We start from the raw sequence: 72,089 nt of genomic DNA, 5'->3' as shown, positions 1-72,089 counted from the left end.
CACAAATGGATTTTACATATCACTCGAGATGTTAAGTGTAAGGTTCCCCGCGACTTCGACTGCGTACAATAATAAATTATTGCTTCCCCTATTTAACTACTTTAGGGGTGACATTTTTAAAGTTGTCTAGCCTGCGTCAAGTACTGGACGATCCAATGCAAAAAAAAAAAATCTGTCTATCTGTCTCTGTCTTATCATCTGTCAATAAATGGATAGCATATGAGCGCAAAAAGCCTATTAATCAGTCAATCAATACAATGAATACGACATACCTTAAGTGGTGTTTAAAGTGTTTGTATCTTCTTTGATTAAAGAAGCAAAGGATGAACCTTTGCTTTTTGAACCTCAAAGAATTTAAATTTCGAAGGAAACAAAATCCTTAACATTCGCTGCAATATTGCGTAATTTCTGTTGGATTTAATTCAATGCAATTACTTAAGCAAATGGTAATTGAGTTTAACCCTTTTAGGGAATTCCTCGGCTGGTGTTTTATTTTATTAGTGAATTAAGTCACCGCTTCCTTACCGGTGGGCCTGGAGTTTTTATTGCACCAACAATGATTGAGTTGGAACGGTTGTGCACTACTTCAGATCCGAATCCGAGAGAATGCTGTTATTTAAGAAAATTGCATTTGGATGTCGTACTAAGAAGGTAACGGGCTGAACTTTTAGAGGTGTGACAGTTATCATAGTTTTTGACAGCCGATTGGCGCAGTGGCAACGACACTACTTTCTGAGTCCAAGGCCGTGGGTTCCATTCACACCACTAGAAAATGTTTGTGTGATGAACATGAATATTTTTCAGTGTCTGTTTATTTGTATTTTAAAGTATTTATCCATATTATTCATAAAAATATTCATTAGTTATCTTAGTACTCATAACACAAGCTACGTTTACCTTGGGGCTAGATGGCGATGTGTGTATTGTCGTAATATATTTAATATATTGATATAATATATTAATAATAAACCTTAAACATTAAACTATGACAGTTACTACAACAGTTGTTATTTGACAGGAGGATTAACCTCCTGTCATAACACAAAACATTTTGCATCGGTGTACCCTAAAACCGTAAAACGTTTACTAAACATTTCAAGTCCATTAAGAATACGAGAAATATATACGAGATGTATTAATTATGTACACAAATAAAGATACTCATATGTTACGTCAGTCTGTTATCGTGCATTTTGTATTGTGTTATACGCAATCAAAAAACTAAAACTCGTAAACCGGTACTTCAACATATTTTGAAGTATATTTTATCGCATCAGATGCAGTGCACAACCGCTCTAACACGTTATTAGTACTCCTGCGGTATTAAGACAGTAAAGGGAAATTGGAATCAGTCTTTTTAGTGTTAAAGTTTTTATTGCGGCCCGTCTTAAGATTCAGAACTATTTTATTTCTCTATCTTGTTTACAAAGAAACGAGTTTTATTGTGTTGACAAAACAAAAGTAATTTAATATCAAGTGAGATAACAATTATTCAGTTCTCTACGTACAACTGCTAGACATAATATTTTTTTTTGAGATATAATTTAATTCTTATTTTTAACCCCAGACGCAAAAACGACGTAGTTTTATGAATTTGATGTGTGCGTGTGTGTGTGTATTCGTGGGTTTGCGCATGTGTGTGTGTGTGTCTGTGGCATCGTATTTCCCTAAGGGATGAACAAATTTCAAATTTTTGTTTTTTTTTTTGTTTGTAAGGTGAATTAGTCGAGTGTTCTTAGCTATATTTGATGAATCAATCAATCTATTGGCCAAATCAATTTGGCCGCTGACACCAAATAACCAAATAAAAAAAACACGTGCTCAAAATTAAACACAGAAGAGACACAAGCTCGACAATGCTGCTAAGGGCAGAAATAAGCAAGGCTGTACTATATCTCCCTGGACAAGCTCTGTCACAAACTCTACTAGACCCATCAGGCCGCTTCAATTTGTGTTGGTGGGCTAAAAATAACAATGGTGGCATTTAATACATGAAGTCACATCACGGTAGAGTATAGAAAGAGGTTATCTGATAATATTAGGTAAAGATCGTTTTTATACGACCGACAAACTCTCCGTTAAAGCGTTTTCTAAATATTTGATCTACCTGTAGCGTGTGTTTGTATGAGTCCTTTTAGACGATATTAATATCAAAGCGTCTAAAGTAAGTTTTAGTTACCTATACAGATTTTTGTAAACGCTAATTTGACGTTTGTTTAGTTGAGAACATAAGGGCCACTTCATCATTGACGTGGTCAACCTGCCCGTGTGTCACTAAAGTGCATTTCTCATTTGTAGGGGGAAATTAAGGGGTAAGATAGTTTTTTATTTCCATTTTTAAACTACGATATTAACACACATTTGTTATTTGTTTAATTTAATTCCAAGTTGTGTACACATACTTAGGGTTGTAGCTTAGAACAAAACTTGGTATTACTTATATTTAGATCTACTTTTAGTTATTCCCTGTTTTGTGTACCCGCCAACTATATCTTATACTTATATATGATTCCTTGAACGCAGTAATCTCAGGAACTACAGGTCCGATTTAAAAAAATATTTCAGTGTTGTATAGCCCATGTATCGAGAAAGAATAAAGGCTATACATACATGATCAGGCTAAGATTAACAGGGAGCATAGCTTCAATGAAGAATGTTTAAAAATCGGGGTTTTTTTACTTTCGAGAGCTTTCGCTGTGTGCGCTGCTCAAACGGTTAAAGTCTCGATAAAATCATGTATGACATAGTTGTTCCCCATTAAAAGTTCTAAAAAAAGTCAGTGACAGCATATGTCTATCTTTTAGATTGAATTATACGCGAACGATACGCCAGTTTAGTATACCCTCCTAAATTGCCCCTGGCGAGGATCAAACCCGGGACTTCTCGCTTATAAGACCGCAGCACGCACCACTGAACCAGGTTGGTTAATGGAACAACATTAATGGAGGTAAAGATGAAAATGACCAACCAGTCATCTGTCAAAACAGTTACAGAATACGGTAGCAGCTGGCTTGAAAGAAACTTAATAAACTGCTCAACAAATACTATGCTATGCTATGCTATAATAAAAACTAGAAGTGCCACAGCGCTTTGTAGAGCTCATAATATTTTATAGTCTAACGGAGATAACCAACCATTTATATACAGGAGCAGACAAGAGTCGTAACTCCGTAACCGATGTTGGTTTAAATCTGGCGCAGCGACTCCCCTTTGATAATTTTCACCTGAGAGAAGCACCCCGCGGCGCGCCCTCTTCAAATTTATGTTGCCTGAGATACCATCTTCATTGTAAGAATTCGAATCAAGAGATAAACTGATGCCCCTAGAAGAGACATAATAAAATGTTGTTGCATTTCGCATTCTCTTAAATTACGTTGTGTGTAATTTATGACTTCATGTTTTTTGTTAAATTGTGGATTATGTTTTCGTTTATTATGAATGCTTTAATAAGTCTTTTCCGTTTAAATTGAGAAGCGTACGTTAACATTAGCGCTTTTAACATATATTCATAAAGCTGGTTTCACAATTTCTTATAAGCTTTAATTTGATGTTATGATAGCTTTTTTATCGGAAATCTGTAAAGACGTCAAGTTTATCGATCAGTTAAAGTTTAATGCGATTATTAAAGCTACTGTGAAACAGGTTCTTAAAATATTTATTTGTGCAGCGTGGTGGTATATCAAAAATTGGCACATCCTAACTTTCTTTTATATAGCAACCCTTATTTACTATTATGTTTATATAGGAAATTACGAGAACTAAAACACTAAGTAGCTAAATAATATTATTTCAATTTTTTTAAAGTTAATGAACATGTTAAAGATACACCCGTATACCGTATTAAAGACTACGCTCTTGGCTCGTCTAGTTTAATACTATTTCTTTTATTCCAAGATGGAGGGCACTACGTTAAAGTGTCGCTTACAATATTAGGATGTTAACCGCTGTAGACGATTTACATTATTCATTCAGGGCGTGGTGGGATCAGCGTATGCTTTGATTTAATGTACACCAAACGTTAATTGGGCCTTTTAATCTTTGAAATATCTGGATGTTTAAGTCGGCTAAGTGATATTAGCTTTTTGACTACTATAGTCAAAGTTAAATATTTCTTTCAAATAGGCACATTTGATGCGTTCATTACATGTAAAATATAACATAGAAGTAAGGTGATGGCGATAACTAATTTCATCAAGTTAAACCTAGAGCTAAGAGGGTTCCAAACGCGTCATGGTCTAAGAAAGAGCCCACAACAAACTTAGCAGGTTATTTTTTTTTGTTATCACCATCTCACATTGTCACTTAGAACAACATATATGTAACTCAGGAATAGGTTTTTTTTGGCACAAATAGATTGGAGATAGTATTTTTATGCGTTTGGAGAATTCATGTACTTTCTTCGTCTTTTCTATGAGTTTTTAGCACGTAAACACGTCGCTTGTTGTACATTGTACTTCTCCGTTTCTTTTACTTCAGGCATAAAAACTCATTCCGATCCTCTAATAGGCCGCCAATGACTTCTGTGTTCTTCGGGGAAGTGTTTGGGGATCTTAGATAGACTTAAATATACAAATTTTATCATTTTTAATTGGTGTATAAAGTATATATTCATTTATTTTATAATTTTAAAGTCAAGTCTCACTCGGTATTGTGAAAAAGTTTTATCAATTTCTCAGACATTGAAATATGTTAAGGTTAAAGAACTGATGGTGGAATAAAGAAATTTTGTACACCTTAAAGATTATAAACTAAGATTTTCGTGGTTGATCGACATTTCTTAAATATAGTCCCGTCGTGACCACGATCAATGCAACTTTGTCGAAATATCGACAAATTCCAAAATATTATCGTGGTATGTACGCGTTGAACTATATTTGTACACCGTATACAGCATTACCTTTTCAGACATTCGCTGCATTTATTTTGATTCCAATTCTTTTTGTTATAGGCAGACTATAAAATTCTGTTATCAGGTAAGCTATGGACATAAAAGAGAATGTTAAAAGGAACGTTAGTTTGCGGTAGGCGGCATAACTGAAGCTTTCCTTAGAACTCCTTCGCTATGAAAACTGTGTTAGTAGTTTCATAGGAAACTACAAAGGAACTAAGGCGCACGTAATTGCGGTAGACTTCACTTTACACTTGCCTACACAAACGAAGGTGTTGAAACCGCTAGCTTTGTTCTTGAGGACCTTGGACGCCGGAAAAATGAATAAATTCCGCCGTGAATAATTCATTTTATATCATTTACTGGTTCTCACCTACTAAAATAAAATTCCCACCTTTCCTTGTTTACAAAGGTATGTTTTTGATGATTTTCATTTATTGATTATATTAAATCACTGGCTGATCCAGCTTAGGTTAGGTAAAATTTGATAAACCTATATGAATTGTTATACAAAGTCAAGTGAAGGAATTCTTAAATTGGTTCAGCAGTTTCAGAGTTTTACAAACAATCCACTTTTTGTTTATGAGAGAGACTAATTTTTAAGACAACATATTAGTCTTTATAAACAAAAAGTGGACATAAACAGTCGACTTACAAGAAATGGTCATAAATTAGTGTCATCTGCATATCGTCTGCGAAAGGTACAGAAGTCATTTGCGGGATTGAGTATACGCTTTTATAATATGATTCCTAAGGTGATTTTGGACCTGCCAATGCATAAGTTTAAGGAATTTGTTAAAACACATTTATTACAGCGAGGTTACTATACAATTGATGAAATTCTTAATGATAAGGTTGCTTGGAAGCATCCGGTTTAGCTCCGCTTTTAGCTCTCACAAGATAGTCAAATGAATGTTAAAATGTAAAATGTAAATTGTTGATATTGGAAAAGAGCAACTGCTGAGTTTCTTGCCGGCTTCTTCTCGGTAGAATCTGCCTTCCGAACCGGTGGTAGAGTCAATACAAACAGATAGACTTGACGTTTCAAAAGTGCTTATATTAGGCCTACTTGAAATAAATGAATTTTGAATTTTGAATTTTGAATCAAATGTTTCTTTTTTGTAATAATTGTATATTTACTTAATATAAAACTATAGGTAACAGGCATTTCTGTTTAGTAAGAATAAGAAGATATGTTGAGAAAGGCACGCTATAATCGGTACCCTTTTTCGTCGATTTAGTATATTCTAAATATTGGTCAGTTTTCATTTAATCAAATGAAACACCCATAGCCAAATTTACAAACTATCAAACCTGCAAACTTTACCTCTTTATAATATTAAGTGTTGAAACGAAGCGACTATTGCGAAAATGTGTAATAATGGTACATAAATTTACCCCCGACTTTTGTATATTATTCAAAAGTCTGGGTTGAATTTATTACACGGTAACCAACATATTCCTACGTCCTTTAATTCTATCCCAGCAAGTGTGCTGATATTGTGTTCATGAATATTTCATTGCAATAGTACTTCGCTGTAACTTGGCTGTAACATTTAGTTTATGGATCCGGATTTTAGCGATTTTGCAAGTGATTTCTTCTCAACCATTATGTCTATTGCACATTGTGACAAGCGATACATGGTAATTTTGTACTCATAATTATAACTAACAACTAAGCAGTTGGCACACCTGATTATCAGTGGGAAACCACCATCTATAAACAGTTCGTTCATCATCATTTTTTTTTAATGCTGGGTGTTTGTATACTATAACTATTATTATACATAAAATTATTCATAAAAAATATTCATCAGTCATCTTAGTTACCATAAAACAAGCTATGCTTACTTTGGGGCAAGGTGGCGATGTGTGTATTGTCGTAGTATATTTAAGTGGGTAAAGAGGCGATACGTTTTAGGAGGAGTGAAGGACGAGATTTTTGACACAGGTAAAGGAGTCTCATAATAATAAAAGACACTTCAAAATAATACCACCATGCCTATTTTTGTAGCTGCAGCACTGTTTTCTGGTCTCAAGGACGTGGTTGCTTGTTTTATTACCTACGTCACACGTTAGTGGACACACCCTGCGTTGTTCCGTTCATAGGCGTTGCTTTTCTAATTACTGTCAGATGGGCGATCTGATTTGTCCGACAATTATAACTAAAATATAAGTGAAGTGAAAATTTCCATCCTCAAGTATTGAATGAGCTTCGTCATAACACATTTTCACAGCACACTGTTTATTTTGCCAAGCGACCCGTTATAAGCGTGTGGCCCGCAGACTTCGCTTTGATCCGTTGGTTTATAGCGTGAGGGATCTTTAACACTGCGGGGAAACTCAATCCCTTATGCTGTAGTTTATATTTGTTACTTTGATAGTGGTGTGGTGGAATAATTAGCTAGCACACTAGTTATAAATTTAAAATTGAACGGAACGTCTGATAAGTAACAAAATTTATTAGCCCTTTTGAAACGTCAAGTCACTCTGTTTGTAGTGACTCTACGAGAAGAGCCTGCCAGAAACTCAGCAGATTGCTCTTTTATAACATCATTTTACAGTTAACAATCTTTTAAATTTACTAACTTGTGAGAGACAAGAGTGGAGCCTGCTTCCAAGCAGCCTTGTCGATAAGAAATTCATCAAGCTTATGCATTGCCAGGTCCAAAATTTCCTTAGGAATTATATAATAAAAGCATATATTCAATCCTAGAAATGACTTCTGCACCTTTCGCAAACGCTATGCGGTTGTTTATATCCATTTTTCTCAATAATTATCTATCAAAACCAAAAAAGAGGTTTCAAGTCCGATTTTCATGAAATTGCCAATTCATTTAAGGGCAATTTTATATTATTTTATAACAAATTACCGAATCAAATCTTTGAGAGTCTCTCATGAAGTTAAAACTTTATATAAAACGTAAGCTTACAGAAAAATCCTATTATAATGTTAAGGATTGCTTGATCGATAAAAAAGCTTGGGTGTGAATTACTCTAACTTCATAGCTTCATAACATATTAATTTAATGTGAGATGGTGATATCAAAAAAAAAAAACCCTTTTAAGTTTGTTGTGGGCTCTTTGACCAGGGCGCGTTTGGAACCCTCGTAGCTTTAGGTTTAAGTTGGCGAACGAAGTTATCACCATCCCCTTACAATTATGTAAACACATATGTATGCCTGTGATAGGCATACATGAATAAATAAATTTTGAATTTGATTAGTAGTACCTAATAGAAATTAGCTGAAACAAATAAAACTCTTGAACTTTATTATTCAGTAAGGATTCTCGCAGAGCTGTGTTTGTTCTATCGGGCGTCAGAACATAAACTTGTTCCCCACATACTCCATTCGGATCCGTTGGTTTATTTCGTGAGGGATTTTCAACACTGTAGGAAAGTTCACCTCTGCGGTACGTTTGTTAATTTGACATTGGTGGTTGAAAAAACTAAGCCCCGAGTTTTCAATGTTTCGTTACAGCTTATAAAGCACACATTTTAGCGCTCAGTTTTTATATGTAACTTATTTAAGGATCTAATAAAAAATAAAGAGTAGAATCTTTGTCAAATCTGCTGCTCTAAAATCTGCCACTGCCATTTTATTAAAGCTTTTGTATGGATGTTCATAGCTCGGAAAAGCGATGGACGTTGGGGTTCCAAGGTGTTGCAATGTCTACCTCGAACCTGGTCGGTCGCCTATTGTACCTTTATTTTCCTTTAATTGTGTTTGTTATTGCGTTGTGTATGGTGTATAATAAAATTTATTTGATTTGATTACTTCTAAACGCTACATGCCACCTGTGTGGAGTTTACATTAGAACTTTTTCCAGCATTGGATATCCACTAATTGGAATGATGATGATGGAAATGTATATCGTCATTATTATCACAAACAGCTGATATGCTGGAATGGCTACCTCGAACGATTAAACACTAAAAACCAGTTATTTGGAGAATATAAGACCTATGATGACGAAGAAGATGGTAATACATAATTACTGTCACTTCTGGTCATTTTATCACTAACTTCTTGATGGTTTCTGGTAAGGCACAACAGTGCGTGATGCGCCTTAGCAGCAAGTAAACCGCATAAACAAGTCCTGCGATGTGCAAGCTGTCGATAACGCGTCACGCCGACGGCAAATTTCAAATTTGTTTGCCCCGATCGCCCATAAAGAATATCTGAATAATAAGAGCTACGGCGTTGTCTGATTGATTAGGTGCTCGTAAAATATTTATGGCATGCCATCGTTTTCCTATAATGTAATGTTCGCGTTTATGAGTTCGACAACAAATCATTATCCTCACCAAATCAACTTATTAGACGTCAACTAAATTACACAAGTCCTCTAATAATGGCCGTAGACCCTCACGTCAAATGCGGATTGGTAGACTTCACACGCCTTTTAAGAACGTTGTGGAGAACTCTCAGCCTTGGACACGCAGGTTTCTTCACGATGTTGTCCTTCACCGTTTAACCAAGTGATATTTTATTACGTTTAAGTTGAAAACGCACAAAGCTTCGAAATGTTAGAGGTTCGTCCACCTAACCACTAGGCTATCAACTTCACATTTGCTCTTTATCAAAAGTCTATAACAGTCCACTGTCGGACTAAAGGCTTCTTCTAACGGGAAGGTTTGCCCATAATCTCCACGTTGGACAGTTGGTTAGTAGTCTGTAGTAGGAGGACGCTGCTGACGTTCTCCGTTACGTATATTCTCTTAGTCTTATGACACCCTCGGTCAGAGGAAGGATGGTGACAACTATATTCTGATCTGCCGTCAACACACGGCATAATTTCTCTTAATATATATAATATTGGCTTAATATTGGCATAAGTTATTGTTTACTGAATTACGTAATAGTGGATTATGATTATGGTCATTACATGCGAGGCTGTGTTATGCGATAAAACCGCCGAGAGTATACCTAATGGTAAATGCACACGTATTTCATATGTCGCTTTTCAACAGACCTGCGACTTAACTTTTAAATAGGTACATTTTCAGAAAATGGCTGTGCATTATGCTTTGTTTCCATTGTATAGAAGTTTCGACCGCTAGGTATTTCTGTCTAGATTTTTGTGGCAACTGGCTATCATTTTGGTTTCGCGCCTCTTACTAATAGTTCTGTAGGACGAAAATCTGTTTCTGTTGTAGTAAGAAATTTTATGTGACGGAAAGAGAAAAAGTGAACGAATTTGTAAGGAATTGTTTTCTTGTTTTTTGTAATGCAAAGCGTGCAGGACCAAGGGCGCGAACCTAGACAAAGATAATCGACATCAAGAAAATTCAAAAGCTGTTTTATTGCAATGTGACACATAAAACATACTGTTCGGTAATATTTCAAATAGCACGCGTGTTCAATATATTGTTCTTCTCGTAGAATCTCGTGGAAACCGTTAATTTCCCTGTGATAAAAAGTAAACTATGCTACTCTCTGTCTATTCAACTAAATCTGTGCAATAACTAACTTCATTCTTCCTAAAAAGGTTGTCTGGAGGAGATCGCTTAAAGCAATAAGACTTTTTGTTTGTTATTTCTTGTTTTGTCTTTTAATTTGTGCATTAGGATTTTATCTATCTATCGATCCAAAAATCAATTTGATTATGAAGGGGTTGAATGGAAAAACAAAAAAAACATCCTTTTGTATTATGAAAACGACATTATATCTATCGCTAGTAACGGGCATGATGAAAATATATAAACTATATTAAGGATTCAAGTAATAATCTCTACGTACATTTTTCATTTAGTACTTCCCCCATTTTTTAAAATATCAATGTCAATAATAATTTGCCTATATCTTTATAACTTACGCATGAGCATAAGTTATAAAGATATAATATTAAAATTTTGTATATTATTAAATATACAAAATTTCAATATTATCGCCGTAAGTAAGTACCTCCTTATTCCATAAAACAAACTTTTTGTAATTTCGCAACCGCTCATCCGTGTACCCCATAGCAAATAGCTACCCGTTTATTACTCAAATATCTCAGCTTAGCACACGGAAGGTTTCATTACCCGCCTTTAATTTTATGCATGGATGCTTGCATCGTCGCCGTCGAACATCTTGCTTAAACTTTACTGCGCGGGAATATTAGGGCGTGGGGTGCAAACCGCGGGATTGTTTTTTTTTAAATAAATCGTTACAGCGGCTAAGATCATACAGGATACGGCCTTGACTGACAATTTATAAAAAGGTTACATTACGTTAATATCTCAGTAGGAACATCGGTATAAAAAGACACCCAAAATAAAGGTTTCTTTTTCAACACGGTCGGGTCTCCGACAATGGTTATCCGTTTAATCCTGTTTTCAAAATAATATCGTTTAACAATTGTGCTTTAAATAGATTTTTGGTTTATCTTTTCCCTTGATATATTTTTCTTGTCATTCGTCTTTAATTTTATGCATGAGAGCTTAAATTTTACTGATTCGTCGAAAGTTTTACTCGAGATTTACTCAGGAGATTTAGGGGAAACAGTGTTTTTTTTTGAATTGATGATTGAAAGAGATTGATTGATGAAAAAGAGTATATATTATAATAAATACGTATGAAACTTGCTAAAAACGGGGTGGTTCTCAAGTACAGCCTATGAACTTTCGTTGCTCAATTTGCGTGATTTTTTTTCCTTATAACTTAACCATAAAAAAAATTTACGATTATACTCTGCAATATTTGGTTCCAAGTTTTTTCACTGTGTTCGGAACTATGATTGGGTCTGGAAATTATCGCGTTACAGCTTAATTTGCTATAGTAAGCAAAAACAAAAAATTTAATTTTTAATAAGAACAATACACAATAATAAATAATTATATAACAAAAACTGAAACAGATAACTATTTCATTCTACTTGAAATGAAATAGATATTTATTATCTAAGGCAATCGAAATAGCAAAAATGTTCTGCTTCGTTAGAATATTATTCAGTAGAACGTTAGCAATCTTTTAGCTACGAGTATAATCAACCCATTTTCATGTAACAAACTGATTGTATTTATATCCATATTTTTAAAAATCAGTCAAATGGGAGAATATTATTAAGACTTGAACCTATTTCGTCGAAGTGCTAACAATATAAATTATTTTCTTTACCATTAGAAAGATCCACGTCATGAAACCAAGACGTATTATTTTGCGTTATTATTTACGTGAGCGCGAATAAAAACAAGATGGCTCCTGTCGCAGCCATTTGCCTGTTGACAACGAGATTTGTTTTTCTCCGTCATTTTATCATTCCGCGCCAAGTATTAAGATAACATTATTTTCGTTTTATGTTATGACAGATTCCCTGTAATTTCAAAGGAAGAAATTCATTCCTTCCTTTCCGTTACTTTATGTAATCTATGTGTAACATTTTTTCTATCCATTTTTTTCTTTCTGGCCTCTTCGTGTGACAGCCGATGTTTTTCCTCAAGCATACGGATTATGATAGCGGTATCCTACTGGTTAGGACTTCCTGTACGACCACTCACTATTCGTTTTTCGTCAGGTGGGAGGCTTTGGCCATGGCTAGTTACCACCCTAACGACAAGAGACGTGCCGCTAAGCAATTTAGTATTCCGGTGCGATGTCGCGTAGAAACCGATTAGGGGTATATCTACCATACGCCCAAACAGGTTAGCCCGCTAACACCTTAGTGCATCATCACTCTCCTCCAGGTGAGATTGCAGGGCTTACTTGCAGTGAAATAAAAATTTAAAAAAACATCAGTATATAATAAGTACATTGGTATAACTTCTATATATATAAAAGAGAAAGTGTGTGGGAATGTTCCGTATAGACTCCGAAACGGCTGGACCGATTTCAATGAAACTTTCAGGGAATCTTTGGATTGACCTGGCGAGTAATCCTGTAAAGTTTGGTGACGATCGGAGCACTCCTATTTTTGAACTGTCAAACTGTCAAATACAGCTTTTATTTACTATGATGATATTGTATTGTTGGGTGTACAGGGGTGTAGATAATGATCTTCACCCGCTCGAGAAGAAAATAGAAGAGAATGAATACGGAGAGAAATAAATGATTTAATATATTATATTATGAGACTAAAAATAAAAATTGAATGATGTAAGTTTATTGTTTAAATAAAATAAAGCAAAATCTAGCCCAGCGAAGCGCCCTGGGTACGCTAGTTCTTCATAAAATTATTCAGCAGTCATCTTGGTATGCATAACACAAGCTACTCTCACTTTGGGGCTCGATAGAGTTGTGTGTATTGTCGTAGTAGGTATATTTATTTATAAACAATTACCCCAAACATCTGTACACTCTATCTGTAGATCGCTCTGCTACTTCCAGATGATCATATACTCTTGGACTGAAGCTTTCTATCACTTGAGATCGGTTAAGAATTGTTTACTTTCTTAACTTGTTTTTTTTTGTAAGTTTTTATTTAATTGGCCCTCAATAACGATAAAATATGAATTAATGCCAATATATCTATGACTCGGATCTATGTTGAATCAATCAGTCAAATAAAAACTTAATTGGGTGATTAAAAAAACGAACGTTTGCTTACCAGTTCTTGAAAATTAAGATTTTAAGAATTCTAATAAAATGGCCATAACGTGACCTTTACACAAACACTGTATTAAAAAACTCGAAATCGCCTTTGGCTTTTAAAAACTGTAGAATCTATCGGTATGCAATAACTTAAGGGAGAGCAAATCCAAGTTTTTCTGACGAGGTATTTGTGTCGACTTGCCTTGAGGGGAAACTAATGGCCTAATAGGAGTCTGGTATTTTCAGGACAAATGCTTCGATATTAATCCTAAGTTAAAAAACTATAATACGTTATTACCATACTGAATCCCTCAAGTCAGTAATTCGAAGAGACAGCCTGCCGTATTAATTAATTCCATCTAATTACATTGTGATTTGCGAGACGCGCTTAGAATTATGTAACTAATCACATCCCGCGGCAAGTACTGCGTATAATGGCTTTAGTTTATACTACATTTTACTTGCGGCTCCATCCGCGCCTCGTTTTTACACTCATCAACTCCATAACGTCTTTGCGAAATCTCTCTCACTGATTCTACGTTGCTGCGTAAAGTTATTAGCGTGATGTAAAACTCACTAAGTATCTTGAGATATCTATGACTTTTATTCAAGGTAACACGTTAAGAACTAGCTAAATATTAATTCACAGTGAGGTGATAACAAAAAAAAATACCCGGCTATGTTTGTTGTGGGATCTTCTTAGATCAGGGTGCGTTTGAAACTCGTTTGCCGTGTAGTGACGGTAGATCAGAGTACAGTACTCGCCACCCCCGTATTAGTGTGTATATTGTATATAGTATTGTTTATATTACAGTATGTTAGCGATACTGACCAGGACTGCAGATTTGATCCGGGCTGGTACGAATAATACTTAATAGACAACCCAATACCTAACAATTATTGCAAATATGATCATGTATCTGAATTTAGACTAAAGCTTAAGTGGCTCCCTATTCGTCGTCGCCGGGATCTGCATGTTCTGTCGCTTCTGTGCTATGTGTTATTTAACCCTAAAACTCCCTCTTACCTAAAGTCTCTTACGTCAGATATACGTTCTTGTCGTACGCTGACTTTGAGCATGCCGTTTCATAAAACTAAGTTTTATAAGCATTCATTCATTGTTCAAGCTACTGAACTGTGGAATGCACTCCCAATAAGCATACGACAGTCAAGGTCACTAGACATATTCAAAAATGCTGTTAAAGCCCATTATCTTGAACAATAAGACGACAGTGATTAACTCTTACTCATATTTAAGTATGTTTTAGTATATATTAGTTTATTATTTTTTATATTTATTTATATATGTATTTTATGTGTGTAATCTTGATAGGTATTAGTGTGTAATTGTTCGTAAGTATGTATATAATAATAATACGCCCCACCAATCGGTTTCCCTTGGTTTTCCTAATCCTAAGGTTGCCTGGAAGAGATCGCTACTAAGCGATAAGGCCGCCCTTAGTATCCTACTTTTTAAGTTTATTTTTGTTGTGTCCATTGTTTTTTTTTTACTATTTGTGGTGTACAAATAAAGTGTATAAATAAAAAATAAATTCTTAACCTGAACCGGGAATCGAAACAAAAATCTCGCGATCCGTACTCGAACATCCTAACAACTAAACCCAACGAGGCAGTCACTAATTACTTTAATCGAAGTTTACTTATATACCCTCTCTTCTCATTCGTAATCAGCTAATGGACGAAGTTCATCAAAAAAAAAAGTCTATTATTAGTACCTACTCAGCAAAAGACGCGAGGGGCAAGGATGCGAGAACAAACATTAGCAAAATATGTAGATTGCCACCATATTGCCACGTACAAACGCGGGGGTAAATAGTTGACTCTTCATACGTAATCAGCTAATAGTAGTTATTCGGCCTGCGATAAGCCATTGTGCACGACGTGTCTAGTTTGCTTGATAACGAGTTGAATGCCATTAGAGGATTACTCGAGACATGCCACGCTAATTTGCGAATACTTCGGAGTGAATTATAAGTGAGACGGCATTCCGGACATACATCAAACGAATGAAAACGACGTGAAGGAGATCTTTGTCTAGAGCTTTCTGTGACAGAGCTCGTCCAGGGAAGTATCGCCATGATTATTTCTGCCGCAAAGCAGCATTGTTGAAATGCTGTGTTCCAGTCTGAAGGGCGTTGTTGCTGGTGTGGTTACAGGCATATGCAGCTTAACAAAATTGATGGATACAGGATGGCATGTTGCAGGACGTTCTCCTTGCATGCCCTGCGAAGTGTTGTTCTGATTCTGATCTGATTCTGATTTCCAGTTACCGTCAGGTGTGCTTGGCCAAAAACCCCTTTTTTATTGTAACGTGCTACTTAATTTTTTGCGATATGATGAATTTCTTAATGACAAGGTTGCTTGGAAGCATCCGGCTCCGCTTTCATCTCTCACAAGATAGAAAAATGAATTTTAAAATGTAAATTGGTAATGTTGGATAAGAGCAACTGCTGAGTTTCCCCAGCCAGCTTCTTCTCGGTAGAATCTGCCTTCCAAACCGGTGGTAGAGTCACTACAAACAGACAGACTTGACGTTTCATAAGTGCTTATATTAGGCCTAATTGAAATAAATGAATTTTGAATATTTTTATTTAGCATTGTTTTTCATAAAAAGATGTTGAGAGCCCTTCTCTTTCTGAAAGCATACCTACTCACTAAACTATACATTGTATAACAGTTCTATGATATCTTACAAGATTAAAGGCATTTGCGAAGGCTGAAACTTTACCCACTAGGTTTTTAGTGCTTTTCTTTTTTACATAGTACTCGTACCTCATTATTTTTAGACTTTTAAATGCGAGTTGCGAGCACACTGACTGATAATCTTCTCAATTCATCCGAAACAATTGTGTTAACGACGTGATTTGCATAACAACGTCCTACGAGCTGATAGCGTCAATAACTAATCATTCGTAATCCCGTATTGTGAAGTGGTCGGCTGCGATTGTGCGTTGACTTTGCGGCTTACGCCTTATCAGCATATTGCAGGTGCAACAACTGCTAAAGAAAATGGCTGGTTTTATATCAAAAAAGCATTTTCTTTTATTTATGTAATTAGTTATCCGGTGAGTAGATTTTATACTCGTATTAATTATAATAGTAACCTCTGATTTATTTGTAAAGAATCAATACGTTAAACAGATGCATAGGTGTATTTGAAATATAATATGAAATATTCTCATGGAATTATATATACAATAAATAAATATACTACGACAATACACACATAGTTAAAGCTGTGTCAATATTTCTGATTGTTTTGTACTTGCCATTGTTTGTTTTATATAAAAGTTGTAAATATCCACATTGAATATAATTGTTATCTCTTTTGTGAAAAAATAAAGGTCTTTAAACTTTAAACACATTATTTGGTCAAAATGCACATAACTCTGAAAGGGTAGAGGTGCATGCCAGGTATCGAACTCTGTTTTCCCGAAAGGTACGCTGAAGCTTTACTCTTCTTTATTCTTACTCATATAGTAAATGATAAATACCCTAAAAGCTGAAAATATTATCGAGCAATTAAAAAAAAGCTATTCCGGTTTTGAGAATACGATTATGTTCTCAGATACAACGTGTAACGGAATTACGAAATACTGTTAAGGGTGCTTAAGTATATTACATAAGGAATCACCCTGTAAGAAAATAAATCATGAAGCATATTAATTGGTTCATACTAACTAATTCAAAACATTCTCAGTGTTTACCTATTGAAGATAAAAGAACGACACGTGCACACGACGCATCCCTACTAATCCCTGCTAATATTATAAATGTGAATGTAAGTTTGTTTGTACGCTTCCACGCAAAAACTACTAAACCGATCATCACGAAACTTTGTACACATATTCCTGAAGGTATTAGAAGTAATATAGGATAGCTTTTTATCTCTAAATTAAGTTCAGTTCTCTCGGGAGAGGAGACGAAAATGTTAGACGGTTTTACACCAGGCTAAGCTATCCTAAATACATAAAGTGCCGACACATTTATGAGGCACATGTCTTTCGAAAAACAAAAACAAAAGCGGACGAAGTCGCGGACAACAGTTAGTACCTAATAAAGTGACAGGAATCACCAGATTTTACTTTTGCATGTAGCGTTAAAGCTGTATCTGATTTATTTCAGTAAATACTATGGCAATGGTTTACTCAAAAACTATTAGCATTTCAGTTTCACAGATAAGACTCAGAGACTTTAAATAAAGCATCTGAAGTATTATTACGGTTTTAATTTACACGTTATATAAAAACATTTGACCCAATCTGGCGAGATTAGGTCAAATTTGTATCCTTTTAGATTATAAAGCTATGCAAAATAGTAAGTGGATACAATAATTCGGTCCAACAATTACGTAATACAGTTATCTGCAATCAAAAAGACAGGCTAATAATTTAATTCCCTATGACGAGTCTAGTTTAGTGAGTCGGCCCGACGAGTTAATCCCGCAATCCTGGCTAACTGACGTCAGATAGCGCCGTAGTCCAGCAGATGCGTTTGTAATGTAGGGATGAACCAACATTCAAACCACAGAATATACATGTTGTTCTATCTGAAACAATGACACTTTCAAACTACTCACATTAAAGGCGTACGTTTTTAAATCAATTTGTTTTTCGTTTAACCGTAACATCTGTTATACAACGTGAAACCGAATTGCGAAATAATGTTTACTGATGCAAAAGTATATTTCATAAGGAATTTCACTGCAAAAATATTAAATCAAAAGAAGCAAATTTTTTTTTCATACAAACGAATTCAATACATTCTAAGTGTTTACTTATGACAACCCTATTGAAGATAAAAAACTGAAACGCACATAGTACCTACAGTGACAAGAGTCACATGATTTTAATTTTGCATTTGATGTTAGGTATGCATCTGGATTCTTTCAATAACAACTATGGCAGTGGTTTTTTTTAAAAAACTATTAGGTTTTCGGTTTCACAGATAAGTCTCAGAGACAGTACATAATGTTCCTCTAAAGCCTCATTTACACGTTGTATATCATTCTGATATCACGATGTTTGGCCGGAATTGACTCCGAAACTACTGAACTGTTTTCTAACTTTTTTTTAATGTGTGTTTTGTTCGTACGAAAGAGATAGGATAGTATATATCTCAATTTAAAATTGCAATATTATTTTGTTGAAAGAAATACAAGAAAACCACACACACACAAACTCGTGGCCGGGTGGGCTAGTTAACTATAGAAACGGCAAATAAATCGTGTTTGTTGTATGGTAGCCCCTTTAATATTAATTTTAGTCTGTTTTTAGTATTTTTTTGTTATAGTGGCAACAGAAATACATCATCTGTGAAAGTGCCAACTGTCTGACTATCACGGTTCGTAAGATAAAGTCTGGTGACACGGTCCATAAGAATAGGCTCCCATTTTACCCTTTGGGTACGGAACTCTAAAAATACCGATTCCTTTTCCATCTCGTGACTGACACGTTTTTTAGTGTTTACCTACCTTCATTTATAGGTAGATAAATGTGTGATCTAATCTGACGCATTTTTATAATGTACATGTACAGTGTACTACAATGTAAAACAGCTATCTTGTATACTTAATTCAAAATGGTTGCAATAAGCTGAGAACACTGTTGCCAAAATAGTTACAAAAATAAACCACCCAAGCTGTATTTTGAGAATAATATATACGAAAATTCATGTTTAAAACCCATGAATTAATCAAAATATTCGTAAATGTTATTTTAGTTCATTGTCGTGAAAACTAAGTACATTAAACAAATCCATGTTAGATATTAGTTATTTTACCAATAATTTAATCAATTTAACGACCGATGGACGATGGTGTACTCATCATTTTAGCTGCGCGCCGCAAAATCACATTCATAATTCACAAAGCAATTGAATTGTGGAAACAACAGGCAACCCCGATTTGGTGGTTGGAATTGATCAAAATGAAGCCTTTTTGATATGTATGTTAATCAAAAAGGCTTTGTATTAGTCTGAAATAGGATTTGTGAGTCGGCGTACATAAATACGTTTTGAATTCAGGAGTGTACCTATACATTTTTTACGTACTAAAAAGGTAGTTCATATTTTTTTAATTTTTTTTATTCATAATATTCGAGTCAAAATTAAAGCGGTTATGGCCTAGTGGTTATTGCTTCTTTCTCCCTTTCTGGCTGAGCAAGTTCGATCCCCGGCAAGCACCTCTTACTTTACTGAGTTATGCACGTTTTTAAATGAAGACATTTAAAATATCACTTGCTTTAGCGGTGAAGGAAAACCAGTATGCCTGAGCGTTCTCAAAAGTGTTTAGACCAATTCTAATTGGGAAGTTAGTTGCTATACCAACTTAATACTCTAAACCCACCTTAGTTAGACAAGAACTTAGGGAACTCGGAGAATATAAAGAACTTTTCCAATAAAGAGTGTGGTCTTGCCATTCGACCGCATCGGGTGCACCAAGGAATTGCGGATAAACCATACACGTAGCAATATTAACTACCGCGGCCGTGCTACAGACTTTATACTGCAACCACTATGCTACGAACTTTAATTCACTATTTAAAAAAAAAAACAAAGCCTTTTATATACAAACTAGCTATGGCCCTATGGCCCGGGATCTTCGTCCGCGTTTCTTGGGCTGATTTAACAAACCTTTTTTTTTGGTTTTCTTGCAATAAAATTAGTTTTATTCGAGGAAAACGAATGCTAGCCTTTGTTACTCTCCGTCCTTTTAAATAAATCAACGCCAAAAATACGACGGGTTGGTTTCTTTGTTCGGGCGTAAATGAAGGACAAACAAACACACAAAAAATAAACACACTTTCTCATACATAATATTAGTAAGTTTAAACCATACACGTAGCAATGTTAACTATCGAGGCCGTGCTACAGACTTTATACTGCCACTACTATTGCTATGAACTTTAATTTAATTTAAGTACTTTAATTTAAGTAAAGGAAGGAAAAACAAACACAAAAACCATAAACACACTTTCGCATTCTGTTCATATTGTCGTAGTATATTTATTTATTCCTGTATTTAAACCGGCAACCACGTCCTTTAGACCGGAACGCATTTTTTTATAGTAATAAATGACAGAACAATCAGGTGGTTCACCTGATGGTACCTGGATAACCATCGCCTTTAAACACAGCAACTCTTCGCTACGCATGCAAGGAACATCAACATAAGGCGCAGGTAGTAAGCCTCATGTAGTATGTACCTGTTACTACACCAGAAACCACGTCTTTCAGATCAGAATACAAGCATGCTGCTTGGTAGTAGAAATAAGAATGCCGGTAGCACTTTCCCGGACGAGCTCTGCACAAAAAGCTCGTCTACATCTTCTATAGGCATTCTACAAAAATAATATTCTAATAGCAATAATTGAGACGGCCGATTGGCGCGGTGGGCGGTCGGTTCGATTAACACAACTGGAAAATTTCTTAAAAATAGTTCAACGGGTACATACCACGATAATATTTTGGATTTTTCGATATTTCGACCCAGTTGCATGGATCGTGGTCACGACGGGACTGCGTAGGAACTATATTTAACTGTATTAAAGAAATGTTGTTGTTTGAACTATATTTAAGAAATGTTGATTAACCACGAAAATATTATTTTAAAATCTTTAACAACTGGAAAATGTTTGTGTGATGAACGCGAATGTTTTTCAGTGTCTGGGTATTTATCTGTATATTAAAAGTATTAATGTATATTATTCATAAATTATTTATCAGTTATTTTACCCATAACACTTTGGGGCTAAATGACGATGTGTGTACTGTCTTAATATATTTAATAAAATATATTTGTTTCAGGTCAAAGTAATGCTTCGGGTGGGGGCTTCCGGCGAGGGTCCCTTCACGAGTGGCACACAGACCTTCTCTCTCGACAAACGCAAGAAACAAGTGACGCTGTGCGAGACAGCACCAGCTGCCTCCGCTCCCGAAGACAGAAAAGTTGGTGTTGCAGCCCCGAAGATGTTCGCCTTCGATGCTATATTCTCACAGGACGATTCTCAGGTAATTTAATTGCGAAGCGGTGATAGCGTAGTAGGAGCTCGACTTCACTATCGGGGGCCTGAGTTCTATGGATTTACACTTTTAATTTGTTGATGAAACCGATTACTACTTGGCAGGAATCTACGAAAAGCGATTCTAGTTAGCGTTAATGAAATTCTTCACATAAACAATTATGTCGCATGAATATCAAAGGCATATTCGTGTATATCGAGCGCCATTTTCCGCCAACATAGAAACCTAAATTAACGTTAAAACGTGTAGTCATCTGATATTCCGGGGACACGGTGTTTGCGCCTCGGAAACTTACTCCCTATCCCTCGGCGAGGAACTAAGGAAATGTGTACTACATGAAACTTTCAAGTTTTAAGTTTTGGTCCAAGTTAAAGTGCTAATACGTCCTTGTATATTGAATCCTTAAAACCATGATTGGTCATTAGTACGTTAGGCAATGGATGAAGAGATCCTGCGTACTATTTCCGGAAAGGGTCATTATACCCAGATTTTCCAAAATACGTTCTAGATCCGTTGAAGAATTACAGTTACTGACGTAGCTTAGCGAGTCGCCTAGCTGAAATGTCAATGAGGTGGGCACATAGCTCGGAGAACCGAATGACGTTGGGGTCTCAAGGTGCTAGAACCTCCAACTAAATAGACAGACGATATAAGCAATTCGCAGAGGAGCCGCTAGAACCAAGCGGCCCAGGAACGTGGATAAATGAAATACAAATTATGTATCCTATGTCCAGCAGTGGACGTCAATCGGTTAAGGCTCCCAACCTTATTGCCAGCGGTGCACTTACAAGTTCAGTACTTTGTCATGTAGCCATCACCTTAACCTAGCTACTTAAAATAGATATATTAGGAAAATGCATTCATCAATTTCATAATATATCATGGATATTCGCAAAGTAACGCCTGCTTCTATTTAATACTAGTTAAAATAGATAGTTACTTGTTTTTTATATAGATACCTAAGTTGTAGCTATAGTTTGCCATAAAGAAATTAAATTAATACTAAGTGCACCCTGCGGCGTTCTCTGCGATATTCATCGCGGGTAACACCGCGGATCGAAACTAGTTGGATATAATAGCAGATGGAAGTTTGTATCATGTATGAGAATTTACGTATCATTCTGATACGATTATATACAACGGATTTCCGAAAAGTAGCGGCTGTATCCAATCCAATACCTCATAATATGTATGTAATACCTGAGAATCGTCTAAGCAATACGAAAGTCAATAGAATCTTGAATTTCCTTCTATAGTCATATAACATTTATAAATGACGAAATAAGAATAAACGGTGGTTCCAAAAGTATGCGAAAACTTCGTTGACGTTTCATATTTCACCTTTAATAACATTTTGAAAAGGTTGCAAAAAACCACAATCTCGTAACTTGGAACGCAGACGCTCGCAGTCCCATGTCGCGACCTTCTATGCTTCAAAATTCATGTGCAAAAATTTCTCGCCGAATTTCGCGTTTAAATTGTTGAAAGGTCGTGCACCGACTATGCAGTAAAATTCGCATTTTTCTCGAGCATCGGAAGTTTAGAATATCTGAGGAAGTTATGCCCGTACCTATGCGTTTGATCTTTTTGCGAGACATTTGAATTTTAACAGAAAAGAGGACGTAGGTACACAAATGGCAAATGACAGTTTAATATTTTTTTAATTTGAATCGCCACATCTGGCATACGAGTGTCTCTGTAACTAATATGCAGATTGCCCAAGGAAATTAATGGATGAATAATGAATATATAAATAAATATATTACGACAATACACACATAGCCAACTAGCCCCAAAGTAAGCGTAGCTTGTGTTATGGGTAACCGATGAATAATTTTATGAATAATCTGCATAAAAACTTTAAATATATAGATAAACACCCAGACACTAAAAATATTCGAGTATTCGAATCGAACCCACGGCCTTGGACGCCAATCGGTCGTCAAATGAATGCATATTCTTTTACTGCACACCACAAAAAGTAGATGAAAGAAAAGTATAACAAAACAGCGCATACAATTTAATAGGAATTTCTAATTTTAGTACCATTTACACTATATTTATATGCATCCCACATACGACGCCAAAACGCCAGTCGCAGTTATTGACAGACCTTAAACTAGGCTTTCAAAACTAAAATAAATTTTATCTTGCAATTTTAAGTCTATAGCACTAGTTTGAAAGCATTGTTTTAACTTTTTACTATCGTTCGAAAGACAGATACTACAGATAAAAAGGCGTCAACTGAACATTTGATACTATAAAAAACATTCAATTATACGATTAAGGGGTTTTAAACTACAAAACCCCGTGTCAGTTGCAATCTACCCAAATCGAAAGATTCCGAGGAACTCACAGATGTTTTAATGAGTCGCATAAAGCTCTTTCATAGTTATGGAAAATGAAAAAAAAAGAAACCAGTAAAAAAGTCTCGAAATGACCACCTCTGAATTTGATTAACTGCTGTAAAGTAGATCCACTACTTGACATAATCGAAATAGATAATAATAAAGCATGCTACTAGTTCAGGGAAAATAATTTCGTATAAAGCTTCAATATTCCAACTGAACATGAAGCGATAATTCATTATTTATAATCCTGTCAATATGCCACTAACACGTCCGCTTCAATATCAAATCCGTATTCAAATTATTTCATTGTTATACGCAAAGCCTAAACACAACGCACAGCTAAACTGAGGATGGGAATTACATCCGCAACGATGCTGTACACATTACATCACCCAAGTAAACCTCAAAACAGTTGGTACAAGGCTGGTTACTCATAAATACAGAGTACAGCCGAGACTACAAGCAAACATGGGAGCCGCAGAACAAACAATCCGTATTTGAATTAAATATATACCATAATTAGAGCTTTAATTACATATATGTTTGAAAAGCTTCGCTGAAATTTGTCTAATTCTATCAATACACATAAGGAATATAGGTTTACGTAGGGATTTATCAATAAACGTGTAATAAAGTCGAAAGAAGGCCTTTGCCCACAGAGACAATAACAGACTGAGAATGAAAGTAACGAAAGCTAAAAACATTTAATACAGTAGAACTTTCTGTGACAGATAATGATTTTTTTTTTTTTTTAATTATATACCACGACATGACCCACATTACCATCTACCCCCAAATGTGTTATGGGCAATAAGATGACTGATGAATATTTTTATGAATTGTATACATAAATACTTACAATATACAGATAAACACCCAGACACTGAAAAACATTCATGCTTATCACACAAACATTTTCCAGCAGTGGGAATCGAACCCACAGTCTTGGGCTCAGAAAGCAGGGTCGCTGTAATCTGCGGCAATTGGCCGTCAATTTGCTATACACCGCGAAAAGCAGGAGAATCTGTATGGTGTAATAAATGAATAATTATTGTAAAGTCAACATCTCCTAGGATGATCCGGTTTCGTAGCAAAACGTGCGTACATGGGGAGGGTACATTGACGAAGATCTGTTTGGTGTGGAGTATATAGATTGAAGAAATTATAAAAAATACAGATTCTGCTGCTTTGCGCGGAGCATAGCAAATTAAGCTTAATTCCGCAAAGCAACGCCTGCTTCTATCCAATATTTTGTGACAGAGCTAATCCGGGGCAGTTCTAGCTCCATGGTTATTTCTGCTCCAATACACTATTATTACAATTCTGTGTTCCAGTCTGAAGAGCGTGGATGCTAGGAGTAATTATAGGCTCACGAGGCTTAACACCTACGCCTACGTTGCTGGTCCTTGCATGCCAAGCAAAGTGTTGGTCTATTAAAAGGCGATTTTTCCACTTACCACCAGGAAGGCCACCTGCTTGATCCGTCAAGAAATAAAAAATAAAAAAATAAATATAATTTTCTACACAAAAGCAAATCTAATCCTGAGACTACGTATTTAGAAGACGAATGGAATAAACAAATCGTATATCTTGAGGCATGCAACACACCACAGTGTATATTTTACGCGTACGCATTAAACCAGTGCGACAACAGGGCGCATCGCCATTAATATCACGTAATCCCTTTAAATCTGCAGTCTGCATTAGCTACTTAGCGAAGCCACAGAATAGATAACAGCGGTATCAAAAGTTTCAGTATGTGTTCCAATTTTTTGTTGAACTCCCCCGATTTCTTTATAAACTCTTATGCACTTATTTGTTATCTACGTTTATATTAATATAAATTTTGTCTGGTTGGGGGCTTCGGCTGTGGCTAGTTACTACTCTACTGACTAACCCGTGCCGCCATGCGAATTCCGCTACGATATCGTGTAGAAACCGATTACATGAGTGGGTTTAGCATAAACTTCCATACACTAACACGTTAGCCCCCTATTATCTTAGACTGCATTATTACTAACCCTCAGTTCAGATAGCAGTAAGGCTAACTTGTAGTGGAAAACAAGGAAATATAAAAAAAAAACTGCGCATGCTCTGTCAAAAAGAATTAATTTCCTAAAATGAGCAAGAAGAAGAAAAACGCAACAGATCTATTAAAAAAAAATAATGACACTGAAAAACATCATACAAAAGCTTACCTATATTACGTTCCTACAATTATTTGGTCAAAAGACTAAATACTCAAGTCCGTGTAGCAGCTTATAGGAAATATTGAAACGCTATATGCTGATACAAACACGCAGCCTTTCTAAAATCATCCAACGTCTAGTGAGCCACAGTGTATATTTTACGCGTACCCATTAAATCAGTACGACAACGACGCGCAACGTCATTAATATCATGTAATCCCTTTATATCCACATTCGCTGCATTACCCACTTACCAAAGCTTAATTTGTTGCCGCGTAGTAAAGCCTCGGGAAGTGATCTAATTACTTTCAATTTTGCTTAATTTCTGAGGTTTTATTTAGTTCTTTACGTTTATAAACGTGGCAAAAGAATGCCTAGTTGTCTTTAAACTCATTACTTTCATTTTACCTTCTAGTGTACACCAATCTCAAAATCATAACTAAAAATGACACCCAGATTAATACAAAAAACCCAGTTATTAATATCATCTATAATATAACGCAATTCGCGTATTTTTGCTAGCGGTTTAGACTAACAGAGAAAGAAAAACGCAACAAAACAAATAAAAAAAAAACAAAAAAAAAACACATACAATAACTTAGGACCTATATTACGTTTTTTTGTAAAAAGCATTAAAAAGCATTCCTTTTTGACATCATTATAAAACAAAAAGGAAACCCAAAACATGAAAATAAAAAATGCACAAAAGCTAAACTGATTTCGTCCAGACACCCCTTCATAGAAGCATCGATCGGAAAACGTCATAGTGCAATATCTCAATTAGATTTAGTATCAAAAGTTTCTATGATAGATTCCTGTGTCTAACTTTAAGAGAGATTTTAAGAGAACTAAAGAATTATCTTAACTCAACATATCCCATGCTGAAGCCTATTCCTTAAGCATTAATTGTAAAATTCTACATACCCCATATGCAGGCTACACGTATTCATTGTACTGAGGTTCGCCTAGCCGGTAGATTCGTCTATGGCGAGAAATCTACGTTTAGCTCTAACTAGCTATAATCTCGCTCATGCGGGGAAGCATACCTAGCTCTACCTAGCTCTACCTAGCTATATCTCGCCAAAGCGGTGAAGGCTTAGAGGCTTAAGCGCGCGGCTGGCTTGCCAACCGTCTGTGATTGTAATGAAATTTTGCTCGAGTGAATTTTGAGCTTATAAATACTAAGAGCAGTAAAACTGACAACGAGTTGTCTATATTCCAACAGTTGGTGATATTTGACAGGATTTTTTATTCCACGTCAGGAAATATCACCTGGTGGTAAGTTATGATGGAATCTAAGATATTTTCTTTTCTTTTTTTGTATGTAGTTATTAGAATGTTGGTTTATAATAATTTTTCACCACCTATTTGTTCTCGCTCTTGTTGTCCTTATCCTAAGGTTGCCTGGCAGAGATCACTTTTAAGCTAACTGTGTTGTGGTGTACAAATAAAGAGTTTAAATAAATAAATAAAAATAAGATGGTAGCTATCTTACCCCTAATCAGTTTAAACGCGTACGTCGTTATCTCTTGGCTGGTAACTAGCCATGGCTTCCTACCAGATCAAGTTGGGAATCGGGAATTAAAGCAGAAACCACCCAATTATGAGACCTCAAGGTTCACAACTGGACAGGTCAAAAAATACATCAACATATTAAACATAGGAAACAAACAAAAAGAAAATACTTTTGCATCGATAATATTTGTATGGGAGTATGGATATAATGATAAAACAATCGCAACTAAATTCAGTAACAAAATTAACAAAGGGGTTTTGAGGGCAGTTAGGTGAGAGTACAATCCTAATTGTTACGATAATTTGATAAACTAACCCCGGTATTAATTCCAACCCATTTCAGCCAAGGGATGCTCATTAAAATTTTCACTCAAAACAATTTCAATATTATTCCTTCCTTACCTTTATAAACAGGTTCTGAAGTAGGGTAACCATTCGTCTGCAATATTGGTTTAATTAATTAAGTGAAGAATTTTGTAATTAAAATAGCGATCGCTAATTATATTAAAGCGATGATAGCGCCTTGGGTAGGAGCTCGAATTCACTTTCCGGGGACCGAGTTCGAATCCCAGCACGCACGTCTATCTTTTTTAAGTTATGTGCGTTGTATAAAATTAAAATATTGCTTCAACGGCGAAGTAAAACATTGTGAGGAAACCTGCATGCCTGAGAGATCTACATAATGATCTCAAAGTTGTGTGGAGTCCACCAATCCGAACTGGGCCAGCGAGGTGGACTGCGGCCTGGACCCTTTCTCATTCTGGGACTTCAGTACTGGGTTCATGTGATGAATTTTATTTTCACTCAGCTTAACCTGTTTTAGCCTTAACCTTATCACAAGCACTTATGAAGGGTTCATCATTGGGAAACCTGCATGCTTGTGGGTTCTCCACAATGTCCAACGGCGTGCAAAGTCTACCATTCCACACTTGTCCAGCGTTGTACCTACGGCCTAAGCCCTTCTCTTTCTGAGAGGAGACCGATGCTCTGTAGTGGGCTTGTAATGGGTTGATGATGATGACTATTTTATTAATATTAAACTCTTTATTTGTACACCACAACATTAACATATATAAAATATAATAAAAACAGAAGTAGAATACAAAAGGCGGCCTTATCGCTTAATAACGATCTCTGCCAGGCAACCTTTGAATTAGGAAAAAAAAGAAGAGGAGAATAGACTGCTGGTGGTACAAATTTTAAAATACATACATGGGAATAACTACGTACTAATACATAAACTAGTGTACACAAATAGAACAAAAGTACATAATAAAATTATTAAATAAATATAAAAATAAACTAATATTTATAATAACAACACTTACATATGTAAATACTTTAACATACAATAAATGAGTAAGTATATACATGCTATTAATAGTCATTGCCAATATATATACCCTTAGCTGCTTTTTTAAATATCGCCAGTGATTTGGATCGTCGTATGCTCATTGGAAGCGCATTCCATAATTCCACAGCTCGTACGCTAAACGAACGCTTGTAAAATTTTGTCTTAAAAGCTTATTTTAGCCTCTAAAAAGCACTTAAAGCATTATATATTATGTAATATTATGTTATTGGCGAAATAAACTGTGTGGACATTGCATAAACAGCTATAATTCAAACGGCACTAGCAGTTCAGACCGTGGCGTTTGGAACTGCCTACACAAGATTTATAATTTTTTTCCCCGCATAAGACCAAAGATGTCCAGCAGTGGACGTAAACCGAAGTGGTGATGAAGATGAAAAATAAGTAACATAATTTCTAGCAAAACATAGTCACCCTACCTTGTAATCTCTAAGCTTTACCGTAAGTCGTTTTAATTATCTGGCAACCCCCTGTTAAAAGAAAACACTTGAACACTCTAAGCCTGGCAAAAACGCAGTATACATATTTTGATGATGTGCTTGAATTATTCAAAATGTTTATGAACTAGCAGTTTCCCGCAGCTTTGTCTACTCTGAATTACATTGAATTATTGTTTACCATTTACATTTACCATTTACTTTTTGCTTAAGTAGTTTAGAACGCTTTTTTTTTACTGTCGTTCTAACTAACTTATACCGAAATTTTACTGAAAATTGGAATATTTAAACGTACTTACAACAATTTTATCAAGCTGTGCTTGGGTTAGCTTAGTAAGAGGCATTTATTTCGAAACCACAGAGGAATTGACTGTATACAATACTTTTTGATGGTGGTTGGCAGCTTCTTCGATCCGATTTTAAGTATCTCTTAGAAAAACTTTTTAAACACCAGTAATCCTCAATAATTTTATAAAAGCGAAGATGTGCTTTTATGTCCTTTCTTTACGCCCCAACTAAGTAACCAAGCAACTTGATTTTGGCATATAGTTAGTTGAAATGATAGAGTAACAAAGGATACTTTTTATTCTAGGAATATAAAAGTTTCCCGCAAAAAAAGTTTAAAAAACGCGGACAAAGAACATCGGCCACAGCTTATACAAAAATAAAACATTTTGTGCAGTTATAAATCAGCTTATGGAATTTAGTTCGAATTTTACGTTACGTTACGTTCGTTTTTTATTATGCGCCATCGCTGCACTGCTTCTCTCGGACTTGCTATAAAATGTTTCTAACTTCAAAGGTACGGTACTACAAATGGAAGAATAGTAATTTGAAGGAACTACACAGATGACGGAAATAAAACGTGGTGTAAGGTGTTTGTATCCTCTTTGACTCAGTGAATTTGTTGCAGACGGAGATCTGTTCGAGCGCCCTTACTGACGTCATCCACGCTGTCATCAACGGAACGGACGGTTGCCTCTTCTGCTTCGGACACGCAGGACTAGGTAACTATAATAAGTATGATATAGTGTATATTCAAAGAGGATTCGTTCATACCTTGAACATAACACTCTTGCAAAATCCACCTAATGTAATGAACATAAAGCTTAATTTTCTGTAATCCGCAACATGCAGACAAATTCTATGGTGTTATTTTTTATATAAGCATCATCACATATATTTCCTAGAATCTTCACACATTTCGCTTTTTTAGATACCTTTAAAATTGTAAAGCCAAGACCTCCCGGACCTGGATGATCCGGTATCGAAACGTGCGTCAAGAGTTTAAAAGGACCAGTGCGATTTTCCTTTCCTTTAAATATAAACTAGATCAGCCCGCAGTTTTACCCGCGTCTACTGAGTATTCACTTATATTATATACTTATATTATAATTTGTAAAGTTAATAATTAGAATAAGATTTGATATTGCCCGGCCTAATTTAATTTATTTTGTTGTAAATGCCAGTGGTCAATGTTTATGCTTTATGTCTCATACATTAAAGCCTTAATTAAACCCTTAATGTTTTAGTGCCGTGATGTGGACTTCACAAATAAAAAAATTGTAATAAATAAGCCACTAACTAGGATTTAAAAATTATTATAGACCCTAATATATAATTTAAAATAATTATACCATTCGTGCTAATTCGTTTCAAAATAATTTGAAGCTCGTTTTGGCGTATTATATACCCTAATATATAATTAAATAGAGGTAATATGATCCAGTCAACGTACACCGCAATAAACGGTGTGCACCGAGCCAGGTTTCCGCGGGAACCGACATCCGCTGCTGAGGCTTTCATTCAATTTGCATTTAAAACCTTAATCCCCGCCGCTGAGTAAGACTTACACAATGTGGGCTTAAGCCGCTAATAATATCTTGTTGTTTATTAAGAAGTCTGCTTTTGTACCTCAGTAAGTTACTTATTTAATTTGTATATTAAATAGGTATCTCCTTATACAAATAAATTAAACTGACAGTCCGTAAATATAGTAAACTACGACGTTTTTTTTACAAATCCCGTGAAAAAAGTTTGTTTTTCTGATATAAAAGTTGCCTATTTTACCCTTCCTCCTTTCAACTAAAGATGGTTGATTTCTTAGAAAGGAAGGACAAACAAACAAACGAACGCTGGCCTAGTATTGGATGGTGGACTCCTCACGCCTTTGAGAACACTAAAGATAACTCTCAGGCATGCAGGTTTCCTCATGATGATTTCCTTCACCATCGAAGCAAGTGGTAATTGCTTAAACCGAGTTAAATGCTTAATACGTTATGCAACGTTTATTATTAAGGCGTTTATATTTAGCTGCAAATCCTCAACTATGAGTTCCGTTCTGCGGTTATATGGTTATGCGGTTTAGTGGTCGTCTAATAAATAGCACGGCAATGAAGCACCCGCTGAATATTTTAACTGGAATCCGGCAAAATATTGTAAAGTTTCCGAAAGTATCGTTATGGTTGGTATGGTTGTATTAGTCGACCTTTTGAAATAAGAATTTCGAGTAAAATTCTTCTAATACTAATACTTCATTACGAGTATATCTGTTTCTTTATTAAACCCCGACGCAAAATAGATGGGGTGTTATAACTTTGACTGTGTTTGTGTTTGTGTGATCTGGAGATTGGCATAGAATACTTATTATCCCTTAAAATCACACACAGTGTAATTCAAAAACATGCATGCCGTTAGAGCTAAACCAATTTAGCTTTCATCCTAGAAACGCAAATAAAAAATTATTTGCCACGCGAAAAACGGAACGGTTCCTTCAGGCTTTTTAAAAATCCGAAAAAAACGATCGGGAAAAAATTCGGTACCATCTATTCAGATAAAATACTGTTAATGCAACTATGAATATGATCTTGCAGTATTGAAGTTTCATGTTCAGCGCGTTACTTCGAAAACGATCGCAACTGCCGGAATCGAGTTAAAATATTCAGCCGATGCCTCAACGATGCGGTGTTTATTAGACAACCGTGCATCCGCAGTGCAGGGACTTATAGTATGGGATTTGCATCCAAATACGATGGCGGGAACACTTTGTTTAAACTTGAATGTCGAACCTACGCTGGTCGCACATCAAAAGATTACCATAAACACTTTCTGTTGTAGCAAATGCGTGAAACACATAGTTTGCATTTCATATTTGAATTTGAATTTCGAATTAACTTACACAATGAGTTTACTACCATTGATACTTTTGAAATCCTTGTTAATATAAAAGTAACTAGGCAAATTATCAAATGAGCTTATTAATGTGGACATCAACACAATCATATCAACCAAATACCGGCCCAATAAGAAGAGGTTAAGGCCGTAGTCTACCACACTGGCCCAGTGCGGATTGGTGGACTCCACACATCGATGAGAACATTATGGAGAACTCTCGGGCACGTAGGTTTCCTCGCGATGTTTTCCTTCACTGTTGAAGCAAGTGATATTTTAATTACTAATTCGGTATTAGTATGAAATCGTTAACTTTTTGGTTTAGACTTATTGTAATCCTTATTTTTAAAACGTCATATAAACTTTCATTTTGAAATATTACTGCTTTTAGTTAAAATTCAAAAATTAAAAAAAAAACAAAATTCTAAATTCATTTATTTCAAGTGGTCCCAGTTTATAAGCACTTTTGAAACGTCCAGTTATAGTAATAAGGCACTCGGACCAACGGAAATCGTACAAATATCATCGTAATGCATAACGCTTTTTATTTACGTGACGATGTCTACTAGTTACTTTAACGAGTAGTAGTGGGACGTTAATGTGCCGCGGACGATGATGATGGCTTCCGCGTTCAGGAACAAGCTTTCAAAAATTCGTAGCATATAACTTGACACGGATGTCATATGCGTCCAGGATAAACAAAGCTACAGGCCGATTCGTCGCAAGCGCTCGTATCGCGCTGCTAGCCTCAAGTTTAAATATTCAGCCGAAAATCGAAGCCTCAACGCTGCAGTATTCCATAGATATCCGCGTTACCACAGAGCAAAAACACAGAAACAAAACTTATAGTGAGGGAATTGTTTCCAAATACAAATTAAATTTTCTATCCTTATATTATTGGCTTTTAAATTCCTCACTAATCTAATGTGTGTTACTCAATAATCTCAATAATCTTAATAATCTCTATTATTGACACTGGTCACTGGTAAGATTTTCAGTGTCAGGCTTTCATCGATTTCAATGTATTTATAAAATTTCTATCCTACATTAGAACCTAAGATACCATATCTTGGACTGTGGGAATAACTACGTGATTGATAAGCTAAAATTGGTTGAGAGGTATGCTCAGATTATCTCTACGTACTATCATTTTAAAGCAGACATTTTTAAAGAAAAACGCTAAAGCAACAAAATAAAATCTCTTTATTTCAGACTTAAATCCACACCACTAAAAAAATAATTCATAACTGACTGGCAGTTTCTGCGATTAACGCGTTCATAAAACAATTCAGCTTTTTTAACTATTAGTAGACAGATATCGAACGTTTATTTTTTCTATCCAGGGAAGTCGTACACAATGCTGGGGCGACCGGACGCATCGGCATCTCTGGGTGCCATCCCCTGCGCCATATCCTGGCTATTCCGAGGCATCGCGGAGCAGAAGCACAAATGCGGCACCAGATTCTCCGTCCGAGTGTCCGCCGTCGAGCTGTGCACCAACACCAACCAAATCAGAGATCTTCTGGCACCTTATCAAAATGGTAAGTGGTACGAGTAGACCACAGCGATATCATAATCACTGACCTACCATTTGTCGATCCCACAGTTGAAGTGGTGACCGCTGCGCTTTTATAGATCTCGGGTTCGATTCCCGACAATTCCCACAATCTCCGAATTCCCAAACAAATTACCATTAATTTAGGGATTTATAATAAATTAATTCTTTATAAATTTAGGCCTATTACAGGCACATATAAAGCGTTTATATATAGAAATTTCCATTAGAGAGAAATGATTGTGATAACTACATTCGTTACCTTAAATCTAAAGCTAGTAGATTTCCAAATGCGCCCTGGTCTAAGAAGAAGGTCAGATCCAATTCATACCCAAGCTTCTTTATCGTTTATGTAATTCTTAATATTACAATAGGTTTTCCCTATAAGCTTGCGTTTTATATAAACTATATTTTCTGTATCTTCTGGTCTGGTGCCTTTGACCGATAAAGAGCGATGGAAAGCGACTCGCTTGATGTCATGCTTACCTAGTGAGAGGTCTACCAACACTGCGAATTCCAGAGTGGCCCTCCCATTGTTACAACGTACTGCTATATCGGGTACTTCCTTCTATGGATGTTCGTAGAAGAGAGTACCCCACACGGATACCGTACGGTATAGTACGGATATCCGGATGTCTTCTGTGATTTTTTTATCACATAGACTTAACTAAGCTAATTCCGATGATCATATTAACGATGATTTATTCCAATAGATACCGAACAGTCACCCGGTGTGTACCTCCGAGACGACCCCCTGTTCGGAACGCATCTTCAGAACCAGTCGGAACTGCGGGTACATAGTGCGGAAAAGGCTGCCTTTTACCTCGACGCGGCGCTGGCCACACGGGGGTCGAGAGAGGAGGGGAAGGATAGTCATCTTCTATACACTTTACATGTGTACCAATACAGCGTGGGAGGCAAAGGAGCTGGTGAGTTCGATTTAAGAAAAATTATAATTTAACAAAACTGGATCATACGTCGTTAAATACATGCATACGTCGCCTCAACGAACTACTCTCCTGTAGTCTCGTAACTCTTTATGAACACATCAAAGACAAGAATCTTTTTTGTCGCACCGAACTCGTTCCTGAAGAATTACTTCACAAAACGTTGTCTGGAAGAAATCTTTTTACCGACAAGACCGCCTCTACACGCCTAAACTAGTTTTTTTAAGTTTCTCTGTTGTTTAATTATTATTTTTGTAATTTGTTTTTGTGAGAAAAAACAAACATCATCAGTCTATAAAACAATAGGTATAGGGTGAAGGGTGGCCTTATTTTAAGTAGAGATCCCTTCTAGAAAACCGCCGTCCTTAAAGCTCTCTCTCAGAAGCATTCGTTCAGCAAACTTTGTTTTTTCTTATCGCAAACCGAATGGCTAGTGTTGGATACATGGTGGTATTTACCAAACCTTTCTGGCCTTTTTTATGTTTAAACTTAATTGTCGATGCAATAAAGACTTAAACATAAAAACTTGCCTCATTTTGTACTATAATATTCCTTGGTAAATAACAAACATATTATTCATATAAAACAACATCGTAAAATTTCAATCTGGCTATTTGTAGTGCACCGCTGATTCTACAACTTCGATAAAATTGAATGTTTGATTATTCTCGTACGAACAAAAGTCTAGAGTTCTCTCTCAGTGGAGTCGAATTTAAAATAACAATTCGTTTCTTTATTTACAGTTGCCGGGGGCCGCAGTCGCTTGCACTTGATAGACTTAGGAAACTCGGAACGAGGGAAAACCAACGGTGGAATACCACTGTCCGGTTTAGGAAATATACTACTTGCAATATTTAACGGTCAAAGGCATTTACCATATAGAGATCACAACCTCACACACGTCCTTAAAGAATGCCTTGGATCTTTAACGTGTCACACAGCCATGATTGTCCACGTTTCCCCAAATCTCCAAAATTATTCAGACACTCTTACAACGTTACAACTAGCGTCCCGAATACATAGGTTGCGAAGAAGAAAAGTTAAATATAGTTCTAATAATAACACTGGTTCCGGTGGAAGTTCCGGTGAAGATGCTTCAAAGCCAAGTAGCAGCGAACCTGATCCTTCAAGTAGTGATCTATCAGCAGACACTGTTATTTATGTTGGACCTTTAGACGATGCAACAGATGGTGAACATCCACCTGTTTATATACCACATATAAACTCAGGTGACAACAGATGTGCTTTAAGTAAAGCGTTAAGAGGTTCATTAGCTGAACAAAAGGTCAAGTCATCTTTAACAAAAGTTGTCGAAGAAAAAAGTCCCATACATAAGTTACACTCGTCGCCCAAGTCATCTCCAATGAGAAGTCTAGCACAGCCTATACATACTCCAAAGTCTTCCCCAGTTCATTCTGCTACTGCAAAAGCAGCCCCAATAAAGAAACAAGTACTAAAGCACGGTGAAGAAGCAAAAAGCACTAGCGATGAACAATGGATTGATGGTCCTAGAATATCAAAATCAAAGTTAGTTGAAGTTCGACATATAATCAAAGAAACACAAGGAAATAAAAGAGAGACGTGGATAGATGGACCAATGCAAGAACCTAAAATCCCTGTTCAATTTGAGTCTGTACCCATTCAGCAATCTAATTCTATACCATTACAAGTTGGTGTTCTAAATTCATATGGAACTGAAAGTCTTGGATATGGATATATGGATAATCATAAGAAAAACATGATCAAAAAGTGGGTAGAAAATCAGACATTTCAAATTCACAAATCAAGACATAACTCCCCAAGCCATAAAGGCCAAATTGTATCTAAAGATGGTCCAAGATTACCTGATGAAACGGAAACAATACACCGAATGGAAATGAAAGAAGCATCCAAACGAATACATGTTGAAGAATCAACTATAAGGACCGGTTTAAAGGCAGGTTCAAAGGGTATGTCAATTGAAGAAGAAAATGTAGGACCTCCTGATCCAAACCCACTAAAAAAATCGGCTAGCACAACATCTTCGATTAAAAATGAACCAGATGAAGATGATGACAGTGAAGAATTAGCTGAAATACCACCTGCACTTCCCTTATTACAGCCAAGTAGTTTAAGTAGCAGAGAAGTGTCAATGGAAAGTTTAGATAGAAAATATAAGGAAAGAATGAGAATGGATGATGAATTAGTATCAACTCATAGCCGAGACATTGATCTTCACGGAATGAGTAAAGGACCGGCTGATGATGAAGATGAAATTTTAGAAATAATTGAACTTGAAGAACCCTTAGAATTAGTTCCTATGCAAGATTGCTGTCTTCAAGTTACTGAAGAAGATATTGCGTTTTGTATGGGATATTCAGATAATTTTTTTGGAGAAACAGAACACGAAGATCGTGAAGACCACCCTCTTAGAATATTAAGTCAGGAAAATCTCACTGCTGCATCGACCTTTACTGATACACTTTCTTTATATAGCGAAGTTGAAAGACAAATTAGGAATGAAGCATATCTTAGACAAACGATCGGATTTTATATGCATGGAGACCACGTAACAGATATACTACCTCATGAGAGTTTGCCATCTTCTCGTTCACGGTTAGAAGACCTCATGGGCTTGACAGAGTTGTACGGCTCACGAAGAATGTTAGATAGTAACAACTTAGCTGCCTCTAGAAACGCTCCTCAATTCCAATCATTATCTTTGTGTAATGTGAGAGATACTGATGATTTTCACGGAGATGGATCTGTTTATAGTGAACCTGCATATCGACCTAGTGATAAAATTTGTGATAGTTGCAAAAGGTCTATGTCTAGACCAGGTAGTGCAATAGGAGAATGTGATGCATATCACGACTTAGATGTAGCGCACAATGACTCATACGGCCCTTTTGAACGATACCGGGCTAATGACATAACGGACGCCCGAATAGCATCTTTGAGGCATCCAGACGGTGCTTCCGATCCAAATTTAAGGGAAGAAAATCGAATTCCTGGTAGTGGCGCTCCGTCTTGCACATTTCGAGAACTCAAATCAAATTTGCACCTGGAAGTAACGCCACCAGTAGTTACTACTGAACCGCGTTCAGAAAAATGTGAGAAAGGTGACAAGAATGTTGCAAGAGTTGTTGGTAGTTGTAAAACTGATGGATATGATAGTGGGCACGAGTCCACACCTAGAACTGGCAAACATAGCCCTGCAGCAACATCTAGAAGAGCAGAATCTGGGTATGATTCCGTTCCTAGAGATTCAGACGCGTCCTCCTTAGATTCTTACCCAACACGTAGAGCGGCTGTCGCGAGAGCACATGCTAAAAAACATACCACTGCTAAATATAAACAACACAATGACAGATCATTCTGCTCGTGGTTAAGAAACCCTTTTACCTGCAAATATGCGGACACTGATCCTGAAATCAGTGACTTTTAACAGTAAGCAATTTAAAAACTATATGTAAAGGTACAAAATTGTACTTATACTTAGTTTTTAAATTCTAAATAGCTCGTATCATTAAGCTACGTTACCGAATTTAATCTGGAGACTGCTTTTGTACTCTAGATATACTCGTATTTATACAACAAAAGCTTTGGCACTGATCCAATGAGGTTACCACTGTATTTTTCTAAACCTTACGAAGCTTCTAGCTCTGCTCCGAAATATATTTTTAAAGACGTACTTAGTGAGTTTATTGGATCGTATACTAAATGTACCTAGCACTTTTGTAAATATTGAAATACAGACGTGTTATGCAACGAAATATCAATCAACCCAGTTAGTGTTACTGTTTCTGCTCATTTTTATACTTTTATATAGTCTTCTACGTCTTATTTTATTTGTATGTTTATATAATAGCGACTATTAAAGCTTTTTATAACATTTTTTTATTAAAATACAAAGTCTTCCTCGATTTTCCTTCGCCTCTAAATAATATTTTATTAAGAAGGAACTGCAATACTATGTGTGTTTGCTACCAGTGAATTTTGTAAATGTTCTTGACGCATTTCTTCCAATCACTTAATAAAACATAATGATAATGAATTAAAGTAAATTTGGGTAACTTTGCTTTACAATGCGACTTTGTCAATAAAAGTTTAATAGAACATTCAAGAAAACATTAACGAAGACGGTAAAATATTAACTAGTAGAAAAACTTTCACTATAGCTGTAGGAAAATAAATTAACACAATTCATTTTCATTGAAAGTAAAGTTACCCAACTTAGGTGTATGTGAACAATGTATATAAAAGTTTGTGATTAATCTTTAATTTGTTAAACCACAATTTAAAATAGTATCCAATAAACGAGTGTTCTGACACTAAATTAAGTGCTTATTCGTATGTTTTTTATCTTAATTCATAAACTTTTGGCGGACAAAAACATCTTAGCCAAAGAGGACATAAACACTATGTTATTTAGAAATTGCAATACAATATAGTACCAAAAAAAATTTAATGGCCTTGATTCCCTTAAACGAGCCGCAGAAGAAAAAAATTAAAGCATTATTTACTTTTTAAGTTAACAAAAATGTATATTTGTCGATGATATATGATCAGTTTTTTGAATTAACAATTAGGGGCCCTGATGGGTCCTTATAAATATTTAATTCTGACGAAATATTGACAGTCCTTGCGATGGCGATGTGGCAAATTAATGTCACAATACGCGATAAATATTTAAGTGCCAAAGAGTATTCAAATGCCAGGGCCCAAAGTTTTGTGAAGAATGTAGATAAAAAATTATAAACCTTTTGCTTATTTTATTTCAAAAAACATTATTACCTAGATAAGTTTAATTATAATTTGTTTGTGTTATAAGAGTATTGTGAGTAGTGTAATTAAGTGAATGGATCGAATGTTGTTATATTATATTTATATATGAAAATTATCTAGAATTAAGACTGTTGTGTCATGGCCATGTTCTAAATAGCTTTAATATTTTAATTATTGTCAACTCCAAACTCGGCGAGTCCGTTTGTACATAAAACTCGATTGCAATCTCTATGGCTTTATGAAATGTTGGTGAACTTAGTTAACGCTTTATGTCAATGTTCTGTTATAAACCATTTAATATTATATTAAAATATTATATATCGTAAATTCTACTATGCGTTCGTATTAGTTTAAAATTAAATGTTCTATCTGAACCGATTCTGATTCGTTTTATTATACTTTCAACTCACCTTTTCAAGTATTGACTTACACTTCAGGCACTCATGACTTTGCCTTTTTTATATGCTGATAATTGACGGACCATGCGGATACCCCACCTGATGGTTAGTGGAAAACTATAAACAGAACCACACATGGCAGGGCTTAGAAGGAACACGTCCTGCAAAGAGCCACCCATTGAGCATTAACCTGAGGTGCAGATTGCATCATCATGCATCAAGCAGGTGTTAAGCCACATGTGCCTGCAATTACACATGTGCCCCCACTACAGACCGAAATACAGCATTACAATAATTTCAAACTCAGGAAATTCGAATTTCAAAAACCCTGGTATCATCAATATAAAAGATATTTTTCATAACTGATAAGCCTGATATTATATATATTAAAAAAGTGGAGCCCAAAATGGAAAGCTGCTTTTGTATGGAATGGCGGACTATAAAAATTATAACTTACTACCGAGAACATTAGCTTAACGGATTTTATGATAACAATTAATTTAAATTAATTTTTAACACATATTGGCCTTGGAATCGAATCCAGGACCTTGTGATTAGTAAACATACTTGACATGATACCAGTCAGGCAAGATGTACATATATATGTGTAAAAGAATTATGAAATAATATTGAAGGGATATTTCATAAAGGAATGAAGGGATATGCATAAGTATATTTCATAAACAATCACCCTGTAAAAAAATTTAATCCAAAGAAGAATATGTATTTTTCCATACAAACTAATTCAAAACATTCTAAGTGTTTACTTATGACAGCCCTATTGCAGTAAAAAGACCGACACGAGCATGTCAGCAGTCACATGATTTGAATTTTGTATGTGTTAACTATTGCAGTGTTTACTTTAAAGCTATTAGGTTTCGGTTTCACTGATAAGTCTCACACGTTGTATATCCATCAGCAAAGTTTTAGAAAGAACCCTTCTGGTATTCCAAATCATTATCAACCCGTCAATGGCCTACACGGGTCTCCTTGCCAACACAAGTTCGCAAAGTGCGGATTGGTGGACTTCGTACGCCTTTGAAAACATGTTTTCTGACTTGCATGTTTTCTTACTATGTTTCCTCCACCGTTTATATATTATTCTACTAGTAAAGTACTTTCATTTGATACCTATATTGAGTTGTAAAATAAAATGTGATCCGCTACTTTGTAGTGGCGGCCTGCGTGGACCAATTTTCAGAGGACTTAGCTACCTTTCGAACAAAATCAAAATCGGTTCATCCGTTCGGAAGTTACGATGCCGGACAAAAACACACACACGCACAGTTACAACAAACTTATGTAATAAGTAGTTTTTGCGTCGGGCGTTAAAAATTCTATCGCAGTCATTCGTCTTGCTGTACGAATTCACGTCGTGCGGATTCGCAGTTTTATTTTTTGCCCTTGGCCAACCTATTTTAAGCAATTAAAATATCACTTGTTTTGACGGTGAAGTAAAAACATCGTCAAGAAACACTCATGCCTGAGTTGTTCATAATATAATTAATCAAAGACATGTGAAGTCCACCAATCAATTTACAAAAAAAAATGTGAGTAAGTTATTTAAATAAGTAAATAATGTCAGTGAGTTAATAAAACACGTAAATAAATAATGCTCATAAGTAAATTGAAGCGAGAAAGGGTTTCAATATATTTAAGAAACAAATTAAAACCTTTGTAATTGACAAAACGGTGTCATGTCCTGGCTATGCAAGAAGTATTTATAAATTTACCCTCAGGTTTGAAACATAACTTCTAATTGATTTGTAGGTGCCGTAGTTTGAAGCTACCTACGTAAATAACTTCTAAATTTTCTTGTTGAGTAAAATTGAAGTTTATTTTGAGTAAACAATAAATCGAGTACGTAAATAATGTAAGTGAATAAGGCAAATAATGTTACTTAGCAAATAAAAGAAACTATTAACGTAAGTTAGTACAATAAGTGAGTAAGTAATTAATGTAAGCTAGCAATTAAAAGAAGTAAATTATTGTCGGAAGTAAATTGATTGGTTTCTTGACGATTTTTTTACTTCACCATTAAAGCAACTAATATTTTAATTGCATGATGAATGACTGCGATGGGATTTTTAATCCCCCACTACAGGATACTATAATTTTACCGTGTCTGTGCGTGAGTGTGTATGTCTGTGGCATCGTAACTTCCGAACATTATTCGGAAGTGTTCTTAGCTAAGTTTGGTGAAAATTGGTCCAAGATAGCCGCCGCTACCAAATAGCGGATTACATTTTGTTGACAACTCAATATAGGTATCAAATGAAAGGGTTTTCTAGTAAAATAATATGTTTGAACGTTGGGGGAAACATCGTGAGGAAACATGCAAGTCAGAGAGTTCTCCATAATGTTATGGAAGGCATGTGAAGTCCACCAATTCGCACTTAATAGGCAAGGAGACCCTTGTATTGTGAACCTTGGATGGGTTTATTATGGTTTCGTTTAACTGGTTCCGGCCTAATTTATAAATACTTCTAAATAGGTGGCTATGCAAGAAGTATTTATAAATTAACCCTCAAGTTTTAAATATAATTTCTGATCGATTTGTTCGTTAAAAGAACGGCGTTTGAAGTTTTATATTACCTACGTAAATAAATTGTAAATTTTCCCATTAAGTGAAATTGTAATTTATTTTGAGATAAAATACATAGATTACGTATGTATTTTAAATATTATTAATATAAGTAAATAGTTTGAGTAGATAAAGTTAGTTAGTACATAACGTAAGTTAGTAAAAAATTTACGTAAATGTACATATATAGTATATTTACTCTTTTGAAAATTTATTTTTTGGTCAAAACTAGCCAAGTTAGCTAGTGAGTAAATAGTGTTAGTTCATAATATAAGTACAAAATGTACATAAGCGCGTAAGTTAATAAAGCGGGCAAGTAAATAAAAGAAGTAAATAAAACGAAGAAATTAAAATAAAAATGCGTAAGAAATTAAAAATGTAAATAAAGCTAGTAAGTGAAGTTATTCACGTGTCGTCAGTGAAAAGTGATATTTTTTGCACTTTTCTCTGTGACTAAAATATAAGATATAATTTCTCAATACAATGAATTACCATGTAAGTACACAGAAACCCGTGTAAATCTTCCTTTCACAGCGATAACAAATAATGATCAGACATTTAATAACGCCGAGTCTGTCACGGCACATAATACCACAATAAGAACAAAACGCGAAGAATAACGCAGGATAAAGGCGGTACACGCGTCGGGCGGGGAGTCGAACCCGGGACGTGACCCGAACGCCAAACACACGACATATCGGAACTACGTCTAGAACAAAAAATAAGCGATTTTCAACCTTAACCCGATCACTATAAAGCGGTAGCGGCAGTTCATGTATATGTGAAAATATTTAGGACGTGACGCGCAAAGAAAACTGTTCGGAAATAATAAAATGTATACATGTTGCGGGGAAATCGGAATGTCAGTGGTTTCGCGAGTTTCCTAGGGTTATTTTATAAATCACCAAAGAAAACGCACAGTATTAAGTACCTTTAAAAAAAATATTATTTAAAACCGCTTATGTACCCCGACCTGACTTCATTTTCCCTTAGCGTTCTGTCTGTTTATTTATTTATGCTCGGCTACTGTGATGTTAAGCAGTCTTTTACCTTTCTCAAGAATCGAAATATTTTTGAAATCCGTCCGTGTGTCTGTCAGCGGCCTCTATCTGGTAAAATCAAAGGGCAAAAGGTAAATTTTTTTGTTGTTTTTGCATCAATCTTAGTAATGTAGTGTACTCCTATGCAGAGTTTTATGTTTACTACGATTTCATAGTAAAAAGTAGGTGTTCTTACCACTAACTAAGGTGGGCCTTACTACTAACGCTTACAGCAGTGTTAATATAAAATAACAGTTTTATACCTCTATTTATTTATTTTATTTGATAACTATGACCCATCTACACTATTACATAACAGAATAATTAAAAACTAAACTTAATCAAAAAAACTTACATGAAATATTAATATGCAATATACAAAAAGTTACAAATTAGAATTTCTGCGTCCAGGCAGCCCTACGTGGTGTTTAATAAACAGCTTGTAAATCGTAGAGTCGTATTTCCCTAAATAAGGATGATAATTATTTTAATATAAGAGTTTCAGTAATTTGAAGCGATGGTGAGAAACTGACATCAACTTTAATTCCTTACAACATTACCTTAACCCTAACACAAAGTAGGAAATTCTCTTAAATACTGATATCCGTATATCCCTACGACATTAACACAAACGAGTAGTTATGTATTGCTAATAAAGTTGTGCAGTTAGGATACCGAGCCGCACTAATCACGAGGGTTAGGGATGCACGCAATCATAATTTATTTCCCGTTGATACTTCTTCGCACTAGTATATTGATTGACTATTTTCGTCTCGTGTCCAATTTCTATGTATCCGTGACAACCGAGACTAACGCCCGTTTTCACTACACCTAAGAAACGCTTAAATCGGATGCCTCATGATTTGGGTGATGCGTAGAGAAAAAAACGTTTCACTACGATGTAAGGCGCCATCCAAAGTTACGACACCGATTCAGCGGTGCGTAATCTTAACGGACCTCGTACACTGACACTTGACAGATGATAAAAAAAAAATTCGAATTTTTTGAATAACGTTAAAAAAGATAATACAAACACAAAAAAACCACATATTGTCAATGACGTGCATAAAGGAGGGTATGCTCAGGGTATACAGATGATATATATAAATAAAGAAATCACCTGTACGAGTTATAAAAACTTAGGGTAGGCTTTTTATAAGTCTCACAAGGCTCATCCTTAAATTTTTTATAACTCGAACTATATAAATAACTCAAATCCTTTAATTTTTTTCAGGGGGGGACTCAGTTCATACTCCGGTACGCACCTTTAACTTCTTGGAGTTATTTCCGTTTTTAATTTAATATATTAAATTTCACTTGCGGTGAACCATTGCATCGTAAGGAAACCTGCATACCTAAGAGTTCTCCTGTAAATACTCAAGGCCGTGTGAAGTCCACCGACCCGCACATGGCCAGCTGGGTGGGCTAAAACGATTCTGTATATAAATAAATACCAATATTTGTGGACATTTATAAAGGAGTAATATGTATTGGTTCTGACACAATGTATGCAAAAAAATCATAAATCTATATATATCTATCTATCTTTCTTTCCAATGGAAGCTGTGGCTGTATAATCCAATGCAATACATCCAATTCAAAGACGCAAAGTTTTAGATATCATTGTCAACCCTCGTATATTCTAGTCACGTACGATACGTAACATGCCTGATGTTTTAAAGAATGGGACAATGCAAACCCAATTTATATTATGAGTATGAACAAATAACTTTAAACGATTGTTGTAAGGGTGTATCATCATCATATTAACCCATTATGGGCCCACCATAGGGCATGGGTCTCCTCCCACAGTGAGAACGATTTAGGTCGTAGTCCACCACGCTGGCCCAGTGCGGATTGGTGGACTCTACACGCTTTTGCGAACATTATGGAGAACTCTCTCAGGCATGCAGGTTTCCTCACGTGGTTCGCCTATTGAATTAATATTTGAATTGCTTAAAACACACATATCTTAGAAAAGTTAGGGCTTTCGTGCTGGGATTCAAACTCGGCCCTCCAAAAGTGAAGCCGAAGTACTAAACGTTAAGCTATCACCGCTACTCAACGATATATTACGTCGTTGTAAGGAAGTGTGCAACGAGATAATGTATCTATCAAGATACAGAACTCCGGGAGTGATAGCCTTGTGGTTGAGGGTCTCGGTCTCCATTCCGGGCGGAACGAGTTCGATGCCCGGCATGCAAAAATTGAATGGATCTATAAACTACATTTCACAAATTATAAGTTCTTAATATTTATCTTCTAGAGACATACTTAAACATTTTATGAGAATGGGAGCAAAATATACACTTGTAAATACTTATTTTACTCTGTCATTTTACAATTACTTTTGTTTATTTTTCATAATTTTTAAATACATAAAACTCGAGACTGCTTGACTTATTTGGATAATTTAGATCTTGAAATAATTGTGGTGGTAGTAGTATAGGGAAGGCTTAAACGGTGAGAAATCAACTAACATCTGTACGTGTATTTGTCACCTAAATCCTCCTGAACAGCTGGACCGATTTTGATATAATTTTGTGTGTATATTGCAATAGGTTTCTAGTTGGTTCGATAGCACAATTAGACACGGTAGTTGACGCTGCTTTACCAAGCATGTATGCTGGGGGCGCTAGTACAATATAATTTTCTATTAACGTTATTATTAGATAAACCATCCTTCCAATGTCAACCACAAAAATCAAACCTTATCATTAAATTATTTTTCGGTTTATTTTAGTTTAAAACGCTACGTTTTTCTGAAATATCAGCTCCGTCGGAAAAAGTAATTTGGGAAAGAAATAAAGATTTTAAACTGAGTAAACCAGTTCAAATCTCGGGCCCATGAATAAATAAAATAAAACTCGAGCCTGAAAGTTGCCAACGCCCTTGGGGTAATTCGAAAATCTTATGGGGTACAAACTTTTCCCTACAAAAAAACTTTTTAAGGGGAATGCCTATTATCTTTCATTTCGCCTGTAATTTAACATTCTCCTTACGCCTCGGGAAAATCATGCTATCAAACACTACGTTTACCCTCTTCACTGGGGTGACAACTTTACCGTGCGTTACTTAGAAAGCAGCTAAGTACAAAAAGCTTGATTTCAAACGTAAGTAACTCAAACACTAATGTGAAATTGCATATATTTTATTATTATTATTAAAAACACAATAGATAAAATAAAAAAAACTAGTTTACGGCAAAAATTCTGGGTGAAAACAATTTTAAAATTTTTGCCGTATTATTTATATTGGTATGTATCCAGTGAGTGTATATCTAATAATACTTTGTAACGCTGTTTGCGTAAAAAATCTACGATTGAAAAATGAAAAAGGTGGGAAATCTTATACAAGGAAACTGATCATAAAATAAAATATTTATTATATAGCTTATATTCATTGAAATAATTATTTCAGCGATTGATTTGTTCTAATTTTAATAAAAAAATATTGATCCGTAATTTGAATAAAGACCGTTTTGTTACAAAATACTTTTCTTTAGAATTTCACATAAAATCCATATCATATAGAATTCCAGCGAAATGGTCGTTTAAACAAAAAAAACTCTTCATTTTTATTATTACAGACTTCTTTTTCCGCCTACATTCTATGCAATAATAATTAGAAATATTTGACGCAATACAAAAAAACTGCTGACATATTATTTTTGACGCAGAGTTTTAGTATAAGCTTGTCAGGTTATAAAACGATGACAAAAACTCAAAAATTACCATAAGCGACTTACCGCCATTTCAGTTTACGGACAGCTGAACTTTTTTCTTGAAAATCTCCCAATAATTTGCCAAAGTGGCAGATGCTTAAGCCCATAACGATTATCGCGCTAAAAAGATTTGGCCTTATGTTTGAGAATTGAGATTGAAGGGGAAAACCAATATCATTAGGAAAACAGCTTTGGCATTAGCGTTCCTATTTATTTTGCCAGTACCATATCTCGGTAACCCTGCGAGAACTTGTTTTTTTACTTTAACGGAAAATGACGATAAAGCTGGTGAGTTATTATTACATTTATAAGAAAGAACTCCGTCGACGAAGTTATTTAAAAAGTATGCTGTGGCCTCGAATATAGGCTTCAACATCATGAATGCCTACCTCGGCAATGCGGACATAGTTATATAATAATAAATAATAAATATACTACAACAATACACACATCGCCATCCAGCCCCAAAGTAAGCGTAGCTTGTGTTATGGGTACTAAGGTGACTGATAAATATTTTCACGAATAACATACATTAATACTTAGAATATTCATATAAACACCCAGACCCTGAAAAACATTCTTGCTCATCACACAAACATTTTCCAGTAGTGGGAATCGAACCCACGGATTTGGACTCAGAAAGCAGGGTCGCTGCCCACTGCGCCAGTCGGCCGTCAAAGACTCAAAAGGACTAAGGAGCTAGTGCAGTGTAGTGTGCAATTTTAAGATTAAAAGAACAAAGTGACTCCCATATTATGAACACCTAAGATAAGTAATTTAACCTAATTCTTAGATATAAACTAATGTAGAAGTTTAGGCTAAAGATATTATAACAATTAGTCTTAAGGCTAGACTGTAATTACAATAAACTCACACATGTGCGTGGAACTTTACGGAAGGAAAATAAATTATGAGATTTCCGGTCCGGTACAATGCTGCGTAGAAAGTGATTAGAAGTCAAAGATTTACTACAACTGGCCCTAGCAGGTTAGCCCGCTATTATCTTAGACTGACCTTCAGATGAGATTGGCGTGGAGGGCTAAAGTATAGTGGAGTTAAAACCCTGTTGTACCTTATTATCTGTAATACTGAAGTGTACTCTTAAGCACTATTTTTATCCTATACGAAGTCGTGGACCTAAACTCATACTCCTATACATACCGCATAGGAATACTTACCAGTTCTCTACTCGACATCCCAAACCTTTTACAGTTGCAGCCTTAGCACCACTCTCAATAAGAGTAGGCCTAAATATATCCTTCACGACCCTGACGAGATTTGACAGATTGGCAGATTGACAGATTACTATTGACAATAGTCCCTGTCAGGACACACACGCCGGCGCAGACGAGGTCCCTGATTTGACGTGGGCTGACACAAAGGCCTCGGAGGCATGCGAACTAATCACCATCCCAAACCCCGTCACACCATCGTCGGTCTCACATGAGGCGCCTCCAGGCTGACGATTCCTTCACTAAAAGTTTAAACTCTCCCTGGCAGAGCCTCATACTGAGGTTTGCCAACAAACCCGCATCACGCTGTTAACATAATTTGGGTTTATCAGCTACACACAATCCGGCCAAAAAAACCTACCAGTTGATGTCCGCGAGTAGGTTTAAATCGGATTATCTTTTCTATTTCCGATATAAACCAAAGCCTATATGAAATACCGGCTCTGAATAAAGGTTTGCGGTCCGATATATTTTTTCATCCCGGATTTTAAATTCGAAAGGGATAAACTAGTTTCGATGCAGAAAATATGCAACGCGCATTGCAATGAAATGAATAGAGGTGGAGGTGGTATTATTCAAGAATTCGTCTGAAAAATAAAATCACGAAATCTCTTAAAAGACTCAAATAATTCAACAGGTTTTCCAGATAAATCTCTGGAGAACTTCGCGTGAGATAGCAAACACAACATCTCTGTTCATTCACTCCCATAGTCCGATTGGGCGGCAGCTCTGATATGACCGATGATATAGCATCTTGTCAGTATAAAGATATATATATCTTATATTATCTTGTATATATAGATATATAAGATTTATCGACTCTATAATATCTGATACCTCCTTCCCTGTTCTCTGACCATTCCAAATACCAGATCATTTCTGCCGCGCACTTGAAAATTGTGGAACAAACTCCCATCCGATGTGTTTCCTCAAAATTACAATCTCGGGTTATTCAAGGGGCGGATAAACAAATTCCTTAAAAGCCGGCAACGCATCGGTGGCTCCTGGTGCTGCAGATGTTTATGGGCGGTGGTGATCACTTAACATCAGGTGACCCACTTGCTCGTTTGCCCGCTATTAATAAATAAATAAAAAATAGTAGTAATTATTTAGTATATTGTACCTTTATTTGAAATATACCACAATAAAATCATCTTACTCACATCCTGGGGTAGCTGGAAGAGATATCTTATAGACATGAGCTTATTTTTGTACACTTCATGTATCATATGTTCACAATCACAATTTATGGTACATAAATAATAAATAAATAAAGAGATCAGGTATAAGACCGAAAGCTTAACGTCTACTAGTACTCCATCAACCTGAGAACAAGGTTTTAAGTCTAATAACCTTGAAAACACATCGGCAATAACGCTCTCTTAAACCGGCACCTCTTACTTAACTACTTGGCGGCAGAAATAAACGCGGTGATATATTTCTTTTTGAAGCACTAAGTTAACGGACTATACCTACAGTCTATGCCACTATGATCATTCAAAATATCCTCGGCAACTTTATATCTACGCATAAAATCAGAAAATATTGACTTTAAAGCAGCGAATAAAGTAATCCACGCAGATTTGTTTGTATGTCGCTTATCGCGTAGCTAACTAAGCTAAAAGGATTATTATAATATGTCATGGACCGCTGCAATGGAGGTTACACCTGCTTCCCATCTAGCATTTAGTTTAAACACAGTGTAGGCGAATAAGCGATTTTAAAAGAACCTTTATTAGGTTTCTAACGGTACTGAAGATTTCCATCTATTAGGTACTTACTTCGTCGGCGCGGATTCTGCTTTTCACCGAGTCAAACCTCCGTGGTCTCAAATCGAATTTGTCTCCTCAGAGTTGAGCCGAATCAATCTGCATTATCCCAGTGAAGACAACACGCTGTCCAAAGTTATAAGAAAAGCGTTTTGGCATTGAAAATTCGAGCATTATTTTGACCACCTTTTTTGAGATAAATCGAACTTGCTGAATAAAGCAGCGGCCGGCAAAAGTAAAATAAAAAACCATATCCGTCCTATAATTTAAAAATGGAATCATAGAGTATTCCTGTATTCCAAAACATGACAACCAAGGAGGTCACTTATCAAAAGGTTCATGTAAATTTCGAACTGGCTTCCAAATAGAAAGTTGTTTATTGAAAAAAATAATAATAACACTGGAAAAATTATTATTGTTCGTTGTTAGTCATTGATTTTAAAAATAAATTTTAGGTATTTTTAAATAAAGAGTTTTGACTCAATTTAGTTTCCGCGCATTATTTGAGATAGGTATTATAAACAAGCCTTAGCCTCAGCTAGGCATTAAAAGACTTTTTTATGTGTGTCAATGCCTCTTTTGCTGACAACTGTAAAACCAAAGAAAATTTAGGAGTAGCTTTGACTAGTTACCGCCCTAACTACAAAGATGTTGCGTTGCGTTACGATGCCGCGTAGAAAACGGTTGGGGGTGTTATAAATGCCATGCACCCCTATCAGGTTACCCCGCTGCCATTATCACTTTGTGATAGACACAGTAGATATTGCACACAAGAGCTGAGGGTTAAAACAAAAAAAAATTAATCATTAAGTAAAAAGTATTTCAAATCTAATCACAAAAGTATTAGTAAATCTTAACCAATAGTGGTACTAATAATAAGTCCGTCTCCAAGATGCTATCTGTTTCTGTACTGAATTACGTTATGCTTGATTCAAGGGTTGAGGTAAAGAAAGAAAGAAAGAAAAATTTTTTTTTTTAGATTGCGCCACACATTACACTATTCACGACACCACATATGTTATGTGTGGCGCAACCTAGAGAAAAAAGGTGCCAGCTCAGCATTGTGCATACAGCGCTGATTTTTAGTTGGCACCTTGTACCAGGAAATACGTAGCCGTCGACTGACCACATTTTAATTTTTTAATTTAATAATAAACTAAGCAAAAGTTATATAAGTAATATAAATCAATCGAAAAAAAAATTAAAATTAAAAAAAAACGTAAACGTAAAAAGGTGAACGTAAGTAAAGCTCCTTCTAATTGTGGAAGACCCGTGCCCTGAAGTGGGCCGGGTCTATGTGATGAAGTAACTTATACCAAAAACAAATGTTTTTAAGAATGACACATTTTCACATTTATAATATTTTATTAGTGAGGTTGTACTCAACCTCACTAATATTATTACGGATTGTTTTTCATCTTTTTACTTGCACCACATTCCAAAACGTGTTGAAAGCTGCCTGTAGCCGGCGCGATTTCTCAGGATTTCAGAGACGCCGACGAAGGCTCAAACTTAAAGCACGCACTTTGCAATGTTTACACTCGACTCCCCGAGATACCGAGAATCTGGTGTTTGGTAACTGCGCTGAAAAATAGACGCAGTTACCAACTGCCTATTCTATGGAATAAAAATAGAATGAATACCATGTTATTACTTTTGCGGCTGACGATCGACGGCCGACTGGTGCAGTGGGCAGCGATGCTGCTTTCTGAGTTCAAGGCCTTGGGTTCGATTCCCAAAACTGGAAAATGTTTGTGCGATGAACATGAATGTTTTTCAGTGTCTTGGTGTCTATATGTATATTATAAGTTCTATGTATTATTTAATTTGTTATCATAAAATTATTTATCAGTATCTTAGTATGTATCCCTATCACAAGCTACGCTTACTTGGGGGACAAGATGGCGGTGTGTGTATTGTCGTAGTATATTTATTACTTATTTATTTATTTACTAGCTGTTGCCCGCGACTTCGTCTGCGTTTGATTTTGTTTTTTGATGTGGCATTAAATTTAGTTGTAGTTTTACCAAATTTCAAGTATTCAGTATTGCTAAGCCATAAATGAGGGGTTTGCTGCTGTCCACTGAGGAGTTCTGTCCTCTATCTCCAACCACAGTTTGGGCAAAATTTAACACATCTTATAACCTTTATAGTACAAAAATAATTATTTAAATCGGTTATAATAGGTCGGAGTTATGGTGTAAAATCGTCAAACACTCCTCCCCTCTCCGAAAGGAGCTGAGCTTATTGTCGGGATAAAAAGTATCCTATATTACTTCTAATACTTCCAAGAATATGTGTACAAATTTTCTTGAGGATCGGTTAAGTAGTTTTTGCGTGAAAGCGTAACAAACAAACTTACATTGACATTTATAATATTAGTTGGGATAGGGATTATTGTACAATCAAAATGACGTATACATATAATATCATCATTATCATAGCAACCCATTACCGGCCCACTGCAGTGCACGGGTCTCCTCCCACAATGAGAAGGGGTTAAGGCCGTAGTCACCACGCTGGCTCAGTACGGACTGGTGGACTTCACACACCTTCGAGAACATTATGGAGAACTCTCAGGCATGCAGGTTTCCTCACGATGTTTTCCTTCACCGTTGAAGTAAGTGATATTTTAATTGCTTAAAACACACATACTCGTAATTTATAAGTTAAAGGTGCGTGCTGGGATTCGTACACGGTCCCTCGAAAGTGAAGTTTTACATATACTTATATATAATAATATATTTACATATAATATGTAGACTTTCCAATATCCGTCCCGATGTTCGTTTCGAATCTCCGCTTTGGAATGTCAAATATAGTAATTTATTTAGTATGTAAACATTTTTGTAAATGTTGTTACAAACAGTATAAAACAGTACATAGTAAGAGAAACAATTCTTTTTTTTTAAATGAGAAACTTGCACTTTTAATTTGGATCGACGTTTCAAAAATGGAGAGCGGAATTAGAAACGGAAATTTAGTATCTAGTTACGAGTACTTACTCGTAACTAGATACTAAACTAACTAACTTATTTACTCGTTTTACTCATTAAGGTATTTTATTTCTCCCAGGTAAGCAATAAAAAAGGAATTGTAATGCAAACATGAAATCAGTTTTGATTATAAGTCGCCGTAAACAAGTGTAAACGATTTATCTACATAAGACTCTCGTGGCGAATTACTGAACTTTGCCACTACCATTTGCATTTGCATTCATGCTACGAAATTTGTGAAAATAAATAGATTGAAGGAGCATTTGTTGTCGAATTTTATTTTAGTTGTACACTTAAAATACTTATTATTATTATCATTAAATTATTTATTGCACACACAAAAACAAAATAAAAAGAGAAACAAATTAAAAAATAAAATAATCAATAAAAAAACTACTTCTGGTGTGCAAAGGCGGCCTTATCGCTAAAGCGATCTCTCCCGGACAACCTTTGGCGAAAATAGTTAACTATTGGCATAGGTGCGTGTATTAATAACAACGCGCACAAGCATGAGTGATAACATAATTTTCTTCAATAATATAGCTCCAAATAGTCAAAATGTATGTAACTGTTTAATTACTTCTGATGTTAAATAACATAAAACAAAAAAAAATTTGGTAATAATAAAATATAAAAAAATGTTTTGACGACCAAGCAAAAGCAATGTTATTTTATTATCGCGCCGCGCGTATGTGTGTAGGTGTGTCTGTGGCATCATAATTTCCAAACGGATCAACGGATTATGATTTTGTTTTTTTTTGATTAAAAGTTGAATCAGTCAGGTGTGTTAATAGCTATATTTATGAAACAGGTCCGCGATGGCCGCCGCTACAAAATGGCAAATTACATTTTTTATCACAACTCCCTCAGTCACATGAAAGGACTAGGCTATTAAATTAAATTTTTAATTTATGCATTTTTTCTCATGTAAAACATATAAAGTTTTACAAGTGTCTACTCAAACATGAGTTTGGTTTAGAAAAAATTGCATTATAGGTAAATTTGTTCAAAAATTCTAATGCACTATAGAAACTGCCATGGATGATTGATTGATAAAATGAATGTATCGAGTGAAAACCAAGTGACTTCTCAATCAATAGTACGGAGCACGAACATTTATTTAGTATTAGCGAGACTTTTTATTACCTATCTCGCAATTTATAAGGATTCCGCATACTCCACTGTTGTAATCGCATGATACGAGAAATAGCATTATTTCTGGGATTGCTCGCAAATCCGATCCGCGGTAATACCTGTATAATCCTAATTTAGGTATCTTATAATGATGTACTTACACGTAACTCTTAGCAGAGATTAAAGCAATAATAAGGAATACAGGTTTTGTTTGAGCTTATAGTCTTGCAACTAATTCATTTTTCTACAATTTTTATTAAGCATTATTGTTATTGCTATATATGGTAGCCTATATCCACAGAATTTGGAACATACAGAAACCGTGTACACAACTAATAGTGAAGCATCAACAACCACTCCACTTTAGTAGTGTTTATCAAACAGGAGGTTAGTCACTCATTATGAAAATGAAGCTTAGTTTGCTATACTCCGCGTACAGCAGGAGAATCTGTAAGGTGTAATTTATATTTTCTTCTATCCGTATACTCCACTCCAAACAGATCCTCGGCAATGTACCCTCTACGTACGTTATAAAACTAAATTACCAATTACACCATACAGATTCTCCTGCTGTTTGCGGAGTATATCAAATTAAGCTTAATTTTCATAATATATTATGGATTTCCGCCAAGTAACGCCTGCTTCGATCCAATATGGTCAGTCAGTCCATTCCATTTAGCAGTTGACAGTAAGAATTTTACCTCTAATGTTCTAAAACTTTACGATAAAATGTGGAAATTGGGGAAGGTTTGTGAGCAAGCATCACTTCACTCCGCGGGTGTGAAATGAGATGTGCGCGGGCTATTTTACTGTTTTTTAATGCACTGGGCATTGTGTCCAAAAACAGTAAAATTTAATAATGGATGAATGAGAGTTCTGTATGTTACTAATTCTGAGTTCCCTTTTTAGAGGATAAATAAACTAACTGACGGGAACCTTTAACATGCATTGCAGAACTCGTAGTTATTAAAAATTAAAGAGGATTCTGAAGGTGATGTGGGTGAAGAATTTTCGGGTTGTTATTTATATTAGCCATAATTACTCGTTGCTGGAGACTCCTTTGGCGCGGAAATTCCCTGCCTCAGAACTACCAAAATGCAAAAAAAATAATGCCCAGTGTAAAAAAAATCTATCACTCGAAAACCGTGCTTTAAGAGATAAATAAATATCTCATCACATCAACCCTTTAACGGGCCACTTGAGGGCACGGGTCTCCTTCCACAAGAGACTGAGGATGAGGATTTAGGCGGAAGAACACAGGCCCAGTGCGGATTGGTAGTTTTCCCACCAGTGGCGTGCACTGGGATTCTTACCAGGGTATGCATACAATAGGAAAATTGCATTAAATGGCAAAAATTGTCCATTTTCAATTTTAGGGTAAGCAGTGCTTTTGTGCATGTATGAAGTGCACGCCACTGCTTCACACGCCTTAGAGAACATTATGGAGAGTTCGAGGCATGCAGATTTTCTAACGATGTTATCATTCACCGTTGAAGCAAATGATATTTTAATTATTTAAATCGAGGTGTGGGCTGGGATTCGAACTCAGCCCCCAGAAATTGAACCCGAAGTCCTAACCACTTGGCTACCACAGCTTCACTGATAATAGTAGCATATATGTGTTAATCCTGACTGTAATCTCTGTGCTAAATTTCATCTACATCCATCCAGCCTATCCATTAAAACTTGAGAATTCATGGATATCAGTATGTAATTGTTTAATGTTATAACTTATCATGGTTAAATAACCCATGGTATTATCACTGCATTGTTGCCAATAACTTTGCGGCCATTTTTCATATATAGATTTAAGTACACAAAAAAAACTGGCTCAGTTTGTTATGGGCTTGTGTGCTTTTCTTATACCAGGGCGCGTTTGGAACCCTCCTAGCTTTAGTTTTAAGTTAACGAATGCTGTTATCACCATCACTAACATTAGTGTAACATGTTAACTGTAATAAGGTCTACACTAATAAGACATTTTTGAATTTTGAATTTTAAGTACACTTTATTGCACAAACATTCGTTACAATAAACACAAATATGTTCTTAGTAAATTATCTCAAACATTGGTATGCAAAGACGGTCTTATTTCTAAAGCGATCTCTTCCAGACAGCCCTTAGGGAAATTAATTCTAGGTTGTAAAGGGTAGCGGCGACATATATAAAATCTACTTAGGTACTATAAACACATTATAATATTATAAATATTTATGAAAAGTTTTCATGAAGATACTAGGTAAATCCCTATCCCTACCCCTACCCTACTAATATTATAAATGTCAATGTACGTTTGTTTGTTACGCTTTCACGCAAAAACTTCTTAACCGATCCTCATGAAACATTGTTATATAGGATATATTAAGTAATATAGGATACTTTTTATCCCGACATCAAGCTCGGTTCCTTTGGAAGAGGGGATGAAAGGGTTTGACGATTTTACACCATAACTCCGACAAATTATAACAGATTTAAATAATTATTTTTGTACTATAGAGGTTATAATATGTGTTTAATTTTGCCCAAACTGTGGTTGGAGATAGAGGACAGCACTTCTCAGAGGACAGCAGCAAACTCCTCATGGCTTAACGATACTGATAACTTTAATTTTTTTTAGAACTACTACTAAATTTAATGCCACATCAAAAAACAAAATCAAACGAAGACGAAGTCTCGGGCAACAGCTAGTGTAGGTATAAAATAACTAATATTCTAAAATAAATGGTTGTTATTGTAATCAATTTATTTAATTTGGCTTTTTGATGTCCCATTGCATTGATGATGTTAACATTTTCTCTTCAGGAGGGATTAAGAGTTTACACCCTCCAGGAAAAGCTAATTCAACCGAAAAGAAAGAGCATACAAACCAAAATTGGTACATTCTAACATCCATATTTTACAAAAACTAAGATGGTTACGAAAAACGGAAGCTGGAAGCGGTGACAGCCCAGTGGGTAGGAGCTCGACTTTACTTCCGGGGGACTTTAGTTCGAATCCCAGCACGCTCCTATTACTTTTCTTAGTTATGGGCGTTTTTAAGTAATTATAAACCCTTCTAATTTTATAAATATCAATGTAAGTTTGTTTGTAACGCTTTCACGCAAAAACTACTTAACCGATCCTCATGAAACTTTGTACACATATTTTTGGAAGTGTTAGAAGTGATATAGGTTACTTTGTATCCCGACATTAAGCTCGGTTCTTTTGGGAGAGGGGATGATATAGCTCAGACAAATTTTAACCGATTATTTTTTTTTTTTGTGCTATAGAGTTTATAATATTATGTGTTTAATTTTGCCCAAACTTTGTGTAGAACTCCTCAGCGGACAGCAGCAAACCTCTCATTTAAGGCTTAGCGATACTGAATACCCTAAAATTTTTAGAACTACAACTAAATTGAATGCCACATCAAAAAACAAAATCAAACGCAGACGAAGTCGCGGGCAATAGCTAGTAACATATACAGTTTTAGTATTATTTATTTTACCGTATATTTTACCATAGAGAAATATGTATTAGTTTATTTATATATGTACTGTTTTTGTAATTATATTAATATGTATGTATAATCTTAGAGCTTTGCGCATTGCTATAAGGATACATATGTGAGTCAATTCCTCGTAATGGTTGCCTGGAAGAAATCACTATAAGTGATAAGGCCGCCTTTGTTGCACCAATTTTAAATGACTGTTATTTTTTATTTATTTCTTGTGTGCAATAAAATATTTTTGATTGATTGATTGATTGATTGATTTCTTTAACGTTGAAAAAAAAACATGGTATGGAAACATGCATGCCTGAGAGTTCCACATAATGTTCTCAAAGGTTTGTGGAGCCCACCAATCTGCTGGGCAGGACTACGGCCTTAACCCCTTCTCATTGTGGGAGGCCAGTCTGTAGTGGGTCGTTAATGGGTAGATGTGATGAAGTTGGTTACGTGCATACTGTTACGTAAAATAAAATATATATATATATTGTTTATGAACAAACTAATAACGTATTCATCATCATCATCATCAACCGATGGTCGTCCATTGCTGGGCATAGGTCTTTTGTTGGGAGTTTCAAATTCCACGGTTTTGTGCCGCTTGGATCCAGCGGCTACCTGCGTCGCGCTTAATGTCGTCTTTCCACCTCGTAAGAGGTCGACCAACGCTGCGCTTATCAGTGCGAGGCTGCCAGTCCAGCACCTTAGAGCCCTAACGTCCATCCTTTCTCCGAACTATGTGCCCTGCCCATTGCCACTTCAGCTTCGCGACTCGTTGAGCTACGTCGGTAACTTTGTTGTTCTTCTACGAATCTCCACATTTCTACTTGATCACGTAGAGATACTCCAAGACACTGAGCCTTCTTATGAGGCCCATAGTTAGCCCAATTTTCTGAACCATGTTGCCAGTGATAACGTATTAAGTATTACTTATTTATTTTACAAACTTTATTACTCTATTTTACGCGTGGCAATCAAGATTTTTATAGGGAATTTATAATAAAATCTACATAAGGTTTCATACAGCGGGTATTCTGTTCGGAGCTCATCATTCGCTTTTTATTAGACACCCCCTTATTGTCTTCAATAAAAATTCTAGGGGATTGGCTATAAAATTTAACGTAGGCCGCTGTAAAATTCTACCCTTAATAAATTTTGTTGTAAATCAGAGATTTGATATACCGATAAGGGTTATATAATGCAAGTATATAAAACATAAAAGTTTCGTGCACATTTTTATAATAAAACCAGCAAGCCAAACAGTTTCTGCCCTTTTTACGACGTGTATATTTTTAAGACCGTTTTATTATTTTAATTTGACAAAAGGCATATATTTTTTTTATATTCCACTACAAGTTAGGGCTAACGTGAGTATGGTATTAATACCCCTAATCGGTTTCTATGCGACATCGCACCGGAATTCAAAATCGCTTAGCGACACGTCTTTGTCGATAGGGGGGTAACTAGCCACGGCCAAAGCTCCCACCAGGCCAAAAACCGGGTTAGGAATTTTGGAAAGGTCCTATACATCATTTTATCTGAAACTAGCAGTTGCCCGAGACTTTGTAGTTTATTTTTGTTTTAAGCAAATTTTTAAGTTACTCTTGTAAAAAAATCCGATGTAGGTTTTAAAAAGAAGTTTTTCAATTAAGTTTTGTTAAGGTGTAGTTCTTAAACTTTTTGATCTCGCGCTTCTTCTACATTAATCGTCCGATTGGAAGAAACAAAAAAGTATTTTACTCCTATATATAGTCTTGATGATAAAACTCAAAAAGTTGTACCATCAAGATCACAGTATTAATTCTTATTTGAATAAGAAATAATACATATTTTTATTAGTACATATTTTTTATGTATCATCAATAGTTTTCTCAACACACGACAAATAATGAATTTAACAGGAAAATTTTTGATATTATTCATTTCCCAATTGCCTCTGCCGGAAATCGAATCCGGCAACGGGATATAAAACTGCAGCGCTCTAAGCTGCGTCCGGGTAGTCGTCAAATTTTAACTCCCGAGTTGAACCTGGGCACTCTCCGCAGTACCAGAGAGCCTTGTACAGTATTGCAGCCAAACATATTGAAACGATGTATTGGGCTTATTCGGGCGGTGATATTTTATGCGGAACCAATCGATGTGTCCCGGTTTGGGGACACGTTTAATGACCCGCAATATCCCCTACGCTTTCCAGCACTAAATTTAGGTTTAGCCAATTTGGACACCAAATTATTGCCACTATAAATGGAAAACAAATAGCTTTAATGTTAATACAGGGCACGTGATAAACAATTATTTGGCGGAATTTTATTGTTTTACAAAATATTTGTTAAAAATCTGGTCATACTATTTATAATTATTTATGTATTATCCATTAACAACCCTGTACCGGCCATTAACAACCCTTACAGGGCACGGGTTCCTCACATAAAGGGAAGGGTTTAGGCCATCTTAATAATAATAAGGTTTCTATGGTTTAGGCCGAGGTCTGCCACGCTGGCCAAGTTCGGATTGGTCCTTTGAGAACGTTATAAGGAACTCTCAGGTATGCAGGCTTCCTCACTATGATATGATATTTAATTGCACTTTAACACTTTTACGACACTACAGTTATAGATAGTTTCTTATTTGTTTACAACGTGTAACCGAATTACAAAATACTTTTGAAGGGTGCATACATATATACATATTTCATAAGGAATCACCATGTAAAAATATTAAATCTAAAAGTAATTCAAAATATTCAAGTGTTTACTTATGACAACCCTATTGAAGGTAAAAGACCGATACGCGCATAGTACGCTACGCGACGAGTCACTTGATTTCAATTTAGCATGTGATGTTATTGTTGTATCTGGTTTCTTTCAGTTAAAACTACGGCAGTAGTTTACTCAAACGTAGTGAAGTACTCTACAGCCTCAAAAGCCTTTGAAGTAATATTTTGGCTTTCATTTAACGTTGTATAAACAAACATATATATCGTCAATTGCTCTTTACCAACAACAAAAATTCAGAAATTGCTTTGAAGCAACCTTGCCATTAAGAAAAGTATAAATTGTATGGTAACCGATTTATATACGGTTCCAAATTACATGTCTGAGTTGGACAGCCGATTGGCGTAGTGGGCAGCTACCCTACTTTCCGAGTCCGAAGCCGTGGGTTCGATTCCCACAACTGGAAAATGTTTAACATGAATGTTATTCAATGTGTAGGTGTTTATATGTATATTATCAGTATTTATGTATATTGTTTATAGAAAGTATTGATCAGTCATCTTAGTACCCAAAACGCAAGCTACGCTTATTTTAGGAGCTAGATGGCGATGTGTATATTGTCTTAGTAGGTATATTTATATATTATAATTACTTTCGAAATTAATATCGTTATTAAACAGATTTATGGTATATTTATACATTTTATTAATAAATAATTATATTTAAATATACTACGACAATACACATCGCCATCTAGCCCTTAAGAAAGCGTAGCTTGTGTTATAGGTATTCATGTTCATCACACAAACATTTCCCAGTTGTGGAAATCGAACCCGACCTATATAGACCCTGCTTTCCCCCTACATAGACCCTGCTTTCTGAAAAGCAGGGTCTCAGCCCACTGCGCCAGTTGAACGTCAGATGAAATAGAATACATTCAATTTTATTATGGAAAGATGTAATAACACCTTGCCCAAACTTATGCAGATACTTTTAAAATCGTTTTTAAAGGCAGTAAAGTTAGAGGCCTGTACCTACTTGTGTATTCAGTAACTTTCTGAAGATGAAAATTCGTTGATGAATAATTTATTTTTATGACTTTCTTTCGCTATTATTAATACATTACTGTAAGCTTCTCGATAGCATGTCCCTTGACTGCAATCTCATCTCGTAGGTGATCATTCAGTCTAAGATGGTAGCGGGCTAACCTTACAGGGAGTATACCTCAAACCCATACTCCTAATCGGTTTCCATGTGACATCGTACCGGAAGTCTAAATCGTTTAGCGGTACGTCGGGAATCGAACCCAGGCCCTTCAACTTAAAACTACAACGTTCACCGCTGCGCAAGGAAGGTCGTCAAATTTATTCAGTACCAGGTCATGTAAAAATAGGTATCGATTTTAAAACCTCTGCCTGGAGTTCATACAGTTCACACAGTTCTAACACAGTTAAAGAATAACTGATATTTGTTTAAAATAAACCGTTATCCTCCTTAGTTTTTTGCTAAGGCAGATTTATTTACGAACGATTTATTAAATTCCTCTTAAACAATTTTTATGCACGTTGTTACAATGTCTAAGAAAGTCAAAAAGAACGCATGCCCGAATTCTCCGGTCTCTCTATGCTGCACTTTTAAGTATGAGATTAATCACGAGCGGTCAATCAACCCAGTCAACATTCCCAAGAAGACACGAATGACTACTATTCACTTACCAGTTATCGGTCACTGGTTTTCAGTCTTTGGTTTTGGGACTTGGACGCATAAATTATGTTTATCCCCAAACTAGAACAAAAAAACTGCTTTGTAACTTCATCTCGGTTATTTTTTGTTATAAACACGAATAAAATAAACGACCTATTTGCTAATGCTATAGCTTCTGTTTACTGCTTTCCAATAAAATATCAAATTAAATAGTAGAAGTTAACGGGGGAACTCTACTAAAGACCAATGCATTTAAAAAAAATGTAGAACATACCTTTAAAATGGTCTGATTCCGATTAACTCTACAAAAAAAGGCCCATACGACATTGGATGGTATCTATGCTTATTAGAATGGTACGATTGTAAATTATTAAAGACTATATCGAATGCTTTCATATTATATCCCAAGGAAAGATTGGGGATTGGGGCCACATCTGTATTCTCACACGATAGGGGCATTGTACCCGTACTCCGCCTTGGAGACAGGAAAATGTTTTGTAAACTTCATCGGCACATGCCATGTAGCTATTGTTAAAAGTAAAATGTACCTACATTTTTAACAAGCAGGTGCTGCAAATGTTATAAATGCCTATTATTTTGCACCAGTGGTCCCGCTATGATCAAAATTGGAACATTAATTTAAATAATAAGTTTGAACAAATTAAGGTTTCATACTCAATGACAATACTTATATTATCACAGATTTTGCAAAGGCACTGACACTGGCACTGTTTGCCTGCTTTTTTTCTAACAAATTATAGCCCAAAAAATACTAAAAAGAAGAAATACTAAAGGTGTGTGTTTGTTAAATACGTTATGTTTTTTTTTATTATTTAAGGTATTTTTAATTCTATATACACTATAAATGTGGAAAATTTCATACTCCAACGTCCGCGAAATATTCTTAAAAAGGGCCACAAAGTTCTTGCTTCCCGTATTATTTATTATGTAGATAAGGAAATAGTAACGATAGAAAAAAAAATCTCACCAAGCAACAACAGAGCAGAGTAGTCTATGTTGTAATTTCTTATACATTGATGGTGATAATGATACACAAGACAACAGATAAATTGTTTTGGTTCGATTCGCAGGCTTAACTGTTATGAGAACTGTAAGATAACGGGTTTTTTCCACTCTTTCTGTTCAGAAGTTGTCCTTAGAACCCAGAGCCCGGAGTTAGGCAACTTTGGTGATTGTCCACCCATGTACCTCTGGAAGTAAATTAAACTATCGGTGCCGCTCGAATATTATCTAGCGATAAAAAAATTTCGTAATCATCAGCCTGACAAAGGATTCCAAAGGATTTTTCTGACGATAAGTAGGTACATGTTATAACGTACGAAAATAGGCGACCAAATATAAAATCTTTCATGTAAATCCATTTTACAGACAGTATTCTTTAAAACTCCTGCCAGAGTTGCGAACCCTTTCGGAAAAATATAAATAAATCCGCGTCGCCGCGGGGAGGAAAATCGATACGCAAATCAGTGATAACAGGGTCCCGAACTCTTACAGTTTACCTCCCCTTCTTATCGCGCCGATCAACAAATCCAATTTCCTAAAATAGGGATCGATCCGACAAATCATCTGGCCAACTCTATTATCCTCCCGGATATCGCGCGGTGACTTGATCACACTCGAATGGACTGGATCGTATATCTCAAAGACAGAAGCAAATGGGGTATTAAGCTGTGATATAGTTAAATGTACTACGCTACCAAGTAGGTACGTAGTTTTTAGATAAATAAATACGAGATAAAAAATCTTAGTAACGGACTTTGATTTGGAAAATCTGGCATCGTTTGAAGAAGGAGTAAAACTAATATCTATATAAAAAAATAATTTGACTGGTCATCTCTACAACGTGTAAATTAAAACCGAAATAATACTTCACTGGCTTAAGAGATACATTATGTACTGTCTGTGAGACTTATCGGTTAAACCGAAAACCTAATAGTTTTTATTTAAACCACTGCCATGGTTATAGCATAGCCCTAACATCACATGCAAAATTGCGTGACTGTATGTGACTCCCACAACTTAATAAGGTACGCGTCGCGTAGCGTAGGTACTATGCGCGTGTCGGTCTTTTATCTTCAATAGGTGTGTTTACTTATGACAAAGTCGGCTGTTTTGAATTCGTTTGTATGTAAGATTCTATTGGTTAAATATTTTTTCCTTATCAAACATACTTATGCATCTTGGAATAATGTGATGTCTAATTATATACACGTTGTATATGGCTGGACCAATTTACACCGGGCTTTCATTCCAAAGTAGAGGATTATACAGGGAGTAACAAAAGTAAAGAACTACTTTTAAGCCATTAAACCTCTACCGAACCTCCTTCTCTAAATAGGGCAGAAAATAAATAAATATAGTATATAGTAAATGAATTTTGTATGCGATATCTTATTTATTACAAATTGAGCGTGGACTAAGAACCTCCTACAAAAGAACCTTTGTCCAGCCGTGAGCCGTGTAACTCCCAAAATCTAGTCTGCTAAGAATAAAAATAGAAATTTTAATATTTATAACATCGTAAAGTTGCATTTTTTATTTTTATTTATACAATCGACGCGGTACGACGTCAGAAATAAACACGAAACCTAGCTATGGCCTTAATCGAATTTCTAGTTATTTACGTGTTTCCTAGAGAAAAAAAATGTTTCAAGAACGTACGTATGTGATGTGTAACCACGTTAGGCGCAGTCTTAAGTTACGACACCGATTTGGCGGATTGTAAAGTTTCTGGGACTCGTAAACGGACACTGATGAAAAAAATATAAATTTTATTTTAATAACCTTTATAAAACGAAAAATGAAAAGTGTCATAATACAAACACAAAATATCACAATCTGTGGCAAGAACCAAGGACAAGTTAGGTTATATAAGTTACGTAGTGAAAATCGGCTGATGAAAGGTAAATTTATGCCTAGAAATCTACTTTAGGCATTGCCTTGTGGCACGAAATTCCTATGAGTTGATTCGTCAATTTAAAAATAGAAATTATTAAAAACTTTCTTTCTGTTATACTGAAGAGACTTGAGAACTCCACATTATTAATTCCCAGCAAAATCTCCTTGAACAGAGAGTTAACTATCGAGAGGATAGTTAAAAATTTCCATCATAAAGTCTTAATTCCACTTTTTAAGAGTTAGTCCGCTTAGTCGGCTTGTAGTATCTCAATACCCCTTCAGAAAATGTTTAAGTGGACGCAAAATGTCGCTTAGTTTTTCACTCCCATTTTTTTAGACATACTAGAAAAATTACTTAACTTTTTTTTTTTAACTATGGAACCCTTGGCTGTGATATCTCAAACATATCATGATAATTTTGTACAAGCGGTAAATAGATCTGCTGTTGTTTAATTCCACTCCTTACTGCAATCTCACCTGATGTCATGATGCAATCTAAGATGATAGCGGGTTAACCTGTTTCACCTGTAAGGCAGTTTTAAGCCACATCCCTAATCGGTTTCCACGTGACAACGTACCGGAAGGGTAAGTCGCTTAGCGAACTAAAATAAGTATCAAAATGTATTTTAGCCCATTCTGAAATAAAGTATGTATTGTTTGAGAATATATAGGATATTTATGTGTTAGTTTCTTTATAAACATATTATTCAGTTGGTAACCGATATATGGAACAAAATGTGTTATTCATCTCATTCTCTCCTATGTATATATGTACCTAGGTACATTTATGTTTTTGTTTTTTAAGCCTAAAGAATTTTCGAGTTCCACATCAAAACGATTCTAAAGGAGTATCACTTAAAAAAAATAAAATACAATTCTCAGTAAAACCTTCTTCGGAGTGAACGTAAATTTTCGCTTAGTTTTCCGCCCGGGTTGTTTTAAAAGACCATTAAAACAATAGCAGCCGGTTTGTCTTCGGATCACGTACGTAAGTAATTTTAAAGGAGATCGCCATCCCGGGAATAGGTGCATTACGATAGATTTCGGGACCGCAGCAGATGCTATTGTTTGGGGCCCTTGTGCTTTAAAAACGATTGTATATGTATGTAGGTACATTTTTATGCTACCTTTCGTATTTCTTTGTGGAAGAAACAATTAAAGATTACCTGATTTAAAGAGAAAAGTCCAAGAGCAAGTGCCAGACGTCAGGTGCCAGGTAAGTTAGGTTAAGTAAGGTTAGTAAGAGTATTACTAAGACTCCGTGGTCCATCCGTCTGTCTGTCCGTCCATCTTTCACAAAACCATATCTCATGAACGGTGATAGACAGTTAAATTATCCACGGATGGTTTATTTTATATGCCGCCTTATCAAAGTAATACTAAAACGCAGAACAAAAAAATATTTAAGAAGCTCCCGTACAGCAGACATCATTTTTTTGGCATTTTTATAGATACACCTACATTTTGTATAATATGGAACGCGTGATTCCGACTCGCACTAGGCCGGTTTTATTTAATTAAGTAAATTTTATAAAATGTACATACTTACAGCTTTACTTGAAATTTATTTTGATGGCTAGTATTACCCTTACTAATGCGAAAAGATTTTTGTATGTTTGTCTTTCCTCCAAGCCCTAATCAACCTAAACCTAAGCAACCAATCAACTGGATCTTTGGCATACGATTACAGTAAATGAGAGCAAAAGGGAGAGTAACGTGGGCTTTTTTTTTTCGAAAAACTGAAATAAATGCTAACAAAGCACGCGGGCTACAGCTAGTATTTTATATAAGACAAAGTATCACTCACCAACCGTCAGTTGAATGAATGAATGAATGAATACACTTTTATTGCACACCAAAAAAAAAGTAATTAAAGAGATATAAAAATAGAGCAAGAGAGTACAATTTGGTGGCATTATCGCTACATAGCGATTTCTTCCAGGCAACCAAAGGCGTAAAAGGAAAAACCAAATTTGTAAAACGTAAAGGTAACCAAAACGTAAATCTCTGAAAGAACTTAAAAGGGGCCTTATTAGTTCGCCTAGTTAATTTTTGTTGTGTCCTTAATTATTTGTTTTTTTATGTATTTAAAGCGAATTTAGGTAATTTAAACAAAAAAAAAGTAATAGCCTTTATTTTAATCACCGTTGCATAGAGTTTGATATAAAAAAATAGGCAGCTCACGTTTTTAAGACCCAGTATTAGTTATTTTCCGGTTAAACCTGAGTTCTTTTTGTGGTGCTAATATATTATTTTAACAAAAATGTAATATTTTCAGAAGAGTTCATTTAAAAAAAAAAAGTGAACAGAGTTTAAAAGTTCTTATCATGACGCTCAAATTTTTTAATGTGCGACCAAATTTCATTATTTTACGACTCCGCCCAAATTTGGCAGCTAGCGTGACGTTGCGGTTATGAGTCCTTTCAGTAGATCAACTGTTAAAAAAAGTGTTTAAAAAATTCTTATCATGTCACTTAAATTCTTGGGGTACAAAAAATTGCTTTAAAAACAAAACGTTTTACGCGATGTTTTATTCCATCAAGATTCAAACCCACCATTAAAATGAAAGCTAATTAACTTTTTAACTCCGCACCCGCGGCCGCTGGGGGATAATTAAACCAAAACAAAAGTCAACTTTGTGCTGCCCCGCGGAGTTGTATATGCGTTTTCCTTTTTACGCTTAAATATAATGAATGTGAATTAGAGTTTAAGTTTCCTGTTTTGTTTTCGCTTTGTCCCCGAAGTTTTGGTGGGAAGCACTCCACGACACACTACGCGGGTTGAGTCAAATTCAAACTATTAAAAGAAACAAACCTTCATAAAGTGTGCAAACTAAAGCTACTATTGGTATTACTTTGCAGTAGCTACTGGCTAAAATATGATAACATGTTACCTTATACAATACCTTAGATAATAAATTACCTTATAGGTGCAGCCTACCATACGGTTTTGATAGATTCTTTGTTTTTATACCATAAACACTTACTTTCTTAGCACATGTTACTTGGCGGCAGAAATAAGCATGGCGAAGCTTTACTAAACAAATAAATAGATGAATAATTATATACTTATGCACCCTTCAACAGTATTTTTTTATTCGGTTACACTATTATATTTTTTATACGGTTATTTAATTACTTGCAACCATAGCTTAATATAGTCACGGTCTGTCAGGGCGTAACAATAAGAAAAAGTTTGACCCTTATAGTTATTCCAAATGCACGATTTCTGTCTTAGAATTCTTATTGGTTTTAGTAGATACAAATATATATGTCAGAATAATTAGTCACTAATTAGAAGATAGTGAAGTTGATAATCTATTATAATCCCTACTAAAATGATAAATGTCAATGTAAGTTTGTTTGTTACGCTTTCACGCAAAAACTACTTAACCGATCCTCATTAAACTTTGTACAAATATTCTTGGAAGTATTAGAAGTACCTTAGAAGTAAATAATTTTTATTTAAACTAACTTGCAAATCCCTAAAACAGTACATTGGTTACATTATCGAACATCGAAGGTTTCCACATGCATATTTAATAATCAACTCATTTATATAATGAATTTAGGTTATGTTATTTGGAGTTCGGACGTCTTTCAAAATTCTTCCGAAGTTTATGTGATACCAGCATATGGGAGTGTACAAGGGTAGGACATTATCTAAAGTGCCCCAACTGGTCCGATTACTGCCATTAATGAACAATTTCACCCTTGGCCTAAGGGGGTTTTGCTTTATTTGTTTTGGCTGTATTATATATTAATCATCATATCCACTCAATATCTATAGGGCACGGAACTCCAAAAAAAAATTAAAAATTCATTTATTTCAGGTAGGCCTAATATAAGCACTTTTGAAACGTCAAGTCTGTCTGTGTGTATTGACGCTACCACCGGTTCGGAAGGAAAATTCTACCGAGAAGAAGCCGATACTCAGCAGTTGCTGTTTTCCAATATCAACAATTTAAATTTTAAATTCCTATCTTGTGAGAGATGAAAGCGGAGCCGGACGCTTCCAACAACCTTGTCACTAAGAAATTCATCAATTGTATAATAACTTCGCTGTAATAAATGTGTTTTAACACATTCTTTAAACTTATGCATTGGTAGGTCCAAAATTACCTTAGGAACCTTATTATAAAAGCGTAGCTTCTCCCACAATAAGAAGGGTTTAGCTATAGTCTACCAAGCTGGCCCAGTGGTGGGCTGCACAAGATATTTTGAACATTATGGACCTCTCTTGGCGCGTAGCTTGCCTCAAGATTCCCTTTAACAATTTGAAAATTAAGCTTAATTTGCTATACTCTGCGAAAACCAAACATACCTTGGGCAATATACTCTTTACGCGTTTCGCTCCGACACCAAAGCCTCCTTAGAAGATGCTGAGTTTACAATACCTAAATGTCAAGACTAGAAAATTGAAGACATTTTAAATTGCAACTAACTGATTCTTCTGCTTTTCGCTTAGTATAGCAAATTAAGCTTTATTTTCATTGTATATTATGAAATTTCACAAAGTAACGCATGCTTCTATCCAATATTTTCCTTCACCGTTTATAACCCTAATAACTTAGGAACGTAACTAAATTATATACTATATTACAGTAGGTATATTATATAGTAGGATAAATGAATCAAATATATATACCCAACCGACTAAAACATTTGTTTGACCAGCTCCACAGCAGAAATAGAAGCGGTCATAGCTTAGTGGCTAAGACTTGGGCTACACTTTCGGGGGGCCAAGTTCCTATACCAGCACTTTTAGAAATGAAAACACATTAGAAAAGTTAGTGGTGCACTAACTTTTCTAAGTATCACACATTGAGTGAAATATCACTAAACCAGCGTGGTGAACTATGGTCTAAAGTCAAAACCTTTCTCATTGTGGGAGATCCATGCCCAGTAATGGGCTAATATGGTGATAATTACGGTAAAAATAGATATTAGATATTCTCTATATCTCTCTCTCTCTCTCTCCTGCCTCTTTTTGACCTGTGTTTTACGCCCTTGGTTGCCTGGTAGAGATCGCTATATAGCGATAAGGCTGCCAAATTGTATACTTTGTGTTTATTTTTATTTTAAATTTTTCTATATGTTTATGTGGTGTACATTAAAAGTGTATCATTTAATTCATTCATTCATTCACTCATTCATTCATTTAAGTATAGTATAAAAACAATCTAGTAAAACACTTATTCAACAAATTACTTTAGTTTACTTCGTGGCTCGTAATAAACTATCGCTGAGTGGAGCCTCGGTACACTACTGAATTTAAAATTCTAAGAACTTTCCTCCGCCGCCGGTGTTTACATAAAGCAATCTTACGGAGGCACCAGATGCCGCGGGGTGACAATAAATTTTATTGCCACGTATACCGCTGCTGTGGATCGTAAGCTCGGATTTGAGACAAGTGGATCGTTAGTATAATAAAATATGAGTGCGTATAGATTCGATAGGAGAGAAGAAGGTCGTAACTTAAAATAAATAAATATACTACGACAATACACACATCGCCATCTAGCCCCAAAGTAAGCATAACATGTGTTATGGGTACTGAGATGACTGATGAATAATTATATGAATAATATACATAAATACTTATAATATATAGATAAACATCCAGACACTGAAAACATTCATGTTCATCACACAAACATTGTCCAGATGTGGGAATGGAACCCACGGCCTTGGCTCAGAAAGCAGAGTCGCTGCCCACTGCGCCAATCGGCCGTCAGATCTATCCCCAATACTTTCATGAATAATATACATATTATCACTGACGTAATATGAATTAGGTTAGTGCATATTACATATAAAATGCAGATAAATATCCAGACGCTGAAAAATATTCATGTTCATCACACAAACATTTTCCAGTTGTGAGAATCGAACCCACAACCTTGGGCTCAGACAGCATAGTTGCTGCCTACTGCGCCAATCGGCCGTCTTCTTTTTGTACAGTGTGTATTAAAATAGTTAGTTATACATACTTTTATTACGCTGTAATAGCCCAGTGGTAAGGACTTCGGCTACACTTTCGGGGGGCCGAGTTCTAATCCCAGCACGCACGTCTAACTTTTCTAAGTTATGTGCGTTTTAAGTAATTAAAATATCACTTGCTGCAACGGTGATGTGAAAAAGTCGTGAGGAAACCTGAATGCCTGAGAGTTCTCCATAATGTTCTCCATAATGTTCGCGAAAAACAGGTGAAATCTGTATGGTGTAATTATAATTTCTTCAATCCTTATACTCAACACCACACATTTCTTCGCAATGTACCCTCTTCACCCGTTTCGCTTCGAAACCGGAGCATCCTCAGGAGATTTTGACTTTACAATGAATAATTGTTAACATAAAGTATAGCAAATTAAGCTTAATTTGTGTAATAAAAATTTTTCCAAGTTTTATTCCTAAAGTTACAGCTCGATAACGTCTCAACTTACATTACTGTGGAATTTAGTGCACTTTGATTCCACGAAAGAAGAGAAATCCATCCAAAGCTCTTGTCCACATATCCGAACCATTAAGTGTCGGGGTTCAAAGCCTGTCCACCGTGTCTCGAATATCAAAGAGCGCGTCAGTTTCAAACGTGTTTGGTTAGACCTTTAGCTAATGTTGACCACAAATCCAATCCG

General features: G+C 35.5%; 1 protein-coding gene across 1 annotated transcript; it reads left to right on the top strand.

Moving 5' to 3' along the window:
- Nucleotides 1-21,237: 21,237 nt before the first annotated feature.
- On the top strand, nucleotides 21,238-38,796 carry LOC120627762 (kinesin-like protein CG14535). Its single transcript, XM_039895788.1, has 5 exons — nucleotides 21,238-21,435; nucleotides 30,225-30,318; nucleotides 33,826-34,023; nucleotides 34,751-34,966; nucleotides 35,728-38,796. Exons 1-5 carry the CDS (start codon nucleotides 21,241-21,243, stop codon nucleotides 38,409-38,411), a joined length of 3,387 nt encoding a protein of 1,128 aa, XP_039751722.1. The 5' UTR covers nucleotides 21,238-21,240; the 3' UTR covers nucleotides 38,412-38,796.
- Nucleotides 38,797-72,089: the final 33,293 nt, after the last annotated feature.

This window comes from Pararge aegeria, chromosome 11 (genome assembly GCF_905163445.1).
Source record: "Pararge aegeria chromosome 11, ilParAegt1.1, whole genome shotgun sequence".
Taxonomy (NCBI): domain Eukaryota; kingdom Metazoa; phylum Arthropoda; class Insecta; order Lepidoptera; family Nymphalidae; genus Pararge; species Pararge aegeria.
Note: the sequence above shows the minus strand (reverse complement) of the source record. Positions and strands in the feature narration are given on the sequence as shown.

Excerpts from the sequence above, each read along its gene's own strand:
- LOC120627762 (XM_039895788.1), top strand. The coding sequence starts at position 21,241 with ATGCTTCGGGTGGGGGCTTCCGGCGAGGGTCCCTTCACGAGTGGCACA. Across the intron at positions 30,319-33,825 it reads CTTCGGACACGCAGGACTAG|GGAAGTCGTACACAATGCTG; the intron begins GTAACTATAATA and ends TTTTCTATCCAG. Across the intron at positions 34,967-35,727 it reads CGTGGGAGGCAAAGGAGCTG|TTGCCGGGGGCCGCAGTCGC; the intron begins GTGAGTTCGATT and ends CTTTATTTACAG.